This window comes from Panicum virgatum, chromosome 3K (genome assembly GCF_016808335.1).
Source record: "Panicum virgatum strain AP13 chromosome 3K, P.virgatum_v5, whole genome shotgun sequence".
Classification (NCBI taxonomy): domain Eukaryota; kingdom Viridiplantae; phylum Streptophyta; class Magnoliopsida; order Poales; family Poaceae; genus Panicum; species Panicum virgatum.
This window is the reverse complement of record NC_053138.1, coordinates 8,607,092-8,675,974: the sequence shown is the minus strand read 5'-3', so window position 1 is coordinate 8,675,974 and position 68,883 is coordinate 8,607,092. Positions and strand designations below refer to the sequence as shown.

General features: G+C 45.7%; 6 protein-coding genes and 1 long non-coding RNA gene across 13 annotated transcripts in view; 3 read left to right on the top strand and 4 right to left on the bottom strand.

Annotated features, from left to right (window-relative positions):
• Positions 1-5,809, bottom strand: part of LOC120697329 (phosphoinositide phospholipase C 2-like) — a 5,903-nt gene extending 94 nt beyond the window's left edge. Inside the window, exons 1-7 of the mRNA XM_039980508.1 lie at positions 5,177-5,809; positions 2,049-2,245; positions 1,834-1,969; positions 1,263-1,738; positions 1,053-1,170; positions 687-923; positions 1-518 (exon numbers count right to left, since the gene is read on the bottom strand). The exon at positions 1-518 is cut by the window's left edge and continues 94 nt beyond it. Coding sequence (XP_039836442.1) covers positions 198-518; positions 687-923; positions 1,053-1,170; positions 1,263-1,738; positions 1,834-1,969; positions 2,049-2,245; positions 5,177-5,482 — 1,791 coding nt within the window. The 5' untranslated portion in view covers positions 5,483-5,809 and the 3' untranslated portion in view covers positions 1-197. The remainder of the gene's footprint in view (positions 519-686; positions 924-1,052; positions 1,171-1,262; positions 1,739-1,833; positions 1,970-2,048; positions 2,246-5,176) is intronic.
• A 12,966-nt stretch (positions 5,810-18,775) lies between these two features.
• On the bottom strand, positions 18,776-30,813 carry LOC120697328 (probable replication factor A 73 kDa subunit). Of its 3 annotated transcripts, none has more exons than XM_039980505.1 (13): positions 30,502-30,813; positions 29,180-29,295; positions 28,494-28,546; positions 22,880-23,060; positions 21,519-21,789; positions 21,333-21,432; positions 21,019-21,237; positions 20,813-20,933; positions 20,554-20,714; positions 19,600-19,963; positions 19,459-19,523; positions 19,355-19,385; positions 18,776-19,249 (listed from the first exon to the last, which is right to left on the bottom strand). In XM_039980505.1, the coding sequence occupies exons 4-13, from the start codon at positions 23,033-23,035 to the stop codon at positions 19,190-19,192; spliced, it is 1,548 nt and encodes a 515-aa protein (XP_039836439.1). In that variant the 5' UTR covers positions 23,036-23,060; positions 28,494-28,546; positions 29,180-29,295; positions 30,502-30,813; the 3' UTR covers positions 18,776-19,189. The 3 variants fall into 3 exon arrangements, with proteins under 3 accessions (XP_039836439.1, XP_039836441.1, XP_039836440.1); XM_039980507.1 differs by lacking the exon at positions 30,502-30,813 and adding an exon at positions 29,854-30,083; XM_039980506.1 differs by lacking the exon at positions 29,180-29,295.
• A 5,636-nt stretch (positions 30,814-36,449) lies between these two features.
• LOC120697326 (uncharacterized protein At4g08330, chloroplastic-like) lies at positions 36,450-37,446 on the top strand. Its single transcript, XM_039980503.1, has 2 exons — positions 36,450-36,679; positions 36,769-37,446. Exons 1-2 carry the CDS (start codon positions 36,582-36,584, stop codon positions 37,148-37,150), a joined length of 480 nt encoding a protein of 159 aa, XP_039836437.1. The 5' UTR covers positions 36,450-36,581; the 3' UTR covers positions 37,151-37,446.
• A 500-nt stretch (positions 37,447-37,946) lies between these two features.
• LOC120697327 lies at positions 37,947-44,709 on the bottom strand. Of its 3 annotated transcripts, none has more exons than XR_005684436.1 (3): positions 44,494-44,709; positions 39,011-39,340; positions 37,947-38,902 (listed from the first exon to the last, which is right to left on the bottom strand). It is a non-coding gene; the product is annotated as an uncharacterized LOC120697327 (long non-coding RNA). The 3 variants fall into 3 exon arrangements; XR_005684435.1 differs by having other exon boundaries at positions 37,947-39,130; positions 39,212-39,340; XR_005684434.1 differs by having other exon boundaries at positions 39,212-39,340; positions 44,494-44,708.
• Positions 44,710-48,590: 3,881 nt separating this feature from the next.
• On the top strand, positions 48,591-56,605 carry LOC120697325. 3 transcript variants are annotated; one of them, XM_039980502.1, is made up of 5 exons: positions 48,591-48,808; positions 49,478-49,808; positions 49,908-50,822; positions 51,364-52,512; positions 53,419-56,605. In XM_039980502.1, the coding sequence occupies exons 2-5, from the start codon at positions 49,601-49,603 to the stop codon at positions 56,214-56,216; spliced, it is 5,070 nt and encodes a 1,689-aa protein (XP_039836436.1). In that variant the 5' UTR covers positions 48,591-48,808; positions 49,478-49,600; the 3' UTR covers positions 56,217-56,605. The 3 variants fall into 3 exon arrangements, with proteins under 3 accessions (XP_039836436.1, XP_039836434.1, XP_039836435.1); XM_039980500.1 differs by lacking the exon at positions 48,591-48,808 and adding an exon at positions 49,117-49,370; XM_039980501.1 differs by lacking the exon at positions 48,591-48,808 and adding an exon at positions 49,117-49,377.
• A 2,053-nt stretch (positions 56,606-58,658) lies between these two features.
• On the top strand, positions 58,659-60,419 carry LOC120697323. The gene is made up of 3 exons (XM_039980499.1): positions 58,659-59,057; positions 59,295-59,416; positions 59,982-60,419. Exons 1-3 carry the CDS (start codon positions 58,784-58,786, stop codon positions 60,144-60,146), a joined length of 561 nt encoding a protein of 186 aa, XP_039836433.1. The 5' UTR covers positions 58,659-58,783; the 3' UTR covers positions 60,147-60,419.
• Positions 60,420-61,596: 1,177 nt separating this feature from the next.
• Positions 61,597-63,475, bottom strand: LOC120697322 (tetraspanin-6-like). Its single transcript, XM_039980498.1, has 3 exons — positions 62,717-63,475; positions 62,208-62,527; positions 61,597-61,877 (listed from the first exon to the last, which is right to left on the bottom strand). The coding sequence occupies exons 1-3, from the start codon at positions 63,215-63,217 to the stop codon at positions 61,838-61,840; spliced, it is 861 nt and encodes a 286-aa protein (XP_039836432.1). The 5' UTR covers positions 63,218-63,475; the 3' UTR covers positions 61,597-61,837.
• Between the last annotated feature and the right edge of the window lie 5,408 nt (positions 63,476-68,883).

The following is a 68,883-nucleotide window of genomic DNA, read 5'->3' as shown; positions in this document are numbered from 1 at the left end:
CAAACAAAAAACGAACAAAAGCCTCTCTTGTTTTTTATTAAGTTGATTATCACCACCAATGATAATCACAATCACAATCGCAGTCCGGTATCACACGCAGCAGTGTCGCGCTACTTCCATGCACAAGCGACAGAGAATAAACACCAAACAAAGAATCCTCCGAAAATCCAGCGCGTCGTCATCACGACAGTGAGGTTCTACTTGGAGTTGGAGGAGGAGGAGGAGGGGAAGAACTCGAAGCGCATGAGCAGCTTGACGGATCGCAGCGGCTGGCCCTTGTGGTCGCAGAGCCGGACGGCGCGGATCCCCGGTCGGAGCTCCCACACCGGCAGGCAGGTCTGGCCGCCGAAGTCGTCCTTCTGGTGGTTGTCGGACTCGTGCACCTCCACCCGCAGCAGCGCCCGCTCCGGCACCGCCAGCGGGAACTCGAACTCGCGGTCCCACGCCGGGATCCAGCTGTCCATCATCACCCGCGTCTGCTCCATCCGCGTGTCCGCCGCCACGCCGGCGACCCCCACCTGCATTTCAATCCGTTCCGGCCAACGTTAGATTGCTTGCTCTGACAGAGCAGCATAGCTCATTCCTAGTGTTCATTTCTGCTCTTCAGGTGATTGCTGAATGCATCACACTGTTTAGAGTGATTGCTGAATGCATCACACATTCACACTGTTGGACTAACGACTAACCCTTGCGTAGAAGTCTGGCGGCGAGCACTTGTCGAAATGCGTCTTGCGGAAATCGAACCGCCAGCCGTCCCCCATGTACACCGTCACCCTCAGTCTCGTCTTCACCGGCAGATCGGCTTTAGGATCGAAAAGCTTGTCAGGGTCGCTGTTCATCAGGATGTCAGGCTTCTTCACGTAGCCGCAGCCGCCGTTGGCTCGGAACATCCCTTGGGTCAGCCACAGCTTCCTCCCGTGTCCCTTTTGGAGTGACAGTGCGCAGCATGATCAGGAAATGGGCAGCTGAATTAATTCTGAACTCGCCAAAATTACAACTGAAGAAACACGCAGACAGACAGAGGCGCTGAGAATGTCTGAACTGCAGGTTACCTGCATGTTGGCTGCAACCATCTGAACCCCGTACCTCCACCCCATCAACGGATTGTAGTTCGACGACATGATGCGCGTTGACCGCGGGAAAATCCGCAGCAGGTTTCTCTGCGTAAACCTGAAAATCCGCAGCGGTCAGACCCGTTGACCCCCGGAATTCGAATTGCAGCTGCAGGTGAACGAACAGAATCTGACTGAACTGAAGCTCACCTGATGATGTGAGCCCCGTGGGAGACGATGGCCTTCTCGTACGCCTTCTCCCCCAGGCTGAGCCGCGTGACCTTGTCCGGGTCGACCTTGAGGTCCTGGTCCATGTCGTGCTTCCTCCGGGTGAGCTGGATGGCGATGAGGCGATTGTACTCGCTGTCGGCCCCCTGCTGCCGCGCCTTCTTCTCGGCCTCGCCGTCCAGCGGCTCCTCCTCGGCCTCCTCCGCGCCGTACTTGCCACTGCCCTGCTCCGACATCTGCCGGGCGGTGGCCTTGCCGTCGGAGATCTCCTCCCCCCAGACGCCCTCCTCCTCGGCCCTGTCCTCCGCCTCCTCCTTGCCGCTCTTGGTCTGCAGGTACTCCTTGGGCGGCTTCGTGGAGATGATGACCTTGCCCTTGAGGTCGTCCGGGGAAGGGAACTCCGCCATGCTCTCGGATTCCGAGATGTACAGCATGTCCCCGAAGGTCTGTTTCAGCATCTGCATGCGTAGCAGCGATCGCACAAACCATGAGTAATCGTCGGAGTTTGCAATGCGACGCAGTTCAGAGTTCAGAGAGAGGACATGGCGGGCACCTTGGCCACTTTGGCTTGGAGGTCCGGGGTGAGGTGATCTTCGAGGGTGAGGATGACGGGGTAGGGGGAGGCCACGAAGGCGTGCTCCTTGATGGCGTCCAGGCACTTGTTCAGCTCCACGGGCGACGTCCATGTCCTGCGCGCCGTCAGAGCTCAGAGGAGGAGATAGTAGCATGTGTATTGGGCCAGATTTTGCTGGGCCAGGTTTTGAGCACCTGCCGTGAAGGACCTCGACCTCGTCCTTGGTGGAGTTGGGCCAGAGGTCGAGCTCGATGACCCTGACGCCGTCGAGGAGGGCCTTAACGATGGGCCTCTCGCTGCAGCCGCTGCTCAGCTGGTTCCCCGTCAGGTACGAGTTGTGGCCCGTGTAGATGAAGTAGTGCGACAGCGGCCAACCCATGTCCTGGTACACCTGCACCATTCATTCCACCTTGAGCAAAACACAGTATAGATGGCAAATTACGTTTTGTTTTGTTTTTTAAAAAAGGGAAAATACAGTATAGACATGGATGCCCACAAATACACATTGTTTTTTTGAGATGCATATATACTCTGTAAAAGGAAACTGAAATGGATAGAAGAGTAGCAAATTAAAGGAAGAAAGCAAAGTCCAACTAAGTTTATAAATTCTTTGATAAATCACTGCTAGGACTTAAGAAAAACCCTAAAATCATGTAATGAAGTTAGCTAGTGTTCTTGGCGAGGTGGGGCGTCACTCATTCCAACGCAAGGAAGTGCTAGCTAGGACCGGTTTGTCGCACGCGAAGTGGTTGAAAAAAGGAAGGAAATGCACGACGACAGGAACAACTGAACAAAAAAAAAACAATGGTGGGGTTAACGTTGACAGGTTGCACCAGTGGTGTTTGGTAAAGTACAACTTGAAGCGAACAACTCCAACTAATAAATCCAAGAATCATACTTTAACCCTCGTCCATCGTTCACCGCGTCCGTGCTGAACTCTGGCTTTACTGTAGGCGACAATACCCCCCCCCCCCCCCCCCCCCCCCCCCAACACACACACAAAAATGATTCGTTTTCAGGCGGATGGCATATCTGCTTCCACTTTTAAAAGCACCAAATCTCACCCGCCGGGCCAACTAAACATCATCACTAGCTCCAAATAAAAACAAGCGAACTGCGAGCTTCTCAAATTAGTACTCACTCACTCCCACAAAGACTATTCGTTTAGAAAATTTTAGACATACTACTATTAGTGAAAAATTACTATGTTACATCTAATTAACTATAGCAGTTGTGATTGAAAATAGTACTGTTTATTTGGTTCCCTCTATCCTCATCTATTTAGCACTTGATTGGCTCCATATCCTTCTCCATGCAATTATTTCTTGATATTTGATATTATTTTAATTAGAAGAACTTTACTGCAATCTAAATGGATAGTATTTGTGGAATAAAATTTGAAAACTAAACAAACAATCTTTGCGGGACGGTGCTTAGTTCAGATGGTATATACTACTCCATCTATTCCAAATTATTAGTCATTTTGACTTTTCTAAATACATAAATTTACTATGCACCTAGACATAATATATATATAGACACATAATAAAACTATATATCTAGAAAAATTAAAATAACTAATAACCTGGAACGGAGGGAGTACATGTCAAGTCACCTTTCCAGTTGGAGAGCTGATCAGAATCTGATAATTACCAGCTGCGATACGGTTAAGTGGGATTATTACTTGGACTTGCCCACTATGATTTTTCAAGAACTGAATATGGAGAACATGTGTTGATTGCACTATGGTGGGCAGTTATCCCGATTCCCTCACACTCAAAAAAAAAAGTTATCCTGATTCCCGGCCGGGCCTTAGAAAGGTCATGGCACATGAAGGGTTTCATTTTGTCACCTTTTGTGGTTGAAACACAAATACCTTCGCAAAATCGTACTAAAACTGCCCCCAAAATGGTGAAATTGGGTGGTACTAACTAGCTGCTATACCTTTGCTCAAATACTTCTTTTATTTAGCAACTTCAATCCTTGCTGACTACTTTTGAAGCTTAATCATCAATCAAGGGAGCATATGTAATTGCACTTGTATACACCATTATGGAGCTTTAAAACTCATCAAAACTCAAAACTTAAACTGAAACAAAGTACGTCCTATGACATTTTAAAATTGAAACAAAGTAGTACGTCGATCCTATAACGTTTTGTCTGTGATGCCATCAAAAGCTTATGCCTTGAAATAAACATTTACCCCCATGATTGGCAGAATTTTGCTGCGAGGTAACATCCTTACAACTATTCTTTTTAACACATAGAAAAGGAAAGAAAATTGCTTCTAAATATTATGATATATATATATTTCCCAGTAAAAAAAGATTCTGAATTTTTACTGTGCCATGTAAAATATTTCACTATACATTTTTTTTTAAAATACGTTCATCACAAAATGTACGTGGAGGTTGCATTTTTGAAGGCTAAAGATACCTGAAGTGACACTGAAATCTCCACAGAAAAAATGACACGTCGATTCTCCTATTACATCAGAGACACAGCAAGATTACCAGTATATAGTTTTATATAACTTCACTGTCAAGTGATTGTTGCAACGTACCTATCTACTACCAAGTTCGTAAGCGATCGGTACCAATCAAAACAAAAACACAGGAGAGGAGAAAATTTCGTTAGAGATTTAATCTTGGTGCAGTACACTAACCTCTCTAGCTCGTCTGATCTAGATGGGGGCATTGTAAATGTGCCTAACAGTTAACCCTAAGTCAGATGGTCCAGGCATAAAGATGTAGTGCGATTGCGACTCTATTGTGGAGGGACATTACACATGGGCCTAAACTATTCATCCACGGTACGATTGCCCCTTGATTTGGGGCACAAGTCACAATTATGAACTGTGCCTTGGACCTAAATGGCCACCTGCGTTTTATGTTTACAAATAAAACCATATCCTTTCTCGAATAATTATCCCGAATCTACTGGTTACTATTGTTCGTACGTTCATGTGTCCAGAAAATTTAATAAGTAAGCAATCCCATAATCCTATTCTTTTTTTATAAAAAGAAATCCTAGTTCTTTCAGTTTCACTCATGCGTGCATGTGCAGTTTCAGTTTCAGATTTGCATGGTGATGTGCAACTCTGCGGACCGCGGCGATGTCTATACAGCGATATAGCCAGTGGATATATGGTGATGTTCGAGTTGGAAATTTGAACTGCATAATTCGCCAAAAAAAAGAAATTAAGAACTGAATGTGTAATATGTGTGGTTTAGGATTTAATTATAATAGCAAAAGAGAGATTTAGAGAGAGAGAAGAACAGTAAAGGGTTTCAGTAAAAAAGATATGATGAGAGATATTTACCCCACGGCGCGGGTCGAGAGCGGCGTTGGCGTCGCTGCAGAGCCATCGGTGGAAGCCCTCGGCGGTGAGGCCGCCCTTCTTGAGCAGCGTCTGCTCCGCCGCGAACGCCATCACCTCCTTGGCCGCCGCCTCGGCGCCGGCGTCGGTCTCCCCCTGCACCTCCCGCAGGAGCCTCCGCACTGCCTCCTCCCCGACCACGCCGCCGCCGTCGGCGTACGCCTGGAACACGTCCCTGATAGCCTCCGACGGCTCGTTGGACGCCGCCCCGAACCGCCGCAGGAAGCAGCACACCCTGTACGTCGTCATGGCCGAGCGAGCGATCGACGACGACGACGCGGCCGGGGCTTCTCCGATCCTCTCGCTAGCCGACGACAGATGCGACCGAACTGTGCTAGCTGCTGCTTTAATTCGCTTGCTGCCGCAAATACGGCTTATCTGCAGTCCTTGAGCTACATGTATGTGTCCATATGCTATATATGTATATATGTTGCTGTTAGATTTGTAGATATATAGAGATGGTAAGTAGCTAGTGGTGGAGCAGTTCTTGCAGGCCCTAATATATAGGAGTGGAACATGAGATAGCTAGAAACATGGAGGAGCACCTTAGCTGGCTCAACAGCCGCATGTGTGGTCACCAAGTGTGCATGGACAGATAGACAAGTTAAGTGCATATGCTTTGTGTTTGTGTGAGAGAGAATAATGGCTTCACTGTCGATCAAAATGCTTTTTGTATATGACTTGTTGAGAAATAAGAAAGATGCAGTCTGTGGCTGTTTCGAGCTAAGAACCCCTCTTGTAAAGCTGCACTTCGCAGCTTGAGGTACCGAAACTGGCGATCAGAGGGGGGTGAATGGGAGCCGATCAAAATTTCTTCCGAAATCTGAAACGTCGGCCTATGTCCCAAAATCACCGCAAGCCCTTAAACCTAGGTCAGCGAGAACAGCTATGAACAAGCTATCTCGTAGCAGAAGACCCAGGTCGCAGCGCGGAAGCAAAACGAGTCGGAATGCAGAACTGGCCTGCAGTGACCGGTCAGACTGGTTGCACAGACCGGTCGAGCTGGAAATTCAAATTCCAGACCGGTCAGACCGGTTACTCAGACCGGTCGCTCCCAAACAGCCCGCCAACAAGGCTTCAAATGTCAAATCTTGAGTAAACGAAGTCCAAATTCGATGAAACTTGAAGGAAAGCTTCGTAACTACCCCGTGAACATATCCCCAAAAGATCACACCCAAAAGATTCACGGATCGAGAGAAATCGAGAAAATATCAAAGAGGATTGGAGTTTTCTCAAGAACACAAAATCACCAATTCGTGAGAACTCTCGATTCCAGTAGGTTTAGCACTCGGCTAGAAGGATTAGAATCGTCACAAAGAGTCCATCAAACCACGAATCCACGAACTTGATTCCTCTAAACACGAAACATCCAAAAAGAGGAGAAATCAAGTCCAAAACGCAAAAGAGAAGGGAGAGGACGAGTACTCAGTAAACAAAGGTGAATCTCAACAAGATTTCATTAATAAATATCGGAGAAATTCACCTATACAAAGCTAGAGCCATCCGCCCATCATCCACCCTCTAGATTTGAGAGATTAGCTATACCTAACCCTCTTTTGCGTTGGAGTTCTTGGCCCTAACCTAGAGCAGGGGCAGGGAGAAGGAAAAACCCAGAGAAAACAAAAGACTCAACCAGCCACGGGCTGGTGGGGGTTTTTATACCCAGCTGCTGCGGCCAGACCGGTCCAAGGGACCGGTCAGACCGGTTGGGTCTGCAGCAGCCCGCTGTACACCCTCGATGGACGGCGGAGTTTCTTTCTTCGACTCGAAGTCTTTGCTGCGATGCCGCCACGTCGACGAAGATCCGGTCCGCGGTTTTGGAGGGTCCGCGAAACCCGGGTAGGTGGCCGGTTTTGAGAAAACCGCCAAAACCTCACGCGCGGGAAGATTCCCGCCTCCACGCCGTGGCCCTAGACGCCGTTCCCGCCTCGGCCTTCTGACGGCCCTAGACGCCGCCCGACGCTCGTCACCTCCTCGCTCGCAGCGAGGCCCTAGACGCCGTCGACGCCCGTCGCCTCCGTCAGTCCCGAGACCGACGCCCGTGCCTCCACGACTTGGCGCCTTCAACCGCCATCCGCCTCCTTGGTTTTGTGGCGCAAACCAAGAAACCCGCCTTCCGTCGCCGCTTGCGCCCTCGATCCAGGAGTGGACGCCACAGCTGCCGCCCGGTCCGAGCTCCGGTCCCGGCTGCCCTTCACCGCCGTCCACCGCACGGTCCATCGGCCACATCACCTCCACGGCAGCTCCCCGTCGACACTCGACGCCCGTGTACCTGCAATCCAAAGACCAAGCGCACGATCACACCGCACGGTTGACAATTCACTCATCACAAGCAGGATAGAGTACTCAACATTCCTCAATGCCCCCCTTGATGAGTGCATTGTCAACACACCACAAACGAACCAAGAGAAGTGAAACCAAAAAAGAACAAAGAAGCACAAGCAAGTGACAAAAGACTCCTCAAAGACAGAGGTAACGCTCGACGCAGTCATGCAAGAAGCAGAGGGAAAACAAGGAAAAACCAGGAGCCAAGAACAAAGCAGAAACTCCCCAAGCAAAGTTTTTCCCTCTCACAAGTGCAACTCTCCCAAAATGATGCACTCTCAAAGCCCTGTGCACAACAAGTTTTTCAAAAATCAAATAAGTCCCCCCCTTGTTCGATCACTTCTCTCAAAATTCTCCCCCTTGTTGGCATATGCACACATCAAGCCTAAAAAGACTAAAGCTCCCCCTGAAGCTGAGACTCCCCCTGAACAGATTCTATGCAATGAATGCAATGCATGAGGTGTAAGTGAAAACATTCAAGGATACAAAGATATGAGCAACATCTAGTCTCAAGCACGTGTGCATCCATAAACAGGACCTGCATCTAGCTCAACAGGGTATATCAAGTCAGTCTAGAGCTAGGCAAGTTCAGTTTTAGGAGAAATAAAAGCATCACCCATGATCTAGCACTAACAAGTAGGAAATGGAAAGCAGTGCTACTCAAACTCATACAGGTGAGCCAAACCAGCCAAAACAAGTTGCCAACATTCATTTTTCAATCAAATTTATAGCAATCATTTCTTAATGCCAGGGGTTGAAAGCTTGTCATGCTTTACTTAGCAACAAGGCCAAGCCTATGCCAAAAGACAATCGGAAGCTTAAAGCACTCGTTTCAGTCATGCACAGCCTTGCCCGGGTTCTCACAAGTGCAAAGTGAGCCATCCCGAAAGTTCGATCAGTGCGACAAGCAATCCCACCTGGATCTTTTCAATCCATTTCAAGAACAGTTCAAGCAATTTTATCAGATTTAGATCATTTCAAGTATGAATTGCTGAACGAAATGCCACACTAGCATGAATAAGATAGCAAAGCATATCAACACGCCCTAACATGCTAGTAGCCAAACAGGGTGATCATGTTTTCAGATTTTCAAATCAAAATAGCTTAACTCAGATGATATCATATACACAGTGGAGCAAGCTATACACGATCAAGTTATCAACTCACACTAGCAGGCACTAGAAGATCATAGCAATGTATACAAGAATGCTAGTGCAAGTGAGACAATGCAAAATGCAAACATGTACAATGCATATGCACAATGCAATTACAAAACCTAGAAAACAAAGAGAAAGACAAAGACAAGCCAAAAGCTAAGCAAATGAAGCACTCAGCAAATACATAGGCTCAAAGACACACAGGACTAGACCAAAATGGATCCAACTGAGTACCATGAAAAGGTAACAATCAGAAAACCACAAGTCTATCCTGGGAAGAAATCATACAAGCCAAACACTTACATACCTAGATGAAGATCCCGCTGGACCTAGAGCATAGCAAGCTCGAGGTCACCTCCCCAACGTCCTCAGCGGGTCCACCTCCTGTTCGACCAAATCCATGTAGTCGAAGTAGGAAGGGGATGGAGCCTGCAGCCGGCGCAGTAACTCCAGACCATCATCAGCACCTGAGGTAGATCTCCCCCTCAACAAGTGAAACCTAGCACAAGAGAAGCTAGGACACAAGAAGATAGCAAACACCAAAGATCCAGAGCAAAACTCAAGCAAATCATTAGGTGTTAGTCAAGCCACATGCAAGGGTATACCAAAAGACACTCTAGAACATATAAAGACAAAATATATCCCTAGAATAATCTAAAGGCACTCAACAACATGAACCAAGGCAGCAAGACTATATGGAGAAGATACTTGAGCTAGCAATCAGAACTAAGGAGCAAAAGCTATACAAGCATGAGGGGACTGGACAAAGCATACACCCTGAGCTAGCAAGAGTCATGACAAAATGAAAATCACAAAAACTAGCATACAGAGTGGCTAGTCCACCAAAGCACAAGCACAGACCTAGCAAGCAAAACAAGTAGAGAAGTAGAAAATACAACATGTCACACGCAGAAAATGTACAAAGAACTCAAAAGACAAACTCAAATGTACAGAGGATACAACAGCCATCATGGGCTATCCATCAGCCTTGGAGAACCATCGAGTCTTGATCAAACCTGCATAAGACCAAGATCCATGGAGCACTTGTTCTCCAGGCCTCCAACCTGCATCAGCAACAAGACATAGGGGGAACAAACGTCTCGACACTGGGGTTAGCAAAGTGAGAAGCAAACCAGTGTCGAGCCATTTGCTCTACAGAAGGGTTAGCAAAACCAGACATAGCATATCCCCCGTCCCATCTACCGCGTGACTGACGAACACCACCGCGAGGAAAGCGTGGAGCCTCAAAACCTCCTCCAAAGCCTCGGTCCCGTGGTCCATAGCCGTACTGAAAACGACCAGGAGCACGGCCGGCAACACGACCACCCACTGGAGCACGGCAACCACCACCGTCTCCCTGACCTCCACCTACACGGCGCGCCCTAGCATCTTGCCTACCACCACGCCGAGAAGGACCATGCACCCGAGCAGAGTACATGTCCGCGTTCCGTCTCTCCTGCTCTCTCCTCACAGCCCGCTTCCTCCTGAAGCAAAACTCCTCTAGGTGACCTTCCATGTCACAGAACTCGCAGTGGTACCTCACCTCACGCTTGGGAGATGGAGGCCTAGCCTGCGGACGGGGAGGAGCAGCCCTCTTCTTCTGGGCAACCTGGGCTGTGATAGCAGGGAGCGTGTCGAGGGGATTCCTTAGCGCATTGGGCTTTGGAACTCAAACCTGCTTCTGCGGAGGTGCTTTCGGAGGTTCTTTAAGCACACCATCCGCGGGGTCAACAAGCGAAGGCTGCGTGCTCGTGCTAGCAGTGTTTCCAGCAGCCTTGCCAATCTTACCATACAATCTATCAAAGTCTGACTTTGTGTATGTGTAACCGACCCCAAATCCATCACCACGCTTGAACTGCTTAATCATCATGTCCAACTACGGCTCACTGCTAGAAACCCAACTCAGAATCGCCCTAAGGTATGTGTTCTCATTCTCCAAGTTGGCTTTCTCTACCGCAAGATTATCTAAATCAGAGATCAAACCAGGGCAAATAGAGCAACAAGATCATTCATGTGAGATATGCAGCCAGCGCACTCATCCTCACTAGATTTCTCCCTAGCACAAGCCAGCTCAGCCCTAAGCTTTCTACGCTCTCTAGCTGCTTCCTTAAGCAGCATCTTCTGGTTGTCGAGAGCGGCGTACAACTCCCTAACCTCTGTATCAAGCAGGTCGATTGTGGAGTTTACCTCTGAATCGCTCTCGGATCTAGGTGAAGAGCCGGAGTGCGTCGGTGTAGCATGTCCACCCGAAGACGCACGAGCACCATCGGCTTCGCCCGCCATGGTGCAGAAGCTCTTGCGCCGACCGGCCGCCAAGCAAAGGCCGATGAAGCCAGTGGCTTCCTTGTCCCGCTTCTTCTTCTTCTTCTTGTCGTCGTCGGTATCGGAGCTCTTGTCGAGGTCGCTGAGCTGTGCCAGGAAGGCCTTCTCCCGCTTCTTGGCCTTGTACTGGAAGCCTTTCTTGAGCGACTCCTTGTCGAAGCGTCCTCCCCGGTCACGACTGCGGTGCTTGTGGCGCCGACGCTCCTTGTTGGAGCCTCCCTCGTCGCGGTGGCGGTGGCGGTAGTAGTCGAAGGAGTTGTTCTGGCCACCGCCGGACTTCTTGGGGCAATCGGTGATGAAGTGGTTCAGATCGCCACAGTTGTAGCACTGAAAGCATCTAGGCCCCTAATTCGAGTTTTGGTAATTAATGACAACGGTTTGTGGATTAACGATTTCATTTGAGATAATGAGTATAGGTTGATCCACGAATGAAAGAGATTTGGTTGTGAACGTATGGAGTTTTGGAGATGATGAGCAAAGCTCGGGCTCAAGGCAAAGGTATAAAACAGGGGTTTTGTTTTTTACCGGTCACAAGGCGTTTAGTGGATGAAAAGTGACCGGATTTGTTGGATAGATAGCCGTACTATCAAGAGGGGTTGTGTACTCGTGCTTGACGGGTCTTTAGTGCCATTTTGCTTAAAATGTCCAGTTGCATGCATGTAGGCTAACGGCGTTTTGAAAAGATTTGAAAAAGACTATGTTTGAGAGCTGACTGAGTAACGGCGGACAGTCCGCACCCGAGGGGCGGACAGTCCGCTCCCATTCCAGAGAGCTTGCAGAGGCTCTGGTGGGCTGGCAGACAGTCTGGCCCAGGTGGGCGGACGGTCCACCACTATATTTCAAAATTGTACCAGAAAGGGTGTCTCTCTGGTGGGCTTCAAAGTTGAACGGCGGACAGTCCACCCATGGGGCGTGGACGGTCCGCCGGCTAATCTTAGATTTGTACCAGAGAGGTTGTTTCTCTGGTTTGGGCTGAAAAGTGAACTGCGGACGGTCCGCCCTTGGGGCGCGGACGGTCCGCAGGCTAATTCTAATTTATACCAGAGAGCTTGTTTGTCTCTGGTGAGTCAGATCTCTTAACTGCAGACGGTCCGCCCCTGGGGCGCGGACGGTCCGCCGGGGTTTAACGGTTAGTTCTGACACGCATTAAATGCATTCTGACTCACTGGTTTATAACGGCGGATGGTCCGGTTTTTGAAATGCGGACGGTCCGCGACTTCGCAGAAAAGAGTGTAGCGGCTAGTTTTTGGAGGGATGTCTATATATACCAATTGCCCGGCCTTTGGGGGTCTCTCTTGGCCATTTGGACTGCATACTTGACATCATATAGCTAAGACTTCCCTCTCACACACACACACTTGCTTAGAGATTGCATTCTTGAGAGTGTGAGAGCTTCCTAGTGCATTGCATCAAGAGTTTGAGCTTTGTGGCATTAGGGAAACTTCAAGCAAGCGTCATCAACTTGTTACTCTTGGGAGTTGCCGCTCCCTAGATGGCTTGGAGAAGAGGATTTCGTGGAGCTCCTCCAAGGAGATTGTTGAGGAGCCCCGATTTTGGTTGTGAGAGGTCTTGTGCTCACCTCACCGGAGTGGTGAAGAGCAACTCTAGTGGAATCGAGGTGTGGAGCGGTTCCTTGATTCAAGCCGGCTCAAGATCAAGAGGTTCTTGATAGAGGAGCGGTTGATTCTTGAAATCCACCTTAACGTGGATTAGGGGTGACCGGCAAGTCATCGACACCACGGGATAAATTCTTATGTCAAGCTTGGTTACTTCTCTTGCTCACTTTAATTCTTGTTTTTACTTTGAGCAATTTACTTTACTAGAGCTTGATTTGTATCTTGTCACCCTAGGTTGCAAACCCATCTAGAGATAGTAATAGCATGACATAGGGCTTTCCTTTGTTACTAATTAAATTTCTCTAGTGTTGTTGGCTTTAGATTTTAAACCGCCTATTCACCCCCCTCTAGTCGGTGTTCTTGATCCTACAAGCACCCGGGGTTCTTCTTCCTCTGCCTGTTGTGGTAGACGCGCTGGAACTTGCTGATGAGGAGGCACAATTCGTTGTCGCCCAGCGTCTCCAGCTGCTCATCTGAAACAGAAGGCAAAGAGGCAAGAGAAAAACCAAGAGCAGAGTTAGCGTTAGAGCTCGATCCACCTGGGCCAGTCACAAGAGCGATGCTCTTGGAAGGAGGGGCACCATTGAGCTTGGCTCGTGTCTGGTTATCCACCTCTGTGGCCTTGAGCTTGCTGAAAAGCTCGTTCACGGTCAGAGTCTCATAGCCTGCAGACTCAATGATTGTGTTCACCTTGAGATCCCACACAAAGCGGTCAAGTGCGTAGAGCAACTTGAGAGCCTTCTCGTGCTCTGTGTACTCAAGGGCACCAGCAGATCTGTTCGCATTGACCTTGTCCACAATCGACTGAAAACGACTGAACATCAAGTCAATGCTCTCACCCGGCTCTTGTGTGAAGTTCTCGTACTCCCGCCGGTGAGTCTCGAACAGTCTGGCGTGTACCCTCATGGTAGTTCTCAAGGCACGTCCAAATTTTGTGGGCTTCCTGAAAACCCTGGACGCGTGAGAACTCTGCGCGAGAAACGCCAGCGAACAAGGCATTGACGGCCTTGGCGTTAGCCTCGTGCTGGGTCACCTGAAGAGGCGTGGTCCGAACAGCCAGCACCACGTAAAGCTGGTTCGTGGTAATCTCCCAGACATCGGCTCCCATGCTCTGCAGGAAGGCTCTCATGCGAACCTTCCAGTAGGCATAGTTCTCGCCGGAAAATACCGGGATCTTACCAAGACTCACCATGGTCGCCAAGTGGTTTTCGAACCGGTTAAGGTACTGAAAATCTCAACCAAGCTCTGATACCAATTGAGGGACCGAAACTGGCGACCAGAGGGGGGGTGAATGGGAGCCGATCAAAATTTCTTCCGAAATCTGAAACGTCGGCATATGTCCCAAAATCACCGCAAGCCTTCAAACCTAGGTCAGCGAGAATAGCTATGAACAAGTTATCTCGTAGCAGAAGACCCAGGTCGCAGCGCGGAAGCAAAACGAGTCGGAATGCAGAACTGGCCTGCAGTGACTGGTCAGACTGGTTGCACAGACCGGTCAGACCGGTCAGGCTGGACATTCAAATTCCAGACCGGTCAGATCGGTTACTCAGACCGGTCAGACCAGTCGCTCCCAGACAGCCCGCCAACAAGGCTCCAAATGTCAAATCTTGAGTAAACGAAGTCCAAATTCGATGAAACTTGGAAGAAAGCTTCGTAACTACCCTGTGAACATATCCCCCAAAAGATCTCACTCAAAAGATTCACGGATCGAGAAAAATCGAGGAAAGATCAAAGAGGATTGGGGTTTTCTTAAGAACACAAAATCGTCAATTCGTGAGAACTCTCGATTCCAGTAGGTTTAGCACTCGGCTAGAAGGATTAGAATCGTCACAAAGAGTCCATCAAACTACGAATCCACGAACTTGATTCCTCTAAACACGAAACATCCAAAAAGAAGAGAAATCAAGTCCAAAACGCAAAAGAGAAGGGAGAGGACGAGTACTCAGCAAACAAAGGTGAATCTCAACAAGATTTCATTAATAAATATCGGAGGAATTCATTTATACAAAGCTAGAGTCATCCGCTCATCATCCACCCTCTAGATTTGAGAGATTAGCTATACCTAACCCTCTTTTGCGTTGGAGTTCTTGGCCCTAACCTAGAGCAGGGGCAGGGAGAAGGAAAAACCCAGAGAAAACAAAAGACTCAAGAGACTCAATCAGCCACGGGCTGGTGGGGGTTTTTATACCCAGCAGCTGCGGCCAGACCAGTCAGACCGGTCCAGGGGACCGGTCAGACCGGTCGGGTCTGCAGCAGCCCGCTGTACACCCTCGATCGATGGCGGAGCTTCTTTCTTCGACTCGAAGTCTTTGCTGCGATGCCGCCTCGTAGACGAAGATCCGGTCCGTGGTTTTGGAGGGTCCGCGAAACCCGGGTAGGTGGCCGGTTTTGAGAAAACCGCCAAAACCTCACGCGCGGGAAGATTCCCGCCTCCACGCCGTGGCCCTAGACGCCGTTCCCGCCTCGGCCTTCTGACGGCCCTAGACGCCGCCCGACGCCCGTCACCTCCTCGCCCGCAACGAGGCCCTAGACGCCGTCGAAGCCCATCGCCTTCGTCAGTCCCGAGACCGACGCCCGTGCCTCCACGACTTGGCGTCTTCAACCGCCGTCCGCCTCCTTAATTTTGTGGCGCAAATCAAGAAACCCGTCTTCCGTCGCCGCTTGCGCCCTCGATACAGAAGTGGACGCCACAGCTGCCGCCCGGTCCGAGCTCTGGTCCCGGCAGCCCTTCACCGCCGTCCACCGCATGGTCCATCGGCCACAGCACCTCCACGGCAGCTCTCCGTTGACACTCGACGCCCGTGTACCTGCAATCCAAAGACCAAGTGCACAATCACACCGCACGGTTAACAATTCACTCATCACAAGCAGGATAGAGTACTCAACATTCCTCACAGCTGGTGTGATAGTTTTGAGCATGTAATAGGTTGATTCTATCTCCAGTCTCTCACATTTTCATTCTTTCACAAATCCCCTGTATGCAAACACTTGCATGAGTAATATATGTCCAGGCCGGCAATTGCCTGCCGTAGGTCCTCTCAAAAAAAAAAGATGCATGTTTTTCCCCCATTTTGTGTTTGAGGTATATTGGGGAACTGTGGATAAGAAGCATCCAGAGTGTCATCACATCTTATATGCACTGCAGATGATCGATCAGCGAGGCAATAACAGAAGATGGCGTTTATTTGTGCGTTTACTTGCATTGGTTTGCAACAATAAGAGGAACAGTTAGCCAACAATACCAATGCGCTCAGTGGGGATGTACTCGTCATCATCAGCTGCTCCTAATAACCTGAGGTGTGCACAAAGCAGAGATCATTATTATAAGCAATGAGAGGTTAATTTGTAGGTCCCATCCAGCTGCTGAAATGGTGCCCTTGGTGGAAGATGTGTCACACACACTTTGTTGTCTTGCTCCCTTTGGGATTGATGCACAATGACCTGACCAAACGGCGCTTTCAGTCCCAGTCTACACTCTACACAGCAGTTGCTACCAAACAGGCTGAATGGCTGATCAAACGTCCATGCCCTATGTACCGCCAATCCCGTGCCCATCAACCGTTGCAGATTCTATTCTACCTGTCCATGTGGGTTCTCGACTCGACGTGGATCATGCGCGTAAGTTTTCCACAACGCTGTGATGGCACCATTGGAACCACATGACATGATGATGAGCGTGCAGGTCGCCTTCGTGTATGATTGTTCTGCTTCCTCTTTTCACTACACATGTTGTTGCTCCTAAGCTTCATAGATTGTCAATAAGAAAAAAAATTATGCATTGTTGATCATAGGAGTTCTTTTATAACGAATAAGTAGGAGAGCTGCCAATAATTATATTATACTAGCCAATCAACCCGTGCTCCCGTCTCCTGCACGAGCTAATTAAAATTAATGTAAAAATAAGGTTTATAGCTAATAATTATAATTATCTATCTCACGTCCTTTTCATCTATTAAATATTTTAACACATACTCTAAAATACATATTTATCATTATCTAGTTGCAATATATTTCATTTTGCATCATACCACCGGGTGTTTTTGATATATTTTTAATTGAACCATTTGTTTGTGAATTAATATTCTTATATCTTCCGTCATACATGAATACATGGGGACACATATCACGGGTAGCATTTTCAGATAAACAATAATTTCATATTGGTGCACTTTAATATTTTGTTATAATTATATAATTTCGATTCAGATTTAGTGGTTACTTTAACTTTTAAGAATGACATAATTGAATAATTTACAAGAAAATTTATGTGGTCATTTGCATAATTTTATAATGACATATGTGGGTAATTTACATGAAGATTAGGGGGTTAATTTAGATTTTTTATAATGATAGAGGTGGGTAATTCAGATACATATTTTGGGGGGGGTTAGTTTATTTTCATAATGGCAAAGGTGAGTAATTTATTAGCAAGATAACATATCTAATGGTTATTATGGTTGGAGTTGTTGGATTGATGGTTGGATATTTTTATTTTTGTGAAAAATTTTAGGATTTCTTTATTTTTTAAGTGATCGCCTAGGATCTTAGGTGGCTTCATGGAATAAGCATCATCATCTATGTTGTGTATATGAAAAAAAAAATGAAATTGATTTCTAGGTACGTGCATGTGAACAGGTACGTGTCCAGGGTACCCGCCATTGCCGGTCCTTTCCCCATGTCAATGACAGCCGGTTTCGTCGGGGAACGTATTAGTTTTTCCAGTTCTCTGTTGGCTCAAGAACAATCATCAGTGGTTAGGGATACACGTGTACACCTGATCGAGTCAAGTCGTCGTAGGAGAAACCCATGAGATGATGTACATACATTAAAATAGTTCATCCACTGAGATAAACTATACGCTAGAGCTCACAGGCTGTAGCAGCCGTCCAAGTGTTGCTCGATCGATAGATCTGGCGCCATTAAAATTAAGGAGCTGATCCTACGTACTCCGAGTAATACAGTACGTGGCGTGCGTTGACACGAGTCGTATGTGTCCAATGTAATCAGGCCTCCTGGCATATATATTTATAATACATTGCGTAGCTAGTAGACTAATGCACTAGCATATTACAGATGATGGAGATCAGAGGCTCTGTCTCTTCCTCGACCTAGACTGACAGAATGGAGATTAAAAGCACTGTACAAAACACGAGAACCAAACAAGTTCACCCTCGGCATCGTATCGAAACGTTGCCTTCAGCTCGGATGGTGGAATCCAATCGATCCGTGCAGCGGACAGACAAGGCATCGATCACTCGGAAGCAGAAATGCAGAATCCATTTTCCTAAAAAAAAGAAAAGAAATGCAGAATCCATCGAGACAGATGTCTAATTAATTCGTAAAATCGTCGTCATTTATTAGGCACCCGCATTTACAAGCAAATGGTTTGCGTCTGGTGGCCAGTTAGCATCGGGTCGATTTTCTCGACTCCCATTGGCGTTGTTATCATCCATCCATCAGAGACGAAGACGCCGGGCAGGAGATCCTCCTGTCCGTCTCAGCAAGCAGGCGTTGGAATGGTCCAGTTTATCTCTCGCCCGACCAATCCTGATCAGACATCCACCTTATTTTCTTTGCGAGAAAAACCTCATTGCTTGTGCTGTACTGCTGTCTGTCTTGTGTGTGTAGACGCTGCGTTCTTTTTTTTAAAAAAAAATCGACTCACAATTTTAATTCCGCGATTACCGTATGGATCTGTCTGAGTACCTTCGTCTGAAAAGGCGGCCCATAGGTAGGTAAAAAAAAAGGTGAATTGCTGATTAACACTGTGCTAGCAGTAGCTAGCTTCTTTCAAACTATTCCCTTTCATAAAATACTATTAAATCAGCTAAAATCAGCCGACTTCTGGACCGGCTGAACGTAATGGTGCTAACTTTATTATTGTTGCTATACAAGCCCACAATTCCTTGTGAACTAGAAACAACACGCGGCATTGCCGCGCTGAAGCCATTGCCTACCTTTAGTCTTGCCGCATATTTGTATATATTTTATATACTTAGAATAGCGAATGCATGCACTAAATATATAGCTGTGGTAGCTGGATCGATTAAAATGAATTCCAAATTTCATTGTGATGACCGAACTGCATTCCTGTGGTTTTGAATTTGTAAGAAACAAATGTATTGATGAGCGAGCAGCATACTTGCATTGAACCACCATAATTGTAGATGTTACATGGTTTTATAAAGGAACTGCCTTTACATAGGGGCCAAAAGATTAGTGTTTGCCATTGCACGAACAGCATGGTGCTACCAAAGATGTGTGCACTACAGTAGCAAAATACAAGAGTCATATTATCAGCTTGTGGAGAGCAAAATATCATTCTCCAGTGTTCTTTCCATTTGTAGTTCACTAAAGCTAACTGGATAGGAGTAAGCAAAATCTTCTGAGGCTGATTGTTTTGTTTCCTATACATCAAAATGTGTTTTCATCCCCTTCACTCCTTCTGATATCTGAGTCATATGGAAAAAGTAATTAATGCACATACAATTAAAGGGAAATAGAAGATTATTATTGCTGCAATTTACCATTAACGGTTAGGTAATTTTTTGCCTTTTGGCAGCCTGTTTTTCATCGTGCTCATCATCTCGATTGCCCTGGCAACATAGCATGGAGACATTGGTGGATCCATTTTGATTTTATAAAAATTCTCAAAGGTGTAATAATTTAGCATTGGAACCCATGGACTAATAAATAGTTACCTGGTGGTAATAATGGCTCTTGTCCCAAGCGCTGTAGTTTAAAAGTGACAGTTAAAACCATGAAAATTGAATATGTGCATATGCAAGAGTGTGCATTTACTTACTCAGATTGATCGTCTATGTACATAGCCTTGACATCTATGAAGGGAGGAGTTGCTGAGAATGAAGCCTGAATTTTTTTTAAGTGATTAGAACCCCATGCAACAAATTTTAGCTTAAGGAATATAATAATTATCTAAATTTACCTGATCTATCTTTTTGGATGCTGTTATTGTCACCAGTGGTGGCAGATCTGATGTATCCATGTTTGATGACACAGATCCAATGTTAGCAATGCTTGGTAGTGTTTCTTGCTTTCCATGTCTTTCTTTGATCATAATAACCTCAAAGGAAGGATCCAAACTCCTGGCGCTTTTTTTGTATAGGACTTTTACTATGAAGGTGAATTTATGATTTATCCATTGCGCTATGTCAGGTGGGGTGGAAGTTGGATCGTACTGTTTCCTTAGATTTTCTGCACTTTTTCCAATGAGTTCTAAGCCTTTTTTCTCAAAGAACATAAACTCAAGTCTATAGGTGTCGTCTGCTCCTATGAAACAGATCTTGTACCTGAAACATGTAGGAAATATAGTGAGAATACGTTTTACATAATATTACATTGAACTAAAAAGTTTGCATTGTATAGAACCTGAAATTCAGATTCAGCTTGGTACCAACAGAAACAATAAAACGGTTGGAAATTTACTAAAGGATCATGGATATAGGCAGCAAAAAGTAGATCTAGACATGCTAGAATTGAGGTTACAGAATGGAAATTGGTGCATTTATTTTAAACCGGTGGTAGGCAGGTACATGTCAGATTAGCACTATTGTTGTACCAATGTTAATTAACATTCAGTTTTAGAGCACTGGGACATATGTTTAGAGTATATTTTAATGGGGCTGCCACAATGCTTTAAATAAATAGTGATAATAAAAAATTTAAATTAAAAAAATGTATTTTTCATTGTATCAGTAATACTATATATTGAAACAATCAACTGTGTAAATTATAGTAACATGAAGCTAATAGCCTGTCATTAGCTTGGCTGATCACACTCACACGTAGTATTAAAGTTGCTTTAATATGAGATAAATTAGCACCATAATTGCAACATGGCACACAACAAAAAAGAAGACGGTTCATGAGGTTTTCTTACTTCCAGTCAAATTGTTTGCAGGAGCAACCAGTTGCCTTTGTACATTCATACCCATCATGACCTGCTATCATTCTTGAATTGCAAACTCTACAAGCTCTGTAGCACCACTGTTGCTTGTCTGCTAGAGAAAGCAGTGTAACTGTGCACTGGAATCTCTTGTCCTGGATTTGTATAATTAGGACCGTAGTAAAGTAGTGAGCTATGCAGCATTTACTACACATATGGGTAACTGTTAATAATGTAAGGATGTGGTTTGCACCTTTTCTGTATAAGGATCAACTTCTTTGAGATCGAACAAAGTTTTTTCTTCGACGCCTTGTTCCATGTAGTCTTCACTCTGGAGTTCTAGCTTTTGAATTGGAGTCACTCCATAGGGCAAGCTGTTAGCATAATATAATATATTTACCATAAGTATGTAGTTTGCGAATTGTCGGTTGTATGAAAGAAAGAAGATTGAAATTATACCCTCTCTGAAATGTCTTTATTGCTGGTATTTCATTCTCATTTATATACCAACGACAAGGTGATGTTCCACTGAGAAATTTGAAGTTTTCTTTATACACTTTCATTAGAGTGCCCACAAAGATTGCAATTACGTGATGGTTCTGACCAACATCAAATACAGCCTCTGCATTGAATTCGAGAGCCCTTTGTCCCGACAATGATAAGTCAATTGTGGTCCCCCTGCATATTGATTAGATAATCTGAGTATTAATGTAACAGTTAAGAATAAAACCAGCAGTTGAAAAGTGAATAAACTTAGTAGTTTGAAATCATACTTATGATCCTGGAGTTTTATGATTCTACGCATCATGAGATCTCCTGATGTGTTGCGCACAATGGCTGCGTTTGAGACAGCTGTAATTTTCCCAAGCACATCTATATGGACAGTTTAGGAAATCAGACACAATCTATATTAGGATATTCAAAAATATGGTATGAATTTTCAGAATAAGTATTATTACCTAGGAAACGATCTGTCCTTCTGGCATATTGTGGTAGCTGTTCAATTGGAGTCAACGAAAACACATACTTGGGAAAAGCTGGGTCATCATTGGCTTCAAAGATTTGTGTTCGCTTGCTGAACTTTAGCATGTAGGGGGCATCTACCACTCTGTAGCCAGGCTTAGCTTTTTCAACAATTGGCTTGGAGATATAAAGAATTTTTCCTTCCTGTAGGTGCTCCTTAAATTGGGCGAGTATGTCTTTTGGTACCTCACAGTACATTGCATAACCCTACAGTTTTAAACATTGGAAGAAAATTGTCAGCATTAAATTAAAGCTGCAGTTGTCATCATGGACTTGGAGTGGCTATGTTTTTCCCTTGTTAAAGCGCAGCAGGCAATAGGGGCCCTATCATTAAGCTCAATATATACTAAATCGAAAATATAATTTAAAACGTGTAGAGATAGTAAAGCTGAATGACTACTCAGCATATGCATAATTATGAAAGTAGTAGCATACTTATTTGGAAAATAGCTATGTCAACAAGCTGCTTGGGTTGTACATTTTATTATCAACACATAATCCATGGACAAGTAACTTTTGCTATGCCTGCATGTGGCTTTGTAGGAGATTATGTATGGGACAAATCTGTCTTGAATATATGAAAATTACTGATACGCAGACAAGTCGAAAATACTTCTACATGTTACAATCGACCATGAGGTTTACAGCGCTGTTACAATTCCATCGGTGCTTTACAGAAGTATTAAATTTAAATTATCAGATTATATTAATAGACCATGTGCCATTTACACTACAAAGCAGGTCGGAGTGTAGCAGATGTGCATTCTCAATTAGTTCATCCCAGAAACAACCTCTATTAACTCCTTCTCAAAAGTCAAAAGGCTAAAATATTTTCACCTACACTGACTGAAGACCATGGATAAAGGGTGGTTATCCTGGTATACTACAGCAAATGCTCGTACAAGTATTGAACTGGTTGCGTAACAAATAATTTTATAGTTATGTAAAACTTCCCAATGCAAACATAGAATGAGTAGATATGCTGGCATCTATTTGTAACCCAATAAAAACAAAAATATATTAATCTTATTTCACTGTCATGTAAAAAGACAGTGAAATGACTGGTGTACCTTTTTAAAATTATTCAATGGTTCTGGCAGTGAATGAGTTTTGCCTTTAGTTATGTCAAGGTGGGTCCTACTTTTGCCAAATCATAGAAATTTACAAGTCGAAGGAGAAAGAGTTGTGGCGATACAATACAGAGACCAGAAGGGCAAAATAAAAAACAGTGCATCTTAATAATTTTGTGTCAGTATATTATTGTTGGCATGTTTGATAAAGGAATAAGCTCTTATACCTTTTGGTCAATGAGCACCATATCGAATTGGATAAGATCATTTTGTTCACTCTTGCCTCTGTATTCCCAGGTTCTTGATACTCTGACATGAATATTATACAAAGCATTTATTGGACGCAGCTCTGAGAGTGGAGTGATCTGTCCCTGTACCTGCATTGTCACTGGACCAATGCAATGGAACCTACAAGTAAAGAACTGGAAGTTAAATACAAGCAAAGAATAGTATAATGTAAATGGTATAGCTTGTAATAAAGGAATCAAATATTTCAATCGGACATTTTTGCAATCTGTTTAGCGCACATCAAATATTTCTTTATATACAATGTTCGTTGTTTTGTTTCCACATGTTCCATCTTCATTTTCAATTAATATTTTAAGCCCTTTTCGCTCTTTTACTCGAGAAACTGCTACATATAGCTGGCCATGCGTGAATACCGGTTTCCTTAGATACACTCCTACATTCGATAATGTTTGTCCTTGGCTTTTATTTATTGTCATAGAGTAGCATACTTTTATTGGAAATTGTCGACGGCTTAAAACAAATGGCCAACGACAACCTTGTGTAGTTAGGTTTATTCTAGGTATGTATACCTTTTCTCCGATATGTGTTCCTGTTATAACAACTGCTTCGATCACATTGTGTCCAAGATTTGTTACTATTAATCGTGTTCCATTGCATAGTCCTATACTTTGGTTAAGATTTCGTAGAAGCATAACCGGCACGCCTATTTTCAATTTAAGTATATGAGCAGGAAAATTGTTTGCGCTGAGACTATTTAAATATTCAATAGGATATAATATGTCGGCATCATTGCAAGTATCGATACATTTAGATATTGAATCTACACTGTAATACTCTATCTCATTCCCAGGTAGCAAACTAAGCATGTAGTCATTTATTTCATCGACTATTTCATTCGTTGTTGATAAGATAGCTCGGTCTCTCAGGTATTCTGCATTGTTGTAGTTCAAGGAGAAATTGGGGAACGTCGACTCTACAAGAGCATTGATTTTATTGTCAGCTTGCTTTATCAGTAGATCATCCGGGATTTCAACTATGTCACAATTTGGATTATCCTCCACAGTGTATGAAGATTTATTTTGTATAGTCCCATTTCCTATTTTTAGAATCCATTCACTGAATTCGTTTAATTCCTTGTATTCCGATGTTGTTGCATCTAATTTTTTTAATCGCATATTTTCATGTAAGTAAAGTTTCTTTATATCTTTCCATAGATACGAGCGAAATATTGATGCATTAATTATTTGTGCTCTCGTAGCGTTTTCGATTACTGGCAAGATTTGTTTCGGGTCTCCTCCTAGTACGAGAACTTTTCCTCCGAATGGTATGTCTTGCAATGTTGGTTGTTTTTCAGAAACTATATCTCTAAGTGATCTATCAAGAGCTTCAAAACATTGTCTATTTGTCATCAGAGCTTCATCCCAAATGATAAGGTCTGTGGTAAGTATGAGATTGGCAAGCTTTGTTCCTCTTTTGATGTCGCAAATTGAGAGCTCATCTAAATCAATAGGAATCCGAAATCTTGAATGTGCGGTTCATCCATTGGGAAGTAGTAATGATGCAACTCCTGATGAAGCTACGGTGAGTACAATTTTTCTCTGGGCTCTTAGATACGCGATTATAGCGTTCCATAGAAATGTTTTTCCAGTACCGCCATGTCCTATGACGAAGAAGATATTGGGTTCTTTAGCAAGGACAGCTTTTATTATAGCATGAAATGCATTTTTTGCTCATTATTTAACTGTTGGTATAATTGGTTTGATTCCTTCTCTAGCATTTCACAGTTGTAACTAAGTTCTTCTTCGATCAACTTGTTGTTTGTATCTGTAATGTATTGTGCCGATTTGTGTGGGAGGTTATAATTGTACATGTAAGTTCCATTTTTGGAAAAGATATCTTCAAGGTCTTCTAATAACAAATCTTGTAGCTCGGTATCTGTTGGGTTATGCATAACTGGATGATATTTTTTTTAGTTGTTGTTCAATATCATCAGTCATTTTTCTCCAGATATGCTCATAAAATTTCCGTTCATCTTGTAAGTTACAGTACAACACCATCGTGAAAAATAGGTATCTCAGTTGTCCAGCGGTTGCCCAATTAGCGGCTTCACTAAAGGTATCATACCATTCTTTATCATCCTTTAGTAGTCCGCACGCAGCACATGCCTCTTTGAATGTCGAATAGACTGTTCCGTTATATGTTCTTATATCTTTGTAGTTCTTAGCTCCTTTAACTATCATCAGTAGCATTCGTAGGTAAAAACGTTCTCCCTCTATAGGGTTCACATAGTATAATCTACCAATCTTAAAACTGCGTTGTCTCTTTGTCCATTTTCTATTTTTGTCATCCCATGTCCACTCTTGTGGAAATTCGCAATATGTAAGTTTCCTTGCATCTTCATGCATCTTATTTGCTTCAAACCATTCTGTTAATTTTGTTTTTTGAAATTTTGTATCTTTAGCAATTGATTTTAATTTTGTGCCCTTATGTAAACATATGGTGTTTTGTAGTGGAAGATGTACCGGTAGTCTTTCAACTGGTGGCCAATGATAATGTTAATGTATGTCATACTCTAATAATCTCCAAAGTGCATCTTGTTCACATATGTATCGACAATCTAGGTATTCTTTAATTTCGTCTCTATCGTTAGTTTGTTCCATTGGGTCTCCATGTTGTCCTTTTCGTATTCGTTGAAACATGATTGATGCTTGGTCTGGTCCTTTGTTTACATATTTGCATAGATATTTAAGTAGTTTGCTTTTGTTGACATATTCTACATTTATATGTGCTTGGTATTTTTTAAGTAGTTTCATTTTGTGTGGGACAACCCATCTGTTATCCAAGTTATGATTTCCTTTTCTTATGTAGATGTTATTTTGTCTTCTACGATATAGAGTGAATCCATTGTCAGTAAAAGTTGTCTCTTCGACAAAGTCCTTTGGATAAAATTTTGAGCACTTTCCCTTTTTCATACAGGGACATTTTTCATTTTTATCACCACATGGTCCATGTAGCATATGTTCAGATACGAATACATATCCAAGAGGATCATCTTTTGGATCAGGAATTTCAGCCGATATCCATGAGTTAATTACTTTTGCGTTAATTACGATATTTTTTTATCTATCCATATTATGATGTGAACATGGGGTAACCCTCTTTTTTGGAATTCTATTGAGTATAATATGGCCAAAATTGGTCCATATAATTGGCCAGACCAGATATCTTCTATTAATTCTTGTAGTTTCATATGGAACACTCGTACTATGATATCTGGTCTATCACTGGGTTGTTCACCTTGTTTTATAGTATCAACTATTTCCTGCCATTTTAGATTACATGTGAATGTTACAAAGAGGTCAGGAGGTCCATACACACGGCAAATAGCGATCCCATCGTGGTAATTTTGTATAACATATCGTTTGCAACCTGTGTGGCTCGAAGGGAGCAAAGTTTTTTTTACCTATTTGATCGCTCTCGGTAAGTCCTTTATCGATGGCGTCAAAAACTCCTTGCAAATATTCACACCTTAATTTGTCCTGGTTTCTCGCAATATATGCCAATCTATCTTCATCCTCCATTGCCCTAGCGTCCACTATAGCTTGCTTTGAGAGCCTGCCGTAGCACAAAAATGGATTAGGTTGATTTGGTCTATAGTGTACTTGGTATTTGTAATATTCATGCATTGTCATCGTATTTCTTTTGGTAGGCTTATTATGAGAGGTTTTGTTTTCATGATATGGTATGCCAAGCTGGAATCCTCTTTCTCCATAGGGGAACAGCAATGGATATTGCAAAGCCATGTACGCAGGATGAAAAATAGTTATATGTTGAAGACCTTTGGTTCTACTGCTGACGATAATATCTCTCTTGTGCCGCTCTAAAGTTAGGTCACCAACTATTAACATTGCTAAATCCTCGGGGTGTGGCATTTCATATTGTATTGCATCACCTTTGTCAGCACCTAAAATACGTATGCTTATATCTATGCCTTTGTGTTGTTCTAGCAAGTCACGGGCATGCCGAAATATTTTTACTAATGGGTTACATTTATCTAGCATATTTTTTAGTTCCTCTACTATCCTTGGATCTATATCTATTTCTTGAGGGTCCTCTCTGTGTAGTGCCTTTATTCTATTTTCGATTTCATTTTTTGTGTCAAAAATACATAGCTCCGCATATTGGGGTGCTTGACCATTTTCAGGAAGCAATGATCCTATCCGATGATGTATTTGTCCATTTATACGAAATACATATGGTCCTTCACCTTTGTTGATATCTTTTATTATATTTGCACCCATTGACGTGAATGCAAAAAGGCTATTATATTGTCTTATTTTTTGCAAGAAATGCTTTGACATTTCATCTTCCTTGTCATTAACTAAGTGCCACAGAAATGCGGGAGGTTCTTTATATGGTGGTATTTTAATCTTACCATTTTTACAGCAATTTGTATATGTAGGATGTTTGTTACGATAGGTTTCTTTTTTGTTACATTCATTGTACCAAAACACAGCCTCACAATGCTTGCATTGATAAGCTGGTAAGCCTAGATATGATCGCTCACTATATGATTCTTTCAATTGTTGGATATATTGTGGTGTAAATGATACCATACCATAATTTGAATCGATATATGTATCATTGTTATGCATTTGTGATAGCCGTCTTTGTTTTGAGTCTCTTTCTTTGTCTGAATGTTCTTTATTTTCTGTCATTCTTCTTTTTCCAAGCAATGATATTTTTTCTTGCCTAATCTTTTTACAGTATGGCTGCACATCGATAGAAGCTATAGGCTGATATTTTCGTTTTGTACGGGGCATATTTGTCCACTATATATTATTAGTTATATTTTCTATTTATATATATTATTTAAGTATATATATGTATATATATATGCGTATGTGTGTGTATATATGAAGACTTAACCAGTGCACCGTGAGTGTATATATATAAGTATAAATATAAATATAAATATACATATAATATGAAGGCACACACACAATATATATATATATGGAAATACACACCAAAGATATATATATATATATATATATATATATATATATATATATATATATATATATATATATATATATATATATGGAAATACACACCAAAGATTTAGATTATTAGTATATATAGTATGTATATATTGTTTTCCAAATATCAATAGCCTTTTAATAATTTAATGTGAAAAATTAAATGGAAAAGTTTTGAACATAAAAGTTAGTAGTTGTCAACAGAATTGGAGAATCATATTTAAATAGGTAAAGTGAAAAGAGAGAGGTAAACAGTAACCAAACATAACTTTATGAAACACCCTGTATTACATCGTAGCTATTGTAAATAATTGGAAAATTCTAAAAAGTATATTTGGTGCTCGGCAAACGTTTTTAGGAATCTGGTTTCTTAGTGCAGTAAGATTTTTGTGGTGGTTCAAGTCTATAATTAGAATTATGTATAGTTGACATTCTATAAATTGCAGGTACACCACAAAAAAAAAGAGAAGATATGATGTATGATTCATCAATGTTAATATCAGTTGTTGTCATATGATGTATCAAGTGTTTACTTTTGTTGGATAAATACCTGTTCTTCACTATTATTGATTTTCAACTTCGTTCGGTTGCTGTGCTGGTTTCCTGAAAGTACAAGCCAAATGTGAATCAGTATATCTTTTACAGTTAACAAACAATTATATAAGAAAACAGAGTAGCGGGTAGTAGTGGAATTTCAGTTGTGATTTTACATCTACTTAGTGTATCGTTCCGCGACCTGCCGAGGTGCTCGATATATGCGGCAGAGAAATAGCTATTATTCATTGGACTGATATAGCATGGTGTTTTCTTTTCTAAGTACATAGTAGTTTTTCTTTTTCGCTCCTGTTTTTTCTCTTCATCTGTTTTGTGTAGATCAATATCTACTTTTGAAGGTTTCTTAGTATGTGGCATTTTTACTATCATGCATAATATTGTTCAAAGTTCAAAATAAAATATTAGTAATAATTCCAAAGAAGCTGAATATGCAATAAATATTACAGGTTAGAAGTGTTGCACAAATATCACAGATTAGAGGTTTATTTTGAATAGTTTCCATGCTCAGAACCATAGAGTTAAAGGTAAAAACAGATGGAAATATAGTACTTATTTATTTAAATCCTGGTACATGGACTCACAGTGTCCATGCATTTGCCGCGCTCTGGTTATATGAGAATGTAATTCAGATTGCAGTGAAATAATTTATGTATAAAATGAGCAAGATTTTGTTTCTCTTACCTTTTTTTTGCACAGAACTTGGAGTGATCTTGAATGGTTTATGGTTACGTGAGAATGTAATTCAGATTGCTTGTTCCTCTTACTTTTTTGCACAGAACTTTGATTGAGCTGTACACCTGCAAGCATTAAAGTCTGTATTAGTTTTTTTATGAGATTACTAGTATATAATACATGAACCAAATATGACATGTGTATTGCTGGTTGTTATCTGCTGGGGCCATACATGGAATAGATATACTAAGTGAATGGAGCTATACGGTAGGCTGGGCATTTTGTCAAACACTTTGCAGGTGGTGGAGGTAATGTTGGTTGCCTTTGTGTGCGCTTGCAAGTCGTGAGGAGCAGGCTCGAGTCAAAAACAGCAGCCAGGCTCGGCGCAGCTCGACTTGTTGGACCTTATCTTGTAGCTCCATGGGCTAGGGAGGTGATGGGGCAGGAGGCAACGGGTGGGGGGAACCAGGCGGCAATCGCTGTTCTTAGCATCTCGGCCGCGCTAATGATCGACGATGGACAGGAGCTGGGCGCAGGATGGGGCGCCGTGGAGGATCTAGAGCAGGAGCTGCAGGAGGACGCCGATTGACTGTACCACCGGCCACCATCGCTGTTCTCAGTATCTTGGCGATGGACGGGAGCTGGGCGCAGGATGGGGTGCCGTGGAGTATCTGGAGCAGGACCTATGGCCTCCGTCGAAGAGCTGTGGCTCCACTGGTCGCGCCCCCTACATTCGTCGCGTCTTGCCGATCTGGCCCGGCGCTCGGCCCTCTCGCGCGGATGTCCAATGGCTCTTGACGCTGCCAGTGCGCTGTCGCCGGGGTACCACGCGGAGCGTCCGCTTCTCCCACGCGGTGCCCCGGCAGTGTGCGGGGAGCCGCCGGAGGAGCTGGACGCCAAATACGCGCGCCGTTACCCCTACGGGGTCATCTGCCGCGCCGCCGCGGCCTGCTGGTGCCGGCGGAGGCGCCGCGGCTCACGCTCGTGGCTGTCGTGCTTCTGCTGCTCTGCTCTACTACTTCGTGGGCCGCGTGCGCGTGTTCGCCGCCTCACGGAGTGGAGGAGGGGGGGGTGGCGCTGATCCGCAGGCAGTGGGCGGCGGCTTGGTGCGGTGCATCCTCCCCCACCAAATGCAGAAAAGTATGTGATGTGAACTAATGGCGAGGACTATAGGGTTCAGGAGAAACCGAGATGGATCTTATTCGAACTTCAGTCTTTAGTACAACAACAATATAGAAATCGGACTAAGGAGCAAAGAACACCATTATAGAAAAAAAAAAAAGAACAGCATCAGCAAGGAAAAGAAGATGGAATCTGGGAGATGAAATTACCTGGAGAATATGTGATGTTCGGATTAGCCACGAGGATGCCTCTGTTTCTTTGCTGTGACTGCTTGACGTGGACAATCGGCGAGAGATGGAAAGGCAAGGGGAAGGCAAAGGGACCCAGCGGAGTTAAAAAGCAACGAGGGTAGGTGAAGGGACGGAACTGCCTGTTACTGGGCTCGGTAGAAACGGAGAATTCTCTGGATTATCTAGAAACGCCTGTTTGTACGGACGTAGAACGAGACGCCCGATCCGGATCGTACGATTCTAAAAAGCCTTATGTCGTGGCACATCGACAGCCCGTTTTATTAGCCAGGAATCGTAGTATAGAGATAAGAGCTTTTGGACAGCAGAATCATCATACGTGACAAAATTGAGTAAGGGCCCGGCAACCACTGTCAAGCATCCATCATAATCTCAAGCAGGCCTGCTCCTTCGACCAAGACAAGCCCACCAAAGTTGAAAGACGATACGCGACGGCCTCAAGGCCCAAAAGTAACATCTTGGGCTGAGTCTTATGATAAAAAACATCTTGGGCCGACTCAGCCATAACACCAGTTTTACTACACTGCGGTACAACAAATATTCTTTTTTTTCGCTCAGGTTTATACTAGTACTAGTAAAATGTACGTGCGTGTCGCACGTATTTTAAAAAATTCAACATAGTCAGTAAGATAAAACATGAAAATAATGTGACAAACATTGGTTCTATCTTTCAGAGGACTACTGAGAGAAAGCTTGCAGAAGCAAGTTAACATTCTTGAGAGTATAAGACTTAGATACTGTGCATAGGAGAAGAACAAGCAAACTTTAAGTTTAGTGTATGAAATATTCTTCTCACCCCCTTTGATATTTCATTTTTGTTAAGTGGTTTTTCAAGCAATTGCATCTCGCGCTGGCCTCTCTTTCTCAGGGCAATTGGTAGACTTGATCATCTGAATAATCCAAACATCAGTGTAGTAAGACGGAATCTCACGATCATAAGCAACCTACCATCAAACCCGAGCAACCAAAAAGCAACCCAGTAGCTAGCTGCAATAGGATCTGACGACTCAGAAAAATAGATGAAAAAACCAGGAAACTTCGAATCCTAGGTACGGAGCTACCTTGCTCTACACGGGCGTTTCATCGAACAGCCTATGCGCGCGAGACGGGAAGCTACCGAACAGGCTGCAGCAGCCGGCAAGGTTGCCGGTGCAGCGCCGCGTGTGTGCAAGGTGGCGCAGCAGCGAGGCCCGAGGCCGTGTGGAGCAGAGGGGAGAGTGGAAGCGGAAAGCGTGCAAGTTCGTGGCGGTCGCGCGACGGCAAGGGCACCTCGCGGCTGCGCATCCGAGCAGTCCTCTTCGGAAGTTCGGAGTCAGTAGGCACCTCCTCGGCGAGCTTCCACCCAAGCAAGCACGACGCACCGCCGCCGGGCCGTCCTCAGCTCGGGCTCCCGCTGCGCCTCCGGGCCATCCTCGCCGCGGGCTCCCGCTGCGCGCCGGGCATGCCTGGCTCCCGCTGCGCCGCTGGGCCGTCATCGCCGCGGCCTTCTGACGCCGGCGCCGCTGGCGAGCACGCATTGCGCGAAGCTCCCGCCCTCGCGCAGCACGACGAACGCCATCCTTCCCAGGGAGCAGATCTCCCGCGCGAACCCCCGAGCCAGCACACGGAGCTCCCCGTGACGGCGGCCGTTTCGTCGAGGTCGTGGACCTCGGTTCAGGAGCGGTCCATAACGGCTTTGGGCTGAGTCTCCTAGATGGGGACGTCGCCATAGTTGGCCGCGAAGGGGTCCACGGCGCCGGGCGGGGGCAGCGGCTGCTGAATCGGCTGTTGCTGGCGCTGCGCCGCCCTCTCGACCTTCCTAGCGCTCTTCAGCTGCTTCTTGCTCGGTGTTGACCGAGTGGCGGGTGCAAGGTCGGCCCTGAGCTCCTCCCCGGCGCGGGATTCTGGGAGAGGTGACGGCGAACAGCGCAGCCGCGGGACCCGCGGGGGATTTCGGGAGATGCGGGTACGCCGGGCGGGTAAGCAACCGAGCGGTGAAAAAAACATCTCTTATGGGCAGAAACAATTCTAGGGTCGCGCGGTACAAGGCTTCGTAGCGCGCGATGCAACACGGTAACTGACAATCGCGAACTGAGGTGCCTGCATGTTGTCTTTTCATTTCTATTCCTTTACATTCCATAATAACAAGTGCTACTATTTTTTGGCATATCTTTTTTTTCTCCTTTTCAGGTTTTTCCTTTTACCTTCTATTATATATAAAGTTTTCATGATAACTTTTATATAGAAATCATACTAAAAAGATTTGTACGTATAAGTTGTGTGATTAAAAGTTGCGTGAGAAATCTTTCGGATAACATTTCCATACAATTTGTACTAAAAAGTTGTCCTCTATAAGTCATTAGAAAAAATAAAGTTGCATGGAATGTGTATGTATCGTAAAATTTATGCTAACAACTTATGCATCAAGTTGTTAGAAAAAAGTTATATGTAAAAGTTATGTGTATCATAAAAGTTATTATACGAGTTTACCTCATAGAAGGAGTAAAAAGTTTTGCGTATAAGTTGTACAAGTTGTATTTACAAGCTATAATTTTCCAAAAATGGAAAGGTGTGGGGATTTTTTTTCTAGAAATGGAAAAACAACCATTATCGGGGATCGTGCGCTAGCAGCGCTCCTGGAGCGCGCGCTCTGATTAGCAAGCCTTACTGTGATTCGTTCCGTCACAGAAGCATTATTCCGTGCTCGGCCCGCTCGCTTTCTTCTATCTTGTCGGCCCAAAGTTTCGGCCCAGATCCTCAGTTCTCGGTGTGTTTCATGTTGTCGACGGGTTTCTTCTTCTCGGCAGTGCTTCTTAGGTTCCACTGGCGAGCAGGATTCACCGGCGATTCCAAGGGTCGGCGCCCGGTTCTTCGTTGCAGCGCCTCCTGGCTTTTCGCCGTCGTGGGTGAGCGTCGTGCCAACGAAAGAGCAAGTCACCACGCCTCCGTCGCCGGACATCGGGAAGCTCAGTGTGATGGAGACAACGGTCCCCACTCCCTTGACACCTCCTTGATGCATCCTTGTTTGCAAGCTGCAGGAACTTTGGTATACACAGGCATCACGAAACACACCTATCAGCCATCGAGAATGAGAAGCAGAAGGAACTTTGGTATACACAGGCATCTCGGAAGCTGCGACAGCGACTGTCGCCGCCAGCCCCGTTACTCTCCTCTCCTCAATCCTCCGCGCGCCGCCGACACAAAAAAGACAGTGTAAAAAAAAAACCTTATGCTTTTGAGCCGGATCAAGCACGGATCAAGCTTGAACTACTGAACACAAGAAAAAAAATCCAAAGAGAGAGGAAAAGAAGAGCAGTTCGTTCGCTTCAAGATAAGTACACTAATTTGATTTTAATTTCATCAAACTTATTTAATTCTTAATTTATTCTACAATTTTTAAAATTGAAAATTTGTTTCATTGGAACAAATGTAATAATTTGTTCCTAAGTAATTATGTTCTACATCATTAATGTGCACAATTTGTTCTAAATCAACAATGTGTTCGACTGGAACAATGTTTGTATTTCTGTTCCACATGAGCAAATAAAATAATTTGTTCCTAAGCAATTATGTTTCTACATCATAAATGCAATTTAATTTATTATTTGTTCCTTAATCAACAATGTGTTCCATTGGAACAATTATCGTAATTTGTTCCAAAGGAATTATTTTCCACATGATTAACCATCAAACTTATTTAATTCATAATTTGTTCTACAATTCAAGTATTTTGACCTACAGTTTTTATGAATTAGAATTATTGTTCCATTGGAACAATTCTAGTATGTTGTTCCAAAGAAATTATGTTCCACATAATTTTTTTTTGTTCTGTAGGAACAAATGAAATAGATTATGTTCCATTTCGAACAATTCATGTATTTTTTCAAAAGGAATTATGTTCCATATAACAAATTTAAATTTGTGTCCAGAAGAACAAATAAAATAATTTGTTTCTAACGAATTATGTTCCATTGGAACTATTCTAGTATTTTGTTCCACAGGAATTATTCCAACAAGTTTTTTAATTCAAAATTTAGTTCTGTTGGAACAAATATAATAATTTGTTCCTAAGCAACATCATTGTTTTTAATTCAAAAAAACTCGATGAATGCAAATCGACGGAACGAACGCGAGAAGAAAAAGGCTCGTTCCCAAAACTCGTTCCGAACGAACGAATAACCTTCGTGGGTCCGAATCCCACTATCAAGCCCACGATCGTGAACAAATCAACCGAATAAGGGCCCATGAAACAAAAACAGCCCACGATCGCATGCAACGAGTCCGTCCATCAGTACGACCCGTTCCGCGAAATTGGCCCAACGAAGGATCGGTGGGGCAACGAATTCACTTTTGCGATGGAATACATCGCAGTCACATATGTGACCCCTAGTACGACCCCAAAAACGCTCCCAACATGCGATTTTTGTGAGTCTTCATCCCTTCCGTCTCTCTCGGCCCCTGACAGATGGGTCCGGCGTGAGGGGTATGGTGGGCCCAATATGAATAAAAAAAATAATTATTTTCGATCTTTATAGTATATAATAAAAACTAGTAGTAAGTCTTGCGTTGACTCCACATCACATGCGCGAGAAGTGCATCGTCACGAGCAGCCAGCGACTGTACAATTTGCAGGGACACTTATCCTCCGCCTGACGCCGGGGATCACCGGCGTCCCGCGGCAATCTGGCAGGCTCACCGGAAGCGTGGAGGAATTGGTTCCAATAATCGCCTTTGCCCCCGGGTGATTGGGTTGGTTGGAACGGAACGTGGGCAAGCCTGGCAGGGAGCACGCCCCCCTCACCGCCCCACGTCATGCATGGACACCAGCCACATCGTTAATTCGTTATGGGCCGTCCCCGCGCGGTCGGCGCAGACCCACCTTCCTTGCAGTTGCAACCAGTGTTTTCCTTACCGATCGGTAACCGCCGGTTACCGCCGATTTTTACCGATACCGCTACTAGGCGGCAACCCATACCGGCGGTAAATTTCGAAAAATTTCGCCCGAATTTAAAATTTTCAAAAATATTTGAAATAAAAAAGGAAAAATATGGTAAGAAAGTAGAGATGACATACATCATTCTAATATAGAACATGTTCAAATATTTGACTGTTTGGGCACTCAAAAAAATAAAAAAACTTTCGGACCGGTAATCCCGAGCGGTATCCTCTAATCCCGAGCGGTATTCGGCGTTTTCCGAGCGGAAATCGGCGCGTTTGGACCGGAAACCACTGCATTGTGAGTATTTCTTGATTTTACATTGATTTTTAGATGTTTGTTGTGTAGCTATATTCAAAAACATGTGTTCATATTAGCTATATGGATCCATTTGTTCATGGTAGTTGGATGTTAATTTGTTCATTTTAGCTATATGTATATATGTGTGTTCATATTTCAAATATGTACATATATTTTCATTTGTTCATTTGGACCGGAAACCACTACTATGTATTATATATATTGACGATGATGGTTTGTGAGGACTATGGTTGTGATGATTTGCATGGACTATTGTTGTGATGATCTATATGGACTATGGATGTGAATTTCTATTTTTATAGATATGAACTTCTATTCTATGTATGTGTAAATGTTATATAATTGTTTGATATATACCATCAGTAATGATATTTACAAAATTACAGTGAAATGCTGCCAAAATTTTTAATTTTCCAAAGTCATACGGTGTTTACCGGTTAAAAACGACGGTTACCGGTCGGTAAACATCGATTACCGGTCGGTAAACAACGGTTACCGGTTTTTTGAATTTGAATTGTCATTTCGAGCGGTTTCTAGCAGTTTTCGGCGATTTACCGCCGATTTACCGATACCGCTAGTTGGCGAAAATCGCTTTACCGTCGGTAAGGTGAACCCTGGTTGCAACTGAAATTTCAGTTCCCCTGCACCTGCAAAGCCCTCCTGGCTACCCCGGCATCTGGCTGCCTGTCTATATATGTGCTGGCTGACCTGACTTGTCCCTCGTCGACAGAGTGAGCAGGATCCCAACCAATCGAGGCATGGAGCAATAGCTAACCGCCTGCCAAGAACACGAGGCAGCTGCCGCATGAACCAAGCTAGCTCGGTTTCGCCGATGGACATGGAGATGGAGAAGAAGGCCGCGTCGTCGGCGCTCCAGAGGAGCCTCTCCGCCGTCACCTACTGGTCAGCGCCTGCTCTGCTCCTCTCTCGCCTTGGTTTCCGCTCCGACGATCATCCGGCTGACAAACCGCGGCCGTGCTCGTGGCATGCAGCTGCGGCGCGTGCGGGTACGACCTGCGCCTGCGCTCGTCGGACCGGAACACGGCGGGCATCGTGGGCGGCGGGTACGGGCGCGCGGCGCGGCGCGGGGTGGTGGCCTTCGACGCCATCGACGACGCGCGGTTCGGCCACGCCGACGAGTTCCGCTGCGTCGACGTACGCGCGCGCAGGCTCTTCGTGCGCCGCACCCGCCTCCTCTGCCGCAAGTGCGGCGCCACCCTCGGCTTCGGATACGACGACCGCGCCCGCGGCGCCGCCAGCAGCTCCCCGCGCTACGACATCAGGATCCGCGCGCTCCAGCCTCTGGCCGCCGCCGACGACGACGGCGACGGCACGGCCGCCTGGCCGCCCGCGCCGTCGTCGGACGGTGCCTGACGGGTTCCCCGTTCCCCCGTCTGCTCGACTTCAACGCTGTGAAGATTCTTGTCTTGCCTTGCTCCTTTCCAGTGACGCGTTTGCTGCTGTTTTTTTTCCTTGCAAGTCGCCGTCGCCCGTGGTTTTGTCCGCAAGCAGCTCGCTCGCTTGCATCTCAAGAAATGTACAAATTGGGGGTGTCTTTTTCGGACGAGGCTCCGCTGCAGTTGGCCGCCGTGCAGTTGAGTCACTGCGTGTGGGGCCTGCACGCGTGGGGCCCACGTGGAAGTGACCCAACTGCAGGGGAGGTAACTGCAGCGGATCTGGTTCCGTCTTTTTCTTCCCCCCGCTTTTCTTTGTAATTTTTTTACTCAAAAGAAAAGGGATTTGTTTGTCGATCTTGACTGCTTGTATCATGTGGAGGCAATTAGAGAAACGCGTTGTTGGGTGGCTACACCAGACCAGCCTGGCTGGCAGACGCAGGCACGCAGCCTCCCATTCCCCACAAGAAAAAGTCAAAAGGTTGGCGTGGATGGCATCTGCTGCCTGTTGGATTCGACTCCAGGTGAACTGAACTTCCTAGGCAATTGCCAATTCGCAAGTTGCTTATTTCAAAAAATAAAAATAAAAAATCGCAACTTGCAAGCTTGAGACATGGAACCGGTTTCTGCATCCGTTGACCCGTGCAGATGCCTAAGCTGGAAATTAACTTCAGTGTTCAGAGGTCAGGGAATCTGTTCCATGAAAAAAAAACAGGATGCAGAACAGCCAGCTTGTGAACCCAAGCAAAAGTTTGCTTAAAATTCAAGTGATCGGATGCACCAAAAAGCGAGCGCTGATTAGAATCTCACCATACAGATTATGCGAGTTATATGATTCGTACATGAAGTAACTGTGAAGCCATGACAAAGTGCTGATACAGGCTTGTTTTCAAAAGAAAAACGATAATGCAGCCATAACCCGAGATTATTCCAATTTCACAAGAGGAAATTTAGGGCCTGAAAAAGAAGAGAACTACAATTTCAAGATGGTTGACATGTGGTCCTAGATCTATCACAATATATTTGAGGCAGTATGCAGTCCGTAGCTTTTAGATCATGTGCGCCCATGCTGCTCCGGATACGCTTATTGACACCTAATTTTAGGCCCAGCAGTTCTGGAGAAACCAACCTCTTCAGTGCTCAAGACGGACGCCACAAGAGTAGGCTAGGGGTTTGTCACAACTCAGAAGTTGAACTGAATACCTCCAGTAAAAGAAAACCTTGTCAAACAGATTGGAACCTGAACTACTCCCATGTATTTATGCAAAGAAGATGGCAATGAGGACAGAAAGGGCTGTGGCGATCACAATGCCAAGTGATTGTATCAAGCAAGCAATTAGCTGCAGTTTGCAATAGCAGCGATCTCCACAACTACTTCCCACCACAATGCCACCATCATCTTCTCCATTACCATGCAGAAACTAGCTATTGCATAGGAAGAGGGTGGGGTGATAAAGACAGGAGGAAGGATACGATCGTGCTTTATTGTGAGTCACACAGCCACAGTGTGTTGCGGCTTTGTGGGGATTGGCACTTCGGTGGGGCAAGCTATGGTTCACTGTATATGGACCTGCACAAGTCCTCGCAATAGCTCACTAGTCCCGTCCAGACTCCAGACACAAAGAACTTGACAGCACGACTCTGCAGTCTGCACACCTTCCACCTAGGATGCCTTGCATACTTTGGCAGGAGCTGCTGCAAAAGTATGATACTCTTGAGGAATAATCCAAACCTGCGATCCACGAAAGGTAACAAATGATACGGCCCACGTTTCAGGGGAAATTTTTGACATGATGTGGCATGATGCTCCGATGCAATTTGTGTTGCGAAAACTGAAAACCTTGCAGATGTACCAACGCAGCATGCATTGTTGCGGTGGTTTGAGCTGAAGGATGTGCATCTCAGAAATTTCGCATTAGACCTTGTATCACCAGTAGTCGTACCAGTTCCACAGGTAAAACTAAAAAGGTGAAGCCTTTAAAAATGAAACAACAGGTGTGATCTTGGTATGCAGCAAGTTGTGGGCCAAACAGATAATTACCTTGTTGGTTCCTGAAATGACAATGCAGCGGTAGCTTCAACCATTCTTCTGGAAAATCAAGAGGCGAGTAGGAAACGATTTGGTTCACCAAATATTCATCACAATCACTGAGTTGCGCATGAATTAGGTCTGCGATGTAAATACTCAATATCATAGGATTTCACTGTACCAAATAAATAAATGAATAATGATACATCAAAATGGCTAATTAGACTGTTGCATGGCTCCTATATTTCCAACTCTGGAAGATAACTAATTGGTGGTCTATCCTCGGCATTGCAACTCAGTGACAGAGAATGGGCAAAGTAAACATTATTCTAGGCACCAGTGGTCCTAACTCCTAACTTACCTTTCATTGTCCATCCAATCACTCCGCTGAAAATAACAGGTGGTAGCTAGCATGGCAAGAAGGACAAGGGAAAAGAACAATGAATGCCTCCTTTTGAATGAAAAGTGTGTGTTTTCTTGAAATGATGAAAATAAACTTATTATCAATTCGGAAATCATTAAAGTTACAAGTCTGCAAAACCCATCACAATTTTCAAAGTTACTTGAAAACTTGCATATTTTAGGGAATGCACCAGATGGTCCCTTACTTCTGTTGACTTTTTGTGTGGGGACTATCTGCTTACAAACAACATGTTAGGTGATGGGTACAATCAGTTGACCTCAAGATCCTGGTAAAGAGGTACTTTAGTGCTTATAAGTTCTACAAATGCACAGAAAAAAATCCAAAGAACTGTAAATTGAAGAAAATATTTATGTTTCATGCTCCTGATTACCTGATAACCAACAGCTATTTGATGGAAAAACTTTTTGTTTGTTTTCAAACTTCCTATCTGGATTATGCTGAGATGTCAACTTCTTGTCTTCTTGTAATCATGTTTAGTAGCAGAAATAGTTGTCCTTAATGTTAGAGTATATTAGGCAACTCCAGATATGGTAGTTTAGGATTGATGTAATCCCGTGATAGACTTACTTATCTCTAGGGGAGGTGTCTTGCCCTCCAAGCCTTGTACTCCTATATATACCGCCCAAGGGGCTCATTGCAATAAATCGACCACATTATACGCATCCAACCTTTCCTACATGGCATCAGACGCCAAGGTTTTAGATCCTGACCTAGCCGCCGCCGCTTCGCTGCCGTCGCGCCGCCCCCGGGGAGATCGATCTCCGCCGGGGGCAGCGCCCTCCTAGGATGCGCCACGGATCCCTCTGATCCACGCCGCCGTCGTCGTCAACAAGCACAGCAAAAGGACCTACCTCCCGTGGTGATGCGATCTCGTCGGCTCCCTCATCGCCCCTTCCTCGCCGACTCCCCCCGTGCGCGCGGCCCCGTGCTGGCCCTCTCTCCTCCTACGTCGTCGCTGCCCTGTGCGCGGGCTGCGGAGGAGGCACGAGGTGCGCCAAGCCGCTGCGGCATCGGAGCTGCGAGATTGGGGCGGGTTACCGCGCCGTCGGTCGATTCCAGCGCCGTCCGACGAGATCCGCCGCCGGGACGAGCTGCAGCAGGGCCACCCTACTTCGCCCCGGCCTCCACACTCCTCCACCACGTCACTCCTCCGCCGTCACCGGCGGGCCGCGCCATCGTGGGGGCTCCACCCCATCTCGGCATCTCCAGCACCTCTCCGCCGGGCACCTCCCGACCCACGCGTGAGCCCCGGCCGCTCCCCACATCAGCGGAGGGCGCGCCGCCGCGCCGGAATCACAGGAGGCAGCGCTGGCGGCCCGCTCCTTTTTCTGCCCGTGTTGACCACGGGGAAGGGATAAGGGAGGGGGAGGGGCGCTAGGGGTACCCTTAGAATGTACCTAAGGTTCATTTGTTGCTGCTGTTTTTTTCTTTTCGGATCTAAGATCGGTTTGCGTTGCCCTGCCGTTCGTCGTCGTTCATCGTCGACACTCCCGAAGGACGAAGTTGTTGTTGCGCCCTCCAGGCTGCAGCGACGACGTTCGTGATCAAGCCCACCCTACCGGTGTCGTCGCCTTTTCAGGCGGTGGCGACACCCGTCGCCGGTCTTCGTCAAGCAGGCGCTCGATCCGCCTCCGCGCCTCGAGCCGTTCTCGTGCGGACATCGCCGCCGATGTTCCTGAAGGAAGACGTCGTCGCCACCCCTAATCTGAGCGCGACGCTTGCTGCAACCTGCGCCGTCGCCACCCCTGTCCTAAGCGTGACCTAAGTCGCAAACCGCGTCGTCTACCATCGTCATCTGCCGCACCGTCCTGCTGCTGTCTTCGGCAAGAAGCTGCTGAGTTTGTGTACTCGAGCACCTCGACGACGCTTCGACCCGCGCCCCCTCCACGGCTTCGACCACGTCCACCACGACTTCGGCTACTACGACACTAAAAGGCTATCATCTGCATGAGTCTCCAGTCAAAGCTTTCGCACCGGCGTTCCGACTGCAGGGGGGATACGTCTCCATTATTCTCCAGTCTGACCGTTCGTGTTGCTACCGCTACGACTGCGGGGGGATGTTAGAGTATATTAGGCAACTCCAGATATGGTAGTTTAGGATTGATGTAATCCCGTGATAGTCTTCCTTATCTCTAAGGGAGGTGTCTTGCCCTCCAAGCCTTGTACTCCTATATATACCGCCCAAGGGGCTCATTGCAATAAATCGACCACATTATACGCATCCTAACTTTCCTACACTTAACACCCAAAGAACATAGTTGTAACAAGATTTTTACTTTCATAACATTTTCTTGGTTCCCAAAAATGTTTCTCATATCTTCCTTTCCATCTGAACTGTGAAAATCAACAGTAACGCCTTATATTTGCAAGACCAAAGCTGATTAACTTTCCAGATAAATAGTTCCTACACTGCATTTATTTGTGAACTCTGGGAAGCAGGAAAGGAAAAGCAAGTCCATTCTAGAACATTGGAGGAACTCTACAGCTGTTATGACTGCTTAAGTTCAGTTCATAAGAAAATAGGACCGATGGTATGCATAGCAAGTACTAAGAGGAACAATATGTTCACCAATTTTGATGAAGGTTTTAGAAAAATATACAACAGCTAAGTACTTACTACTATCTCCATTCGAAAATAGATGATATTTTACACCTTAGTTTTGGTTCCTCAAGATAACATTGTCACTAAATGCAACTAGTGATTTCTAGTTGGCAGAGGTGTTACAAAAATAAGAATGCGGCTATTAAGGTCCAATCATGCCAAAGCTACAGAATTATGTGTATACAGAGCTTAAGAAATAATTAAATTGGATCGAAGGGAGTGGATTGCTTTGTGTGCCAAAATTTGTAGCAAAACTAGTATTAACATCCACAGTAGGTGCGACTTCTAGGATTACATTTTATTGGTATTATGGAAACATGCTTATCACAATCCGTTCAATTAGCCACAATTAGAACATGAGCCATCAAAACCATGACCATTGGCTAATCCATTCACACAGACTCAGATAAAAACATCAAAACCATGAAGCTGTCCCTTACCAATAGAATTATAGAAATATGAAGCTATGCCTGTCATATTTATATAAGATTTATTACTTTATGCAACATTTACAGATCCCACATGAGAACAACAACAGAAAAATCATTGTAGTCCTAGCAAGTTGTGGTAAGCTACAGAAAAATTTGTTTAGAAAGAGAGTAAAGCCAGAACAAGTTGTAACAGAAGAACACATAAAAAAACTATATTCGTACAGGAGTACTAATGCCTATATAGAATGATACACCTTTCTACAGTTCTTCGATGAAAAAGAACAGCAAAATTTCAATAGGCAGTTTTGGAGGTTAAGCAAACAAGAAACACGTGTGTATGATGGAGGTAAGAAAGAGCATTATTCGCAAATGCAACTTTATCCCCCCCCCCCTCCCAGCCCCCCAAAAAAAGCGCATATCACGGTCAGGAATGTGCTAGCAAGCACAGATGTGAAGCCAACTCAAATTACTCGCTGTCTTAGAATAAATCCAATCCCTGAAATAAGACTTAAATAGTACTCTTTGAAACTTTGGTTTCAACTGAAAATGAACTTCCAAGACAACCAATCACTTTCCGCATAGCCGCATAGTATATACAATTGCCCTAATCTGTCCTAGCATTTGAAAAAAAAAATCAACAGAATGATGCATTTAAAGAATTCAGTTAAAGCATTCCTTTCTCAATGAATCATTTCAGTGCTTTGGCTCCAGCAATTCAGTGTAGTACTTCTCACATACACAAAAAAAAGCAAACTGAGAGGTTGGGGACACAGCAGTAACAAAGTTAACTATAATCATGTAGAGTTAGAAAGCATATCGTTGGTGAGCGTAACCATAAATTGACCTAAACTGGGCACGATCAACTATTATTGGCAGTCAGGCATCTAATGATTTCCAAACTGTGAGAAATGGCAACAAACTTCCAGCTTATATAAAATTTGATGAAATTCAGTTACATATAACCATATAAGGGATTTTGGCGCAAAGGAAGAAATCATGTTTCAAGATAGGAAATACTTTCAGAGAGGAGGCGGCTACTGGAAACTACAAAGTGTCAAAAAAATGTCTGAATGAGCATTGAGTCCTATTCCTATCTATTGGAGGTTCCTTACATGTAAACTATCAGAAGAAATGTTATTCTGCTTGAAGTTGAAGAAATGTGCGCCATCTTAGTAGATAATGTGATTTACCTGAATCGTGAAGAATAGATACCCATTGCTACGTCTGCCAAGCTCTTAAATGATTTGGTACAAACCCCGGTGCAGCATTTAGCACTCCAAGGAATCTATCAGATGTCCCCATATTGATCATTTATTATGCACGCCAGAATCGATGTGCCAATTTTAAATATTTAGGGGCAAATCCTGACTACAGTTTGCTTAACTTCTCGCAGTATATATCAAATCAAATGCCCAGACTCCCCCTAATCTAAACAACAAATGTCTGAAGGAGCTAAGGCATCATACGAGCTCCATCTAAATTGATAATTGAACGAATGATGGATCAAATAAGATGCCACTGCTCCGATCCTCGGAGAGGCGGGGGGTATCGCAACCTCCATCCAATCCACGGGCTATGGCTACGAGACTGACGACGAAGGCGTCAGAAACAGGCAAACAGCAGCAGATCAAGTGGAGCCAAGCGAGAGATTAACCATCGGCGCGCCGAGGAAAACAAGCAGCTAGCCAAGGGCGCGCGCATCGGACCTGAACGGATCCAGGGCGCGGGTGGGAGAACGGCAGATCCGCCCTGATTGCAGTTGCAAACAGGGGGCGAGAGCGCCCGAGCGAAGCGAGGGTGATGGCGGGACCGGGGAGGCGGGATGCCGCGCACTCACCTTGGGCGGGATCGCCGCAGTAACGGGGTAACGGCCGGCCGCGGACCAGCTGGGGAGGCACCCCCTTCCTCTGGCTCCTCGATACCTCCTGCTCGTCGTCATCGTCCTCGCGATCGGAAAATTTCCTGCACATTTTCTGGGGTTCTTCTCATTTGGTACGGCGAGCGGCGACTTCACGGGAAGGCGAGGAGGGAGACACGGGACGGAAAGCCTGGAACTAGCAGGGACTGGTGTGCACGTACCACAGGCCAACCAGCATGTGCAGCGACTCAGCGTGGGGCCCGCCGGTGGTCAACTCTTGATAAAATACTGTCGTAAAAAGGATTTTACCGTGGAAATGTCCGAAATCCGTTTCATAATTGGACCGCAAAATCGTAGCCTATCCGGATTCATGCATACAGTACATTGGAGTACGGGTATAGTCGCACAAGTAAACTTTGCCTTTTTTTTTCCTGGTTCTTGTTTCAAAATCTCATGCATACACTGAAGCCACGAGACTGGATTTACGCGCATTAAATTTACATGCGTGTGTTTGAAGGTGATCGAGCCTGGTAGTAATCGAGGGTATGTTTAGATGAAACGCAAAAAAAATTTACGTTGAAATCTTGCTAATTTGAAGTACTAAATGAAGTCTATTTACAAAACTTTTTTTACAGATGAGTTGTAAATCGCGAGACGAATCTAATGAACAGGGCCTGATTCCCGGCGAGGAAACAAATCTCACGTGCTATGTGTCCCCACAATATAGGGCCTTGTTTAGATGAAAAACTTTTGGATGTAAAACACTGTAACACTTTCATTTGTATTTGGTAATTATTGTCCCATCATGAATTAATTAGGCTCAAAAGATTCGTCTCGCAAATTACAGATAAATTGTGTAATTAGTTATTTTATTTAGCTATATTTAATACTTCATACATGTATTGAAAAATTTCGATGTGATGAAGAATTTTAAAGGGAATTAAACAAGGCCTAGATTCTGCAGATTGCTTACCCTTTCCTTCTCCGTTCTTGAAAGACAACACGATGTGAGCCTTTTTTTTTTTTTGAAACGATAAGCTATTCATGTCACATGACTTCAGATTCAGAAACATTTGCAGGAGCCAATGGTCCAAAAGCCGTGGAGCATGAGAGAGGAATTTACCGCAACTGTTGGTACTTTGCACGAGTATGGGACCATGTTGGCACGCTTCGGAACGCTCGGAAGGAGTCTGTCAGCTTATAATCCACGTGTCAACCTTGTCACGCCACTCCCACCGGCGTGACAGTACAGCCTTGTCACGCCACCCCCGCTGGTGTGACAAGATCTGACTTTAGAAAAATTATATTTTTTCATACAAACTCGGATGGAGATGATTTTTATACGAAAATTGTAGCTCTCAACGAGATCTACAACTTTATAGTTTTGAATTTTTTCATTTGAAGTCATTAAGATGGTTAAATAATTGATTTAAACTTTTGACAACATATTAAGCACTTTACCTCCATCGGATCATCTCTAACTTGAGACTGACCTCAGCAGACGCCCGCGGAGGCGTCGCGAGGGTTATGTGGGGGGCGGGCGGGCGGGCGGGTGGGCCACGTGTGCCATGGAGTCGACAGGCGTCGTGAAGCGTCGAGAAACGTCGACCACATGGGCGGGCGGGCGGGCGTCTACTGAGGTCAGTCTGACAGCATATTAAGCACATTTGAAGTCATTTGAAGGCTGTACTGTCACACCGGTGGGAGTGGCGTGACAAAGTTGACACGTGGAATATGAGCTGGTAGACCCCTTCCGAGCGCTCCGAAGCGTGCCAACGTGGCACATCTTTGTCACGCCAATGCATGTGGCGCGACAGCGTGTTTTTGTCACGCCACGCAGACCGGCGCGACCAAAAGGGTTAGATCTGCAAATATATATCCGGGTGGGTTATTTTTAAAATAAAATTGAAAAATAGGTTAAAAATAAAAAAAAAATATTCGCCTAATGCACAGTACAGCGGTTTCGAGGGAGAGAAAAGCTGTTGTCGTATCTGCGGGAGGAATTTATTTTGGCATCTAATTCGAATTAGAAATTCGTAAATTTGTTACATATGTGGCCTGCATTCAACTTTTTTTTGTTGAAGTACTAATTTTCTGCCATACATTTTTCATAAAAAGAACATTATGTTAAGGATTCTCTATTTCTACCGCATTGTTCCATGCACATTCCCCTTAGAGTACCTACCCCCCGTGTCTTCTAGCGTCAAATTGAAATTGCCATATTTATCCAAATGCAAACATTCGACTACATACTCGGTATACTGGGCATAACACGTATTTTCCGCGCTACCTTTTTCCACTTGTGACCATTATTGAGTCCGCTCGCTTCAGCTCTTTTAAGCTGCGGCTGCATCACGGTAGATGTACAGTAAAGTTTACTTGCTCACTACTGTAGCCGCCGTTGCAGCCAGCACTACCGAGCACTTGCACAATAGTGAATTTTGATAGTTTAAAGTTGACGGAACTTGCACAATAGTTATTGTAGCAGCATCGCATGGCCAAAAGAGAGCATAGAGCGTGGTAGGTTATCCACGTCGATCGATATTCCAAAATAGCTTTACTGTGAACATTGGCTCATCCGAGTGAGGTTAACGTTTTGTTGTTGGGGATCATGGAATTATTTGATGACTATGAAGCAACCAACATGGCTGAATAAAAATGGAGGGGTGGGAAATTAATGGTAGCACCTATGAACGGAGAGTTCGGCCGGGGAGGGTTGATGTTGGTGATTCTAATGGACGATTGTCAAGTTATACCGTACAAACATGCTACGTAAAATCCATAGACACTTAAACAATAGGTCATTATGGACATAATTCGCACTCAGAGTCACGGACTGCATCTTAGCTTAACGTCGCAATCCCATGATGAGCCAGTATTGTCCTAGCATCCTTAGTGCCTATAAATGCTTAAGACAAAAGCTCTCACCCTTGACCATTTCACCATGCTCATGAGTCTCCTGCATCCCACCTTGATGATAACCATTTCATCACAGAATAAAAGCACTTGAATATAGGGGTAGATCTTTCATATACCCAATATTTTCTTTTGAGAACTTTGCCAACTTATCTCTGCAGCCAATAGCTAGGATATATTGAGTCCATGATAAATGACACCAATGGAAAAAAGAAAGAGGAAAAAAAGCATAATTGCCGGTTCCCTTTGGGATGGAACCTTCTCGAGCTCGGGCCAAGTAAAGCCAGGCGGCAAGGGAGTGGGCCCCACGAGAAAAATCACTTTCACCAGTCTAGCCTACGAGCAACTCCAACAGATTGATCTTTTTTCTTTCTTTCTATTTTTTCTCAATATAGGGAATTGATGTTGAAAAAATCTACTCTAGCAGATTGATTTTCCATCTCCTTTTCCCTTTTATTTTTCCTCAATCCCCAATAATTTCTCTCCAATTTCCAATAAAAATGGAGACATCACATCTCTCTTTTCATATAGAAAGGAGGAAAAATCAATTTATTAGAGCACTTCTTCCATATAGTGAGAAAGGGGAAATGGGAAGATCTACCCACTCCCCCAGACAGCTCCAAACGCATCTCAAACAGCAAAACCAATTCCGCTTTCCTCCGAACAAATCCTCAAATCCTCCACCAGGTCGTTGTACTCCGATCTAATCGTGTCACGGTGATTGTCCCCGCGGCCCCCTTCCCCAACCTCGCGGCCGGCGCATCGAGGCCGTCAGTTGCGGGCGGCAAGCGGCCCGGATTCCTCCTCCTCCCCGGCCAGCCCAAAAACACGGACGCCACCGGCCACCGCACCCCCCGCAAAGTTTCCCAAATCCCCTACACATGCCAGAGCAAGCATAAACTCCTCCTCAGATGCGGCGCTGCTGCTGCTGCCCGCTTCCGGCAGATCGGAGCAGCCTCTCGGCGAGGGCTGCCGCTACCTTCGCTCGCCCACCAGATCCCCACCTCGTTTCCCCGCCGCGCTCAATTCGGCCCCCCATCGCTTCGCATCGATCCGCTCTCGGCCCCAGCCGGGGCCGCGGATCGGCGGCCGCCGGCCCCCGCGGGGGAGCGGGTCCGCTCCCGCGCCGCGAATGGCCGCGCTCGCCGGCGTCGCGCGGCGCGGATCGTGGCTCCGCCGCCGGCGAGCGGCGGAGCAGGCGAGAGATTGGGTGAAGGGGCGGAGACGGCGTCCGGGCCGGAGTGCCCCTGGGAGTTGGCCTGAATTACGGCGCCTGCCATCGGCCCCCTCGATCCTGGCCGTTGATCGGGGGGCTGGCATTCCCGTAATTCCCGCGGCGGGCCGGGGGCAGAGACGGTAAACCGGGCGGGCGGGCCAGGTAGGAAGCTTTGTTTGGTGTTTGTTGCTTGCGCTGCTGGTTGCCAATCTCACTTATCCTTCCACCCTTTTTTTTCCCCACGAATAAAAAAAATCGGCCTGTTATTTAATGGCGAAATCCCGGAAATTGATTTCTTTTTCCCTTCTCTCTCTCCGGGGGGGGCCGCGGGCGGACGTGAGGGGTGCGCATCAAATCGGATTCAGGGCCGGGCGCGTCCGCTTTATCGGCTCACGTTGGCAGGGCCTCCGTTTCCCCTCCCCTTTCCTTGTCTTCCTTCCCGCACCACCTCTCCCTCCCCCCCACCCCTCCTCCCGCCCCCGCCCCAGCCACCGCCGACTCTTCCTCAACGCAGGCGCAGATCAGCGCGTGCCGGCCCCGGCCCTGGGCGGCGCAAGGGAGCGTCTGCCCGCGCCTCCCCGGCGCTCCGCATCGCCTTTTCCGCCGTTTGCTCGCCGGCGGCCGGTGGGCGACGGACTGCTGCCCCGCCCACGCCGCCTCCGCGTGCTCTCAAGGGCTGGGCGCCCTTGCCCTACCAAACCCGGCGCCGCCTCCGCCTGGAACCGTGCGTCGTACGCTCCTGAATCCGTCTTCCGCCGGCAGGGCCGTCCGGCCGGCCGTCCTTTACCCATGGGTTGTTTCCGCTGACGGGCTGGTGTGCTTTCTGCGTAGGTGTTCTGCGGGTAGGAGGCCAGAGACTCCACAGAGTTGGCTTCGCCGCGCGTATGTGATTCGCGGCGGCGGCCGGAGCTCGGTACAGGCGCCGCTGGGACGACGACGACGACGGCGCCGTGGATGCCTCCGCCGCCGCCGGATCGGAGGGACTTTCTGTACAGGGAGGGCCGCAGGCACGACGGCGGCGGCGGGGGCGACCCGCTCCTGCCGCCCGCCCCCACGCCGCCCCGCTGGCGGGACTCGCCCTACCACCCGCCGCCGCCGCCGCCGCCCCTGCGGGACCACTCGCGGCCCTCGCCGCGCCGGGCGCCGCAGTCGGGCTCCTCAGGTAGGCCCGCCCCCCTCAAATCCTCAGATCTGAGGCGGCCGCCGCCTCGGTGGCCCTCTTCGGCGCCCCTAATTTCCCCGAACCGCTCTGCTATTTCAGAAGGTTACTACCGACAGGGCGGCGGCGCGTACGACCGCTCCTGCCCTGATGAGCCGCCGATAGGCTACACGCCATCGCGCTCAGACCGGTACTGGACGGAAGATGACGGCGGAGGATACAAGGGCTTCGGCCGTTACGGCGGCGGCGGCGGCGGCCGGAGGGACGGCCGTGACATGAGGGGGTCTTACCGAAGGTCGCCGTTCAGGGGCTATGGAAGCGACTTCTCCAGGAACCATCCGGAGCAGCCCCCTCCGCCACCGCCGAGGAGGTCTCCGTTGAGGTCTGTCGCTGTTCCGATCTGCTATGACCCTCCAGGCAATAGAGTTGACAGGGGGGATAGGGACAACCTCCCACGGGTGACACCATGGCGGAGGAGGGAGAGCAGATCTGAGGTTGCGGGTGCTGCTGGGGCTGGACCTGGACCTGTGTCTGTTGGCCAGACCACTCGGCCGGCGCCCTCAGAGAAGGAGGCTTCAGCTCAGCCTCTGGCTGGGGCAGCTCCTCACGGGGCTGATGAGGAGGCGCCAAGGAAGAAGGCTCGACTTGGATGGGGCCAAGGTTTGGCCAAGTATGAGAAGCAGAAGGTGCAAGTCCCTGCAGATCTTGCTGAAGCTGTTGCTGATGGGAGCCCAGCTGATACTGAACAGAAGACTGCTTTTCCTGTGCCTCCGCCTGAGCCGCCTGCTGCGCCTGCTCCTCCACCTGAACCTCCTGCTGCACCTGCGCCTCCACCTCCGCCTGAGCCTCCTGCTGAGCCTGCACCTGAGCCTCCTGCGCCTGCGTCTGTGCCGCCTGCTGCCCCTGCCCCTGCCCCTGCTGCTGTGTGTGTGCCTGCCCCTGTATCTGCACCTTCACCTGCGCCTTGCATATCTCCAGTTGATGCACCATCATCTGCAGCACCATTTTGTACCCCAGGTATGCAACCCGTTTTGTTCTGCTATTTTCTCACTGTATCTTAATTGTTCTTAATTTCCACTTACCTGTTTGGTTCCAATATTTAGATGATAATTCCTATATCCGGTACTTCTTAGCTTTTCTGTCGATCTAGTTTCCATTCTGTTGCTGAATTAGTTATTGTAGTGGAACCAAAACAGTGTTGGGTATTTCTTTAGGTTCACATATCTTTATTTAACATGCTGTCTATTCTCATTGCCCGACTGTTTCAAGACACCTTCCAGTTGTATTCAACGATAGTTCAGAGATCATTTGGTTATCGTTGGTCATGTTCCCTCTGCAATTATCTTGTTTGCTTTTGCATCAAGTCATGTTCACCTCTAGAGTCGACCTACTGAAATCTTAATATCTGCAATAGTTTATAGTTCCAGTTGTTACTTGGACTTCTGATTTTGATCCTGTTTGTGTGCTCGGTATACTTAAATAAAGGTGCCATAATTTAAAAAAAAATACGTTCATGGGGGTTTATGGTAGCTTACTTGCTCTTGTATGTCAACTGCAGCGCCTGAAGATAAATCATGTGAACAGACGGCAAATATGGTCATAAACCCTACTAAAGATGTCCCTGAAGCTGGTGATAAAACTTTCAGCAATGAATTCTCCATTAAGTTAGATCAGCTGGCTGATGATCCTATTAATTCCATTGCAAACATGCTTGCTGACCTTCTCCAACATGATGATTCTTGCTCTGGGGATTCAAAAGGGCAAACCAGTGCAAGTAAGCTGCTGCTACTGAAGGAAAGTATTTCCAAGGAGATTGAAAAGACCGAACTCGAGATTGATTTGATGGAAGGTGAACTTAAATCTGTGAGTACTAAGGCCGGAACAGCTGTTGAGGGTTCTCCCACAGGTGTCACATATGCAGAAAATATTTCACCTTCTAGTGGGACATCAAAGGTCCCTTTAAGTGTGGAGATCTCTGAAACGTCTCATGTGATGAAAGAACCGGGGGAGCTCATCAGCTCTCCTAAGCCACCTGTGGTGCAGGATGTTGATGCCAAAGGTTCTGACATGATGGAAATTGAGAATGCTGCAGTTTGTAATGCAAAAACAGTTTCTTCAGAAGAGAGTGCTGTATCTCCTGTGGTCGCAGAGGATCTGGCCTGTGCTGCTGCTGATCTTAGCCCATTGAAAGCTTCTGAAGGATCTGGGTTTCAAATTGATATGCACAATGACAGGGTAGAAACTTCTCCATGCCATGATAATGCTGATTCCATCAAAACAGAAGTTAGTGACGACCCACCAGTGAGGCAATGCTCACACCATGATCATAAGTATAGCTTAATTGGGTCGGTTACATCTGCCAATAATAATATAGCCAAAGTAATGAATGAATCGTTATTTAAATCCTTGCCTGCTGATACACTTCGGCTTGATTTAGTGGCATCAAGTCATCTTCTGAGCCAAAGGAAGAATGACCATCATATCAAAGAAAGGCTTGGAGTATTTAAAAATAGGCTGAGGTTGAAAGAGCAGATTCTTACCTTAAAGTTCAAAGCATATCGTCACTTGTGGAAAGAGGATCTGCGACTACTTTCTGCAAAGAAACAATGCTCCAAGTCTAACAAGCGCACTGATCAGAGCAACCGGGCATCACATATTGGATCTCAGAGGCAACGCTCCTCCAACCGTTCACGATTGTCCATGCCTGGTCAGTTTTCTCTCCCCAAAACTTTTAACTTAATATGCATTTAAGTTATGTATTGCTCCTGCTTCAGCTTTCACAAGTTCTCATATGATGTTAAACTCCTGCTCAGCTTTCGTATTGGGACGATAGATTGTTCAGAAAATTACCAAGGATTATTTTTATTTTGAGCTAATAGTTTCATAAATTAGATAATTTACTTACTGCTCTGCATTTGTAGTCTGGACAGCATGATAACATGTATGTGAGAAAATCCTTGACATCTTTATGAATCTGCAGAACCAATTTCATTCCAGTGAATTGATCTAGAGAGAATGGGAGTTGAAACATTCTGCCTTTTGTGTTTGGTTTATCACTTAGCAAGCCCCTTTCTTAAGTATCTGTTCCTGCTTCACAAGTTCTCAGTGCTATGTTAGCTATCTTTTAATGTTGTCATGCATGTGATAGTTTTGGTCCCTGTTATTAAAACGACGTTTTCACGATGTGAAAACGACGTTTTCACGAGAAAACGTCCTTGTGAAACGTCCGTTTAAACGTTAAAACGTCCGTTTAAACGTTTAAACGTCCATCGTTTCGTTAAAATCTACCCTCTATTCGTTTCGTCGTTTTATCGTTTTAATAAGCTTGGTTTTGGTTTTTTTTGTCTGCAAGTGTTTACAAACATGTTTCTTTAACGTTGTGATTAAAACGGTACATGTTTTAATTTCATTTTTTTTAAAAAAATACAAGCATTCATGTACTGAATCCTTAGTTTTATTATGATATGATTAGAACTATAATTTTGTGTAAATTGCTCCTCTGTTTCTGCTTGTTCTTTTTTGCTTTCATAATTTTTATAAATGGTTTTTATGTCCTAGCTGCCATCACATGCTTTTGTCCTTTGAAACAATATTGACATGTTCTTTTTTGCAGCTGGTAATTTAAGTACATTCTTAACTCCAGAAATGTCAGATGTTGCCAGCAAGTTGTTTTCAGAATTTCAGATTAAGCGCTGCAGAAACTACCTGAAAATGCCAGCACTGATTATAGATGAGAGAGAGAAGGAATGCTTGAGGTTTGCCAGCAAGAATAGCTTGGTTGATGATCCTGTTTTAGTTGAGAAGGAGCGGGTAATGATAAATCCATGGACACAAGAAGAAAAGGAAATATTTATGGAGATGCTTGCTAAATTTGGCAAGGATTTCTCCAAAATCTCCAGTTTCCTTATGCACAAAACTACTGCTGATTGTGTAGAGTTCTACTACAAGCATCATAAATCAGACAGTTTCCGAGAAGTCAAGAAACTTTTGGACCTTCGTCAACATCAACCCGCTGGCAATTTTCTGGGAGCGAAATCTGGAAAGAAGTGGAATCCTGAGGCAAACGCTGCTAGCCTTGATATGCTTGGAGTAGCATCAGTAGTAGCAGCCCATGACCTTGAATATGCAAACAGAGTGGAGAAAGTCTCTGCGAAATCCCTCATCCGAGCATATGGATCCAATGTTTCTTTTGCAGCCAAAAAATCTTCTGACAGGGAATGCATTAATAATGTACCTTTGAATGAGAGGGAATCTGTTGCTGCTGATGTATTAGCAGGCATATGTGGCACTCTCTCTCCTGAGGGAATGGGCTCATGCATTACTAGTTCTGCTGATCTTGGTAAGATTAACATGACAAGAATGGAGCATATCTTAGCCCCTGAATTTGACAGAAGCATTGATGATGAAGATTTGCTGTCAGATCACGAGTGTGAAGTTGATCCAGTTGATTGGAATGATAATGAGAAGTCAATTTTCATTGAGGCTATGAACAACTACGGAAAGGACTTCGCTCGGATTTCATCATGCGTGAAAAGCAAGTCGTATGAGCAGTGCAAAGTATTCTTCAGCAAGGCTCGGAAATCACTTGGTTTGGATTTGATCCATCAAGGAGCAGTTGATGTTAGTATGCCAACTAGTGATACAAATGGAGGGAGGAGTGATACTGATGAGGCCTGTGCTGCTGAAATGGATTCAGCTATCTGTAGCACGCAGTCATGTTCAAAAATTGAGATGGATGTATGCCCTACTGAAAAAGGCATGGGAGATATAGTCACTAAGCAGCCAGAACTTAATATATCAAATGGGTTTGATGTTATGAACGGTAAAACTGGGGATGATAAGGAGAAAGCTGATAAAAATTGTGGTATTGTTGATCATGAAAGGTTCGTTGAAGGTACTCATCAAGCAGCATGTGGTCCTATAGACATCAATTGTCCAGAAAGGACAGAGAAGCTGCATGGAAAAGATGATGTCGTCGACCAAGTAAATATGCACAACAATAGTGCCATCAGCTCCTCGACTGAGCAAGCAAAGGCAATGCACTCAGAAGTCCGATCCTGTTTACATTCTGTTGAGGTACTTCATCAATCAAGCAAAGCCCCTTTGGAGACTGGCACTGATGCTTCCCGGATGGAAGAATGTTCAAACAATGGTCTTGACAATAATCTAATGAAAGCTGAAAATTCTGGCGCCTCATCTTGCATAGCTTCAGATACCTGTATTAGGGACAATGTTCACTTTGCAAACATGACTGGCGCTTCCACCATTAGTCCTACATTCGCTTCAAGTTATAAGCATTCTGTGTCAGCAGATGTGCCCCAGACAAAGCCAAAGCCAAAGCCACTGGTTACTCCCCTTACCCCAAAGGATTTAATGCCTGTGCAGTTCAGTTCTGCAATTCCTGATCCTACCGCAATTTGTTTTGATGGCATAGCATCAATAACTATGCCCAATTTTGAGGACAGTGGTAACAGAGTCAGCAGTTCTTTAGGGCCCAAAGATATGAGCAAGTACCCAGCTTTTAAAGACCCAACTGGTAATCAGCATGTCACATTGTTTCGTAATGGTGATGGTTACACGAACTGTCTGACAACTGAATTACCAATTTTTTCTGAAAGACCTGCAAGTGCAACTGTTGGTACTTCTCAGACTGATCGGTTCACTCTAACAAAATTCCAGAATGGTCGGTCCAGCACTTTGGGCCTTCCAAACACTTCCGATGGGATTCAATGGGCCAGAAAACATGAAGAAGTACTGCAAGGTTCTCTGAGGTTATGCTCTCACAATACAAGTTCTGATGGTGATGAGCAACAAAAGCGGCATGGTGATGTCAAGTTATTTGGGAAGATTCTCAGTCATCAATCATCCTTGCAAAGTCCTGTCTCATCATGTAATGGTAACAAGAGCAAGCCTCCCTCGCCAAAAGTTGACATGTCATCTGTGAGATTGTCAAACAATCCAAGGGATCGTGTGGTTTGTTCTTCCAAGCCTGGCATCACTCATTTGGGTCTGGAGGAAAGAACAGTTCGGAGCTATGGCCATTTGGATGCAAGCACGACACAGCCAGAACCACTGCTAATGATGGCGAAGTGCCAGAGCCTAGCCGGTGTACCGTTTTACTCGGCTAAAAATGGCACTGTTGGTGTGTTTTCAGATTATCAACAGCCTTCGATTCAGCCACATCAATCAGATCCAAAACGGCTGGAAAGGTTTTCTGATGCTCAGAAGCGCAACGGAATGGAGTTCATTTCGGGTTTCCAGCAGCCTGGTAAAATCTCACGGTTTGGGGGTGCTGGTATCCTTGTAAGCGGGGTCTCAGATCCTGTGGCTGCTCTCAAGGCTCAGTATGGTCCCAGTTCAAAGGTTATGGGCAGTGACGTGGATCCTTGGAAAGACATAGGAAGCAGGTAGCATCGGTAGTGGTAGCGGCTTTAGTGCATGTTTTGTTACCCCCTGTATCATATTTAGTTTTTGTAACTTAAATGAAGAAAACAAGGGAAAGTGAATGGCTTTCCTGTTCATACTATTTGTAGGCTTTGCAGTAGCTGTTGGGTTATGTTATGTACTTGGCATTAACATCTCTTACCTTTTCTGCAGCTCCATACCCTTTGCTAGCTTGACCTGTCAACAGTGGCACAGTGCTGTAGGTTCGCTAGAGGTGCTGTCCACAGGCTGACTATATGTGTTTGCAGGTAGGGTTTTGTTTTGTCAGTTTATGCTGAAACCTCACATCATTGTAATATGCCTAACTCGGTATGCTAGTCTGATGGAGTTTTGGTTGAAATTTTCCCTTGGCTGAAGGGCCGATGTCTCATGTTTTTGCTTAACATTTCTAAGCTTGTCATCTGTAGTCAGCTACAGCCTACAGGGATGCGATGTTCTGCTGTCATGTTGAAGTGCTGCATTTGATGAAATGGTATCTCCTTGTGAATTGTGTTGTTACCTACTGGGGAGTGCGCCTATTTGGTGCTGGTGCCTTGTGAGCCTTTTGTTGATTCCATCGATCTTCTTATGCCGGTCGTGTTTTTGTTCATCTTTTTCCTGGTGATGCAACAGTAGCAGGCATTGTACAGCAGAATTCGATTGTTGGAGTGGTGGGCATTCTGTTAATCGTGTCCTCGAAGTGATTTCAGGAGCGCTCGTTGCCGGATTCAACGTCACCGGGGGATCCCGATAGATTTTGACCTTTGTGCACGTGAGTTTCTGGTCCGAGTTCGACTTCCTTGCAGCTGCTGGTGGTTGCTTTTGGTTTCACGAGTTTCTCCCGGAGCTGGCGCTTTCCGAAGCGTAGCAGGAGGGTGGGTGGTCCAGCGATGCCGCGACGCCACGCGAGCTATATGATGCTGCGCGCCTGTGCTCGGTCCAATCTCATCGTGATCGTGCGCGCGGCCGCTCTAGCCAAGCTACTCACGGATAATGTTGCACGGTACCATGCCCAAGACGTGAAAAAGCCTTTTGTCCTTTATCTTTTTTGCTGGTTTGTTTGTTTGCCGGGGGTGCTTTTCTACTTCCATAGCCGTGGATGTACAACGCCACGCCTTCGGCCTGTACCTCAACCAGCAGCTTCCGCCTCTAGATTTGCAATGGACGCCAGCTCTAGCCCACCGCTCAAGGCTCTGGTTGCACTACAACTGCTGCAACACCTCACCGGACCACTGGTCAAGTCATCGGCACGGTTGGCATCTCTTTTAAGCTTGTTGCTCCTACCTTTAACCGTACTCCTACCGAGCCCTAAACACCTATGTTATCGGGTGGCGGTGAAGCATTTGTGGTGCCGTGGAGAGAATGTAAAAAAAGAAAAAGAAAATAAATGCATCATGTGCCCTCCGTCTCATCAAGTCATCATCATGCGCAAGAAATCTTGACGATAATTGGCTAGGCCCATGGGTACACTCAACGATTTATATATAACGATTCTCAACACCGCATCACTTACCTTGCCTAGGGTCTAGAATGAACTTTCAATGTTCAGTGATGCCTTAGAAGCCAAATAACTTTATCAGAAATAAATAAACACATTAAAAGAGAACTGTTGGAAAATTTCACAATTCATAGAAACTTTTTAACCTTTTTTTATTTAGAGTTATTTAAATAGCAAAGAAAATTGAGGAAGAGTGAAGATACCGAGAAATTCCTTTTCAAAAGATTATGAAAATGCTTTGGATAAATAGTTGCGTGGAAGATTTGCTAAGGTAAGCAATATAACGAAGGAAGCATACCTTATAGAGAGAAGAAAAGAGGGATGAAAGCCGTGAACAGATGCAGCTAATTTTCATCGCTTATCCTCGCAAGCTCTCAACTGCACCTTCTCAACATCTTCAATCGTGTTTATAGTTAACAAGTGAGGTAGATTATGGGTCCTTACCGGTTGATGGTGGCTATCCGAGGATGAAATCTTGATTATGCGCATATGTTGTGTAAGGATAGAAAGGGGAGGAGAGGAGAGGAGAAGCGGAGGACCGAAGGAAGGAGGGAGGATGGAGAAGCAATGAGCATCTTGATGTGGCTCTTAAACATTAAAAAAAGGCTAGATTTGGTGTGAAATGAAAAAAAGTGTGAGTTGGTTCTTGGGAAGCGTTTCTCGACGTTTATGAGCTGTCGTGTCTTGTGCGAATAATAGTTTTCTAGAATAATCCTTACAGAGTGTTAAAGGATGATTTATGAAAATTGTCTTTTGTGCTACCCATATCTCCTGCACCACGCACTGTTATTAAATCCTGAGATCTTATTCATTTTTTTAAAAAAATGTTCTGAAATTTGATTCTAAGTGTCCTAGCTTAGACGCTTACATTTTTATTTTTCCAGCGTACGCCTTGGGGCATCGTTTGCGTAGAATGTGAAATGCGCCACTAGCACGTTCCCAAGCTCACAGCAGCAGCACACTCGCTCCCTGCCTTCTCCGTGGCGGCCCGCCCGCGCACACCCTCCCTGCTAAAACCCTAACCGATCGGGGAAGCGACCTTCTAGAACCTTCTCTGATGGCGTTCCTCCGGGCTCTCCAGCGAGCCCTCCCGCAGCTGTCTTCGCCGGTGGCGGCTCTACTCCGGCGCGCCCCGCATGCGCTTCCCCCTCCTCCGGCTCCTCTTCGGTTTCTGGATCCGATCGGGCGGCGCCCCTTCTCCGCCGCCGCCACCGCCTCGCAGGCGCCGCCCATGGGGGCCAGCCTCTTCAGCGGGCTCATGGACACCCGGTTCCCGAAGCGCCGGCCGGGCTTCGCCAACCGGCGGAAGAGGGCCAGCTTGCGCCCCAAAGGTGTAGAGGATTTCTTCGGCCTTTCGTTTTTAGCAATCGAAATGCTACGATCTGGATTTTTTTTTTGCATTTGTATTATCCCATTCTTTGGAATTCCGCACCTCAATGGAAATATGGCTCTGCCCTGTAGTTTATTTACAGAGTTTTGTGAGGTTTCATGGATTAAATGTAGTGTTGAGCGTTCATCAACCCTTCCTTAATTATGTAACTGATGGAGATGCTGTTGTACGCCCGTAGGTCCATATTACTGGGTGAAGTGCAGTCCTGGGGAACCCATACCAACTAGCCAGCCGAACAAAGGGAGTGTGAAAGGGAGGAAGGAGAAGAAGCGGATCAAGCAGCGCAAGGCCTTTATCATGGTGAACCCTCGTTCCATTCTTTATACCTGTTGTTTTTACATCTTGATGTCCTGCTGTGCATCCTGCTATAATGCTTTATTTATTATGCAATCCAAGCTACCTTTGAGGTTCTGCATAAAATGGAAAGAAATGATTGACCAATAAATCTTTAGAGTCAATAATAGATGCCACCTAGCAGTCGTGAGTATTGCAATGAACTGGAACTACATAACAACTGTCTTAAGTGATTCGATTCTTTCCAGCAGTGCTCAGCAAAGTTTAAAACTAACCTTCTTATGGATTCACCGCTTTACAATTTGTTCTGTTTTTCCTCGTGATGTTCAACTTATGTTGGTTTTCCTGAACCCTGAATGTACATTTGTAGCTGTGTTAGTCGTACGATACTGGCTTGTATAGAATGAAGCTTTAGTTTACCAGTGTATTTCTAGAATTAAGTCACATCGCTCGCTTATGGATGTCAATTTGCTTGATTACTTCAATCTGAGCTCTCTATTTTAGGTACAGTTGGTGTATTGCCCTTAGTTTCTAATCAAATACTTAAAAAATGCATGTCTTACTCGTACAGGCTGAAAAGAATAAGCGCAGAGCGCAGTATTCTGCTGCGGTTAAGAGAAAGGAGGCAGAACGAACAGATAGGAAGATGGCTGCTGTGGCAAGAGACCGGGCATGGGCAGAAAGGTTGATAGAGCTAAAACAGCTTGAGGAAGAAAAGAAAGCTGCAATAGCTTAAGGAGCTGCTCTGGAAAATGGCAAGGCGTCTAACTTGTTTCTGCTGCTGCATTTCCCTATTTTTTTTCCAGATAGTCTAGAATGTCATAATTCTTGTGATGGAAGACTAGCTGTACCACTTCTTTTAACAGTAATATCAAATGCTGGAACTGGTTTTAATACAAATTTGATAAATCCAAGTTTGGAGTTTGTGTTCAGTGATGTATTTAGAATAAATGATATGATGGTTCTTGTGTGCTGGAGATCTGGAATGACCAGTGTCTGCAACCTACAATTTTGTTTCACTGTGAATCTGTGATACAGAATTTCGTTTGAAGTTACTTTCATTATTGAAACAACTTCTGATTGTAAATCTATTGCTCTTCTTGTCAACTCCTGATCATCCAATCCCTCAGTTTTGATGTATTGGACACTATTTTACATTGTACACTCTCCGCCCCAGAATATAGCTATGTTTAGAATTTTTCAAAGTCAAACATTTTTTTTATTTTTACTACAAATAGCAAACTAATCATAGAGGCTATAACATAAAAATTTTGTTAGTAGATTTATCGTGAAACCAACTATTATAACATGTAACCTTTTCTATTTGAAATAAATTATTTTTAGAGGTATTGTTGGTCAGTTAAAAAGTTTGACTTTGAAAAAAAAAACCCTGAACATAGCTATATTCTAGGACGTAGAGAGCATTACAAAATATCTGAATGATAGTAGTGATTCAAGAAAACCAGTGTGTGAACTAGGTCCAGATTGGCATTCCACTGCCTCCAGTCAACACAAGTGGCCCCCATCATGGTAGCACACTCCCTTTCTGCAACATTCTGGACCCACCTCTTCATAATGTAGTTGCCTGGCAATTCTGGTTTAGACTTGAAAGTGAATAAGTGATAGCTAATGATATTTTGCATGGTTTAACCTTCCAACTGGAAAATTGCTCGTTACAACCATGAAGGCCATAACGTATCAACAGCATGCATGTCCTTCCCTGGCTGCTTCCAACCACTCTAGAAACTTTACCATGGCTTCTGCATGTTCTACCCGTGTATGGTTTAATTTTTCCAGCTGAAGGATCTTTAGGAGACAAACATTCAGACAGGACTAGGGAGCAGCTAGTAGTTTTGCTGTGGAATGTATTACAGTTTTGACAGAAATGCAAATTATTTACCTGTTTCTTCACCCTGCATAAGTTTTAATGTTTATTATGTAGCAAAATCTTGGAAATTATGCTGCACAATGACGGAAGCTCTAAATGCATTAGAATACCATGGTTACTGAATATCTTTTCACCAATTTAGCTTCAGTGTAGGAATCAGGTGTTATCCGAGCAAAAGATAACCGTATAAAAATAGAAGTCGTGCCAACTGTAGTTAGTCATAGCATATCTTCCTGAGTGGTTTCCCCCATATACATGGAATCACGTCTTTTCTGAACTCAACACATAGACTTCTAAATGATGCGAAATATGTTAGCTACCATGCTGGAAAAACTATACATCCTGTTTACTTCATCTGCTGCTCTGCTCAAACTCAAACATCTAAACGTTCTTAATTATATAAACCCGGAGGAAACTGTACAATAAAATAGAGTACCACAGAAGCTAACCCTGCCCTCAAGTATTATTATATTTTGATAGAATACACAATACAGAGTTGGAGCAAAATATCATACAAGCATTGAGGACCAAGGGCTAGCCTAGTAGAGCTGTTCTCTTCTACCACGGAACCATCGCCACCTACAGGAAACAAACCGCAAAGCAGTGTTAAAACCATAGAAAACAAATGGGGACAACAATTGGGATATATACTGCATAAGCATAATTATTGTTGTGGTAAGTGTGAGGATAAAATAAAGAAATGTCTCCTTTATCCTTTATTAAAAAATTCTTAATGATTGATGTTTTCTTTTTGGTCATGGGTTTGTTTATGTTCCATAAGCTGCCTAATCTTCCACTTTTGCAAATATAGTTCTATGTTTTCGGTTCTGAAATCAATTTTTACAAAGAAAAAGGAGTTGTCAAATTGCAAAAAAGTTGAGTGAGCAACTGAAACATTTTGCTGAGTACCAGTAGTAGTCCCAGCGTGGGTTTATCTTGGACATGCGGTTTACCCCATATGGGTACTCGGACATGGAACGGCGAGCGTTTCTGAAGGCGCAGCACCCACAGGAGCAGATGCAGATGAGGGCGACGAGCACGACGACGTTGAGGATGGAGATCTTGTGCCAGTCCTGGCGGATCTGCTCCATTACGCCAGCCTTGCACGAGTTGCACTGGTAGCAGAGGATGTCCGCGGCATTGTTCCACCGATAGCAGTCCTCGTCTTGCGCTCCGACGGGCATGCCTCCACTGTATTGGCACGCTGTTGGTGGTTTGCAGCAACCGGACTACAGGATAGTTCATGGTTGCAGTGAGTCGAAGAAGGCAGCAGCAGGGAAAATTTTGAAACTAGTAGCCCTAGGTAGACAATCTTGTTTCTTGACAGAACAGACTAGGTTGAAGTGAAAATAGGATAGGAGCAGTAACACAGAAAATTAAATCGGAAACAAAATCAATCAGTGGCTGATTGGGCAAACCTGTATTGGCGTGAGATCATGCTGGAGGTAATCCATGGGAGTCCAGTTCTCAATCTTGGCACAGGCCTTGGACCCAACCACACAAGCAAGGGCTGGCTTCCAGTACTTCATGTCCTGCATGTGTTTCTGGAGCCATGAGGAGTAGTCTGAGATGTGGTACTCCCTGTAAGGCCTCCCTGGAATCTGTGTGCCTCCGCCTCCTGCCGTGACTGCGAACCCGAAGGCTGTGATCCCAAGAAGGAAAGCGATGAGGAGCATAATGGCGACGAGGTACAGCCACAGCGCCCAAGCGACATGGAAACAGGCGCCCACGAAGCCAGCAAGAGAGATGAGGAGCACGGCGAAGCCGATGACGAGGAGTGGTGTCTGCAGAATCGAGGAACATGTTGCAGTGGAGCCCTTGGCCAGCCAAAGCCCTGCCCCGATGACCGGAATTGAGGCGAGGAGCGTCCCCAGGTTGAGGTAGCCGATCAGCAAGTTGCTGAAGCGGTAGGGATACATCTTGATGATGTTCCTGCTTGCTCTTGCTCTGTTCTTGGGTGCTCTGCCCTTGTTTTATATGATATGGCTATGATTGATGCAGGGTCTTGCTCTTGATTTTGGGTTGTCCCAGCTCTACTGGTTGGAGTGGCGTTTCTCTGAGTGGTCGGGTGCAAGCGCGAGTGCTTTCTTCTTCCCTTGGATAACTTTTTGATCCTGGTGACTGTGCATGGACCTCTTGAAGGGGTGTGCTTATGTGTATTCTATGCCTGGCTTTGCTTTGTGGGCTGTGGCTGCATGCCTTTAATAATGCTGGGATGGTTTTGGAAATCTTAGCAACTCTTGCTCACTTTCTTGCTTTCTCACTTTTTTATTGAAGTTTTTAGCTCTTTGCACTGCCATCTACCGTCCTGACCTGTATATGTTTTCTTACGTTTCTGTGTTTTCTGCCTTTGTACTCTATATAAACTCACTTTAAAATGTTTTTTGAATGGAGAGTACAGCTCTGCTGCTGTTGAATTTTTGAAGCTTCCATATTTGAGAACACTAGACCAAATCCTGGAGGGTCAAAGAAGCCTATTGTTCCCCTGGAGAGTTTCTTTTGTAATAAGGGTATCTGTTTTTTCATATCCACTTGCTACAGTTTGCTTGTTTTGTGGAATAAGAATAAAACTTCACTTCGATTTGATTCGTTTCATGTTTCATGGGTATTGATTCTGCTTGAAAAAAAGCGCAGAATTATGATGGGAATTTTTGGAGATGTGTGGATGGAATGCCTTAGCCCCAGCATTGATGCTTAATCATGAAGTAAAAAACTAAAAAGTGTGTGGGGGTTCTTGGTTCTGGGCTTTCAAGGATAAGAGGGAGGGAGATGCCCTTTTGCATGAATTCGAGTGCATGAAGCAATTCTGCTTTCTGGCCGCATGATACCAGTATTCGCTTTGCAAGTAAAGAAGGGCCCTTACTTGTCTTGCCCAGAGCAATTGCAAATCAAAAGCATCTCATATGCGCTTGCTTTAATCCCTTTGCTGACTGATTTCATTCCTTCTCTTTTTGCCCTTTCTGCAGGATAAGCTCGGCAGGCAATCAGGTGGAGGCGCTTGGGATTTGTTCAAACGGCAAATGTGGCGCCACTGCACGCTGGGAATTTCTTTGGTGACTAAAATAATGGCGGATTGGTTTGCGTAGACGCCTGCTTTTTCTTGCTGCTTTTTTCTTGAGTTGTGATGTGAAAGAATGTTGTAACCCTGGGATAGACAGAAAGTGCACCAGGCATCCGAATCCAGGATCGTTGAGGAGCTCGAGAGTAGTCTAGAGCATTCTACACATGTAATGCTGTTCCATCTGCTTTTGGGCAAACAAGGGATTATGCTGTTGATCTTGTTGTTCAAGCCTCAGAACTGTCGGTTGTATACTCATTTTTAGGTCCTAGCACTAACATATAGCCGTCTTGAGTACCAGCCTACCAGGGCTTGGTGTCACAATTCAGCATGCAGTCTGAATTTCTGAAGCATGGAGGATCATTCACATGTGGTGATGGAATCATCGAATCAGCGTGTGGTATTCTGGAGGTTTTCTGTTGTTTAGAGTTTGGACCAGAGGCATGTGTAACTTGAGTGCACAGACGAGGAAAGTACATGCAGCACAAAGGTCCTGACGCAATGATTCACCTGTGATTGCATTGCATAGGTGACGCGATGAGTAGTGGTGACTGGTGACTGTGTGCCTACGGACTTGGGGAGAGGCAGAAAAGGGCAAAGCTGACGGTGTGGGAAAGTGGGAAAAGGGAAAGCTTTGCATCGCCAGATCCCGGTGTTGCCTCTCGCGACCACACAAGCGTGAACTCGTCAAGATCCATGGAGCTTTGGAGCCGCGAGCGACCGGTAGTCCGCATGATTTTTATTTGGTTCGTGGCGGAGCCACATATTTCTTTTGAGCTGTTGATTTACCTGGGAATCGAAATCATGATTCATATTAGGTCTAGGATTCATCATTTAGGGAATCAAACGTTTGTTAGCTTGCCGTAAAAAAAGAAGAAATTTGAGTTGAGACCTGGTGCCCCAAATTTAGGGTTCACGGAACAGACCTAACTTCTCTTAACCAAAACAACGATTATTTATGGGGAAAATTAGTTCCATAGCACTGAAAGAAGACCGTTTCTGTGAAATACCATTAAAAGATCTCCATTTTGTAAAATAGCATCGAAAGAATCAACGTTACCCCTCAACTAGCATTCCATCACTTTCTCCACTAACTCTCCGCTAACTCCTCCGTTACTAGCTTCTTCTTCCTCCTCGCTGCCCCCTTCACTCCCTCCCAACCTCCCTCCTCTCCCGGCAGCAGGGCACGAAGGCGGCGCTCGGGGGCTCGGGCAGCAGCCAGCAGGCCCCACTTCAGTGCCTCCCCCAGCTCCCACCCTCCGGCCGCCGCCAACACAACTGGCGCCGCCTTGTCACCGGACTGGTTCCGCCCCTGCCGCCCTCGAAGACTAGCGGCTCGGTTCTCGGTTCTAAGCGAGGCGGCGATGCTTTGGTGCCTGATGAGCAACGGGGACCGGTGGAATGAGTTCAGATCAACGTGGGGAAGCTCGTGGTGGTGGTGGATTGAGACGGCGCCCAACAATAGCTGCGAATCGGGCAGAGGAAATGATGCCGGCGGGCTTCCTGCAGCTCTGGCGAGTTTCTGTGGTAGCAGCACTGCGCAACAAGCAGCAGGGGCTGGAGGAAGCGGCGCGTGGAGGAGAGGGGAGGGAGCGACACTCTACGACGACGACTATCGCTCCGTGGCTCGGCAAACAGCGCCGAGCGATGCGCGTACGCATCGCAAGGGAGGAGAGTCGGCAGGCCGTCGCGTGCGATCGAGAGCGCAACAGGCAGCAGTACTGTGGCGCCGGTCCGTGGCTTAGCGAGGTGGGCGGCAGGAGCGAGCGCTTCTGCTCGGGCATTCCGGCCGCTGGCCAGGCTCAAGTCGAGGGAGGCAGGAGTGGGAGCTAATAAAAACACCAGGCAACACAGGGATTGGACGGGGACGCCCCTGCCCGGCTGCCCTGCTTCCTGTCCATGCGCGCCGCACGCGGGTCAATGTCAGCGTCCGGGGCAGCGCGAAGAAGAAGAAGGAGCTCTTGCCCAGCTGCTCGTGACGGAGAGTTAGCGGAAAACATGACTGAGTGCTAGTTTACGGTAACGTGGATTCTTTCGGTGCTATTTTACGGAACGGAGATTTTTTAATGGTATTTCACGGAAACGGTCTTCTTTCAGTGTTATAGAACCAATTTTCCCTTATTTATGACGCAAAATCATCTGATTATATATCACCAAAGCCCATAACGGCCCATACTTTTCAGGCACTAACAAGTCTTCGCAAATGCTTCAACTCGTGGGCCGCATCCTGACTCACGAGCGAGAAAATAGGAAGAGCCCCTAGGCACAGGCTTCTGACAATCTGACGTTTCGCGCGTGCGGAGTGATGTCCTCGAGATTAGACCTGGGCATGGGCTGCCCGACCCGACGAACCCGACCCAACCCGCCCGAAAATAGCCCGACCCGACCCGACCCGAAGAGTTTGATGGGCGGGCTCGGGTCAAAATTTTTGACCCGGTATGGCTGACGGGCCGGGCACGGGCTAAAAATTTTGACCCGAAACCCGAAAAACCCGAAGGAACCCGACATTTTACATAGGCCCGGCCCGACCCGACCCGACCCGACTGGCTGTCGGGTCGGGTGCGGGCTCAATTTTACGGCCCGGCCACCGGGTCGGGTCGGGCACGGGCCGCTAGAAAAAACACCGGGCTTTTTTTGGCCCGATCCGAACCCGACCCGGCCCGGAGGATGCCCAGGTCTGCTCGAGATTAGGGACCGTCGTCCGGATATTTTTAAGGGCATGTAAAACGCCGAGACGACGTCGTCTTTTGCGTCGAACCAAGGCCGTGTTTAGTTAAAAAATCAAAATTCCAAATTTTTTTCCGGCACCTCTAGACGAAATAAAAAACGCATTACGACTGCTGCCTGTAAATCGCGAGATGAATCTAATGAACCTAACTAGGCCGTAATCAGAAGCTAAATTGCTACAGTAATGCTACAGTAAACAATCTCTAATGACGGATTAATTAGACTCATTAGATTCGTCTCGCGATTTATAGACGAGTTCTGTAATTTATTTTGTGATTAGTTTATATTTAGTACTTCAAATGTTGAAAGATGCTTTTTCAAAAATTTTACGGAGCGCAACTAAACGGGGCCCAAGTGAAATACGTCGAAGCGGCGCTCATTAACTGAAGAGAGAGGGTGTAGCCGTCGTCTGGTTCATCTACGGCTTGGGCGCATGCTCCGAAGCACAACGACGACTCTCGGTCCGCGTTGTATGAACTCGTCGACGGTGCCATTGATTAGGTGTGCGGGGATCAGCGTGCGCACGATTTTGCTCTGGCGGCAAAGCAACTCATGAGCCTTCCTCCCCTTCGTAAATCTCCTATCCACTGCCGAGACCAAGATTTGGTATGAAAAATCAGTGATTGAGGCAAAACTCTATGCAACGAGGAAAGAGGGAAGATCAGAGAAGAACTTGCCTCTCCTAGCTGACGGGATCGATAGATTGCCTTGTGCTCGATCCCCCTGGCGGCTACACTGCCGGCATGCACCGGGCCTTCCTATGTTGCATCATCTGCAGCCGCATGCCTGCTTGCTTTGGGCTCCATGATCTGCCAGTGTTGATGGGAGTATAGATGGCCAAATGGACTGGGTTAAATGGGCCGCACCAGGCACGACACGAAAAAACACGACCCTAACCTAACTCATCCCACGACCAATAGGGGCATCTAGGCCCCTAGTGTGTTTTGGTGCAGTGGCGGAGCCACCACTAGGGCGAGCCAGGGCGGCCGCCCTAGGTCCCTCTAAGTGAAATCCAGAGTATATTTGTTAACAGTAGAGGTAGCAGAAAAAGAGAAGAATGATGGATCTGAAAAACATAGGAAGAACATAAAAGAACAGAAAATTGGCTTCCGCAGAATAGATTACTTGAGAAAGGAGTAAGAGTTCAAACAAGTTGTTCGATACCATTCCTCCTCGCACGCACTCAGTATTTAACTAGCGACTCTCTTGCGTTTACATGGGCTTGGCCTGATACGTGCGCGCAGGCACATCTAGCGAACTCATTCGCGCCAAGACAGACACTAAGCTTCCTGGTGTGGCGGCCCATAGTAGGAGATGCTTTCTCTGGTTCGTGGGTGCTGACAATATCCCCGTTCTCAACTCTGGCAGGGGCTCATGGCGGTGCGGCGGCGCCCCCCGAACGCGAGGTCGAGTGGGCTGCGGCCTCTTAAGTGGCTCAACCTAGCGCTCCAGCCCAGCACTGCATCTTGCCACCAGATGCCGCTGCCAATTTCGGCAGTTCACCATCTACCCCCCTGCAGTCCCGCTCAGGCGCTCACGCTGGCGTGTCGATGCCGTTGCGCGACGCCACTCCACGCCCGTCCGTTCAGTAGCCCCATCTCGGCGCCCGTCGGTGGCGACAGCAGATCCCGTGCGCCGCCGGCGCGGGCGCCTGCAGCCGGGCAGCAAGTCTCGGCGTCTCGCTCTGGTCGTGCAAAAATTTTATCGTAAAAGTCCGCCCTAGGTCATTTTCTTGGCTGGCTTCGCCATTGTTTTGGTGGATTGATTGACACCACGATTAAAGGACTAACCATCTTGTTG

Excerpts from the sequence above, each read along its gene's own strand:
- LOC120697328 (XM_039980505.1), bottom strand. The coding sequence starts at position 23,035 with ATGCAGGTACAGGGACAGATCACTCCACTCTCAGAGCTGCGTCCAATA. Across the intron at positions 19,524-19,599 it reads CATCCAAAAAGATAGATCAG|GCTTCATTCTCAGCAACTCC; the intron begins GTAAATTTAGAT and ends AAAAAAATTCAG. Across the intron at positions 19,386-19,458 it reads TACATAGACGATCAATCTGA|CGCTTGGGACAAGAGCCATT; the intron begins GTAAGTAAATGC and ends TTTAAACTACAG.
- LOC120697323 (XM_039980499.1), top strand. The coding sequence starts at position 58,784 with ATGGCGTTCCTCCGGGCTCTCCAGCGAGCCCTCCCGCAGCTGTCTTCG. Across the intron at positions 59,058-59,294 it reads GGCCAGCTTGCGCCCCAAAG|GTCCATATTACTGGGTGAAG; the intron begins GTGTAGAGGATT and ends GTACGCCCGTAG. Across the intron at positions 59,417-59,981 it reads AGCGCAAGGCCTTTATCATG|GCTGAAAAGAATAAGCGCAG; the intron begins GTGAACCCTCGT and ends TTACTCGTACAG.
- LOC120697325 (XM_039980502.1), top strand. The coding sequence starts at position 49,601 with ATGCCTCCGCCGCCGCCGGATCGGAGGGACTTTCTGTACAGGGAGGGC. Across the intron at positions 49,809-49,907 it reads GCCGCAGTCGGGCTCCTCAG|AAGGTTACTACCGACAGGGC; the intron begins GTAGGCCCGCCC and ends CTGCTATTTCAG. Across the intron at positions 52,513-53,418 it reads TTCACGATTGTCCATGCCTG|CTGGTAATTTAAGTACATTC; the intron begins GTCAGTTTTCTC and ends TCTTTTTTGCAG.
- LOC120697326 (XM_039980503.1), top strand. The coding sequence starts at position 36,582 with ATGAACCAAGCTAGCTCGGTTTCGCCGATGGACATGGAGATGGAGAAG. Across the intron at positions 36,680-36,768 it reads CTCTCCGCCGTCACCTACTG|CTGCGGCGCGTGCGGGTACG; the intron begins GTCAGCGCCTGC and ends CGTGGCATGCAG.
- LOC120697322 (XM_039980498.1), bottom strand. The coding sequence starts at position 63,217 with ATGTATCCCTACCGCTTCAGCAACTTGCTGATCGGCTACCTCAACCTG. Across the intron at positions 62,528-62,716 it reads ATGATCTCACGCCAATACAG|TCCGGTTGCTGCAAACCACC; the intron begins GTTTGCCCAATC and ends ACTATCCTGTAG. Across the intron at positions 61,878-62,207 it reads CCACGCTGGGACTACTACTG|GTGGCGATGGTTCCGTGGTA; the intron begins GTACTCAGCAAA and ends TGTTTCCTGTAG.